This window comes from Cucumis melo, chromosome 5, assembly GCF_025177605.1.
Source record: "Cucumis melo cultivar AY chromosome 5, USDA_Cmelo_AY_1.0, whole genome shotgun sequence".
NCBI lineage: Eukaryota > Viridiplantae > Streptophyta > Magnoliopsida > Cucurbitales > Cucurbitaceae > Cucumis > Cucumis melo.
Window position 1 is genome coordinate 20514179 of NC_066861.1, and position 72089 is coordinate 20586267.

At 34.5% G+C, this 72089-nt stretch overlaps 2 protein-coding genes and 1 long non-coding RNA gene across 3 annotated transcripts; all 3 read right to left on the reverse strand.

Annotated features, from left to right (window-relative positions):
• Window positions 1-21704: 21704 nt before the first annotated feature.
• Window positions 21705-22219, reverse strand: LOC127149309 (uncharacterized). The gene is made up of 2 exons (XR_007820752.1): window positions 22059-22219; window positions 21705-21965 (listed from the first exon to the last, which is right to left on the reverse strand). It is a non-coding gene; the product is annotated as an uncharacterized LOC127149309 (long non-coding RNA).
• Window positions 22220-32314: 10095 nt separating this feature from the next.
• Window positions 32315-34003, reverse strand: LOC127149565 (uncharacterized). Its single transcript, XM_051085349.1, has 2 exons — window positions 32700-34003; window positions 32315-32579 (listed from the first exon to the last, which is right to left on the reverse strand). Exons 1-2 carry the CDS (start codon window positions 34001-34003, stop codon window positions 32315-32317), a joined length of 1569 nt encoding a protein of 522 aa, XP_050941306.1.
• Window positions 34004-61264: 27261 nt separating this feature from the next.
• LOC103485916 (protein ASYMMETRIC LEAVES 2) lies at window positions 61265-62131 on the reverse strand. The gene has a single exon (XM_051084485.1). It carries the CDS (start codon window positions 61970-61972, stop codon window positions 61265-61267), a length of 708 nt encoding a protein of 235 aa, XP_050940442.1. The 5' UTR covers window positions 61973-62131.
• Between the last annotated feature and the right edge of the window lie 9958 nt (window positions 62132-72089).

The following is a 72089-nucleotide window of genomic DNA, read 5'->3' on the forward strand; positions in this document are numbered from 1 at the left end:
GGAATTTTTTCCAACCAAGGATAATTTGGACTCGACCTCAACTTTGGGTAAATTGAAGTAACTAGATTTTTGGATCTTAAATTAATTGCAAATTAAGTTATCATCTTAGTATTTGTCCTTGTTCTTTAGGATTTTCTTGGGAAGCTTGACTGTGTTGTCGAGATTGTATTTCTGTGAATTAAGCTAATCTCCAGGCAAAAGATTCTCTTGCTAGACCTTTGAATTGAAGTATGAGCTTGCATGTAACTTTTTTTCCATTATGTATTAATGTAGCTCATATGCATAATCTGTTTATGATTTATGATTATTGGTAGTCATGACTAGCCTATGCTTATGATGAAAATTAGCTCTAACTGAGTTATGTTGATGATGATTCTTGATGCTAATGTTATGCATGAATTATAAATCTCATGATTAAGAATGCTATGGTTAATATTCATGTCATGATTATGATGTTATATTATGCTACATGTTGTGGATAGGTCATGTTGTTAGCTTTATCTATTAGAGTCATACCCACACAGGTGTCCCTCGGGATCACCACCTTTTTATGACGGGATCACCACCTTTTTATTACTATGTAGTCCGACGGGATCACCAGTCCAGTATAAGATGATATGTTACGAGTGACTCGACGGGGTCACTCACAACCCGATTGTCTTAGTGTTTCTTTCGAGATTCACCAAAGACCAGTTTGTCCTAGGTGTTCCTTGTGTTCACCGAAGACCAATTTTGTCCTAGGTGTTCCTTTGACTTCATCAAAGACCAGAGATGTTCTTACGGGATTACAGATTGTGCGTGTTCAGGAACGTGTCAGTTTAGGGGTACCACTTTATAGGACTCTAATAGGAAGTTAACAGTCACTTAGCAGGACTAGTAGTAGGTCCCTTACTGAGTATATTTTTATACTCACTCTTTTATGTTTAAATTTTTCAACCAAAGGTAAAGGGAAAGGTAGATGAAAGTTGGCGAATGACAAGAAGTGATCGTGGCATGGTATAGGGAACGTTTTGCTTCCGCCATTATGATTTTAGTTTACTTTTAGTATTTCTTGTACTTTCATTATTACTCTTTAAAACTAGATAGGGTTCGAACTAGGATTTTGTTATTTTGAGATTTATTTCTATTTATTTATTTATTTATTTATAATTTTAATTGAGTATTGGAAGTTTTAATCATGAACATTTGTTTTACTTTCCAATTTAATTTAAGAAATGTTATTTTCCTTTAAGTAGTAATGGCCTCAGCTTAGTATAAAGAGTTAGGTCGTTACAATGCTAGCATCTCTCGACTCTCATGGCAGCTTCTACCCAGGTGGAGAAATTTGACCAGTCCTTACTGGCTGTCTCTGGTGCTTTAATCTCAATCTGCATGTCTTCTTCAAACTACTTGCACTTAGCAGCTTCTTCAATTACAAAGGCTAAAGTGTATTTAGCTAATTCAGTAAAAATTTTCTTATATTATGCAACGGTCATGTCGTCTTGAACCAAACTCATAAATTCCTTCCTCTTTGTGTCACAAAAGGAACGATGGTAGAAATTGTCTTTAAATGCCCTTTCGGAACTCCACCCAAGAGACAAGACTTACTCTGCCTACTCTCGCCACATAGAGGGTCCACCAATCTTTAGCATTTTCTTGTAACAAGAAGTTGCTAGTTTCACCTTTCTTTCCTCAGGGTAATTAATCACCCCAAAGTACTTCTCTATCTGACTTAACCACTTGTCTATATGAACCGAATTAGTGGTTCTTATGAAGGTCATCGTCACCAATGCCTTTAACCTCTAGATACTAAACCTCTTATCTAATTTCTGAGGAAAGTTATCCTCCACGCCTCATCCCACTATCTCTTGTGGGTTAACTAGACATCTCTCAGATACTTGCACTGTAGTAGCACTCCTAATAGCTGAAACAGTTGTTGCTACTTGCCTGACTTGCCTTGGCCTTCCTCGTGGTTTCATATGTCCTATAAAGCATCAATACATTATATTAGACTCATACCAACATGTGACTCTCTATATGCATGACTCTAACCAAGATTTTCCTAAGAACTTATACTCTAATACTAATTTGTCACGCTTCGCATAAAAAAACTCTATGCGATGAAGTGGAGACGTGAATGCCTAGACATTCCACGCGAGATGTTCTACGAAGCAACGTGCAGAATGCCTAGTAAGTGGAAATAAAGACGACCATAAAAATTTTAATGCAGAATGTGGAATTAGATGAAATGCAAAAACTTCATTGATATTTCAAATAATAAGGTATATTCAGTACTTTATACAACATTTTTTACAAAACCACTAAACACAAATTAAAACAACACTTAGACTCTCCTTGCTTGGCTACTATATGCTATGCGAGTGGAGAGTGGCCACTACCAAAATGATGTGTTCTCAAAAGGCATAGTAGGCGATCAAGACTAGAAGTTCAACGTTGGGTACCCTTCACTACCTAAGGGAAGGAAATAAAATAAAACATTCAAAAGTTTAGACGAAAACGTTTAACGAGTGGGATCATTTATCAACACCTTCAATAAACTAAGTTTGCCTTAACATCATATAGACACTTTGCCAAAATAAGCGATATCAATAATATGTGAGTCAATCATTATATCTTTGAATTTAAAACAATCATTCAAGGCGTTGGGTGTTTTTCAACATCTCAATTTTATCAACAATTCATAAAACACAAGGAATAATCACTTTTTTTTTCATTATTGCATAGTATGTGTTTCACATAACATAGTCTTTTCCCGAAGAGTCATTTTTCATGTTCAATTACATCTTTGTACCCTTTCCTTAGCTCAAGCATTTACCACTCTTTTGCCAAGTTACAGTTTTGCAAAGTAATCTCAATGCATTTAGCAAGTTCCATCAATTCCACTACGCAATATGCGTCTTCCCATGACAGATCACATAACAAGGGGCATCACATACTACATTACATAAAAAGTATTAGACAACCTACTCAAGATCACACAACATGAATAGGACATTCTATTCTAAAACATACAACAAGAAAAGAGCATCTTGTCCCAAATCACACATTAAGGATAAGGTGTCCAATACTAGATCACATAGCAAGTACGAGGCATTCTCATTGCATAGGGGTACAAAAGATCATTTCAAATCATCATTATAAGTTTATGTCAAATCTTATTCATTTCTCAAACACATCATCTTAAGTCCAATTTATTTATAAGTTATGCATTTTAAGAATTGGAAAACATAAGAGAAATCATATAGTTCATGGTTTCAATATAAATATATTTAAGGATTCAAACACATTTTAGAAATCCTTTTCAATTTTGAAATATTTTATAAAAACCACTCACAGTCACAATAACGAGTTACTACCCACGAGCTCCTTTGCACTTTTTTAATCTAGCTTATGCTTGATTGGAATCTTTGAAAGACCTTGGAAGTTCTCTCTAATTTATCTTAAGTAAGCTCAGGGTAAAAATAGCTACATAAGGATTAGAATCCATCTATCTATAGATTCTTTTGGTGAAGTTTTCCATGCCGAAATGATTACTTCTGCCGATGGTGAGAATTGGTCTAATGTTAGAATGCCACATGTCTCTACCATATCCTTATCTAGGATTTAGATTAGACGAAAATGTCAAATCAATTGTCGACTTCCTTACATGAAAATGACATCATCACTTCCCGATGAAGTGAGCTTATATGGCAACAACGACTACCGCATAGTCTTTTCTCATCGCACAATACTTATCGTATAGGTTATCTTTGCCGCATGGAGTCTTATCATGTAAAGACAGATCGCGATCAGAGCCTCACAATGCATACAGTTCTATCACCATTATCACACAATAATTCAACCCTCAATCGAGGATCCAGTAGTAGAATCCTTATTTTAGGTTATGCTAAATTCTTTACTGCAAATGAAACCACAATTTCACCTATGCATAACCAAAATTAAATTAACAATTTTTATCGATAAATTAATAATTTAATTACCTTAGCTTACTAAACTTGCCCAAATGAAGGTTGAAAAATCCTCTCATCCTTGATGTAAAATTCACCCCTTAAATCCTCAAGCTTTGCCAAAGGGACCTTTTAAACGCATGGAACCAAAATCAATTCAAAAAACAAACTTAATTTAGAGTCTCAATTAACCTTGAATGGGTATTAAAATCCCACAATAAAGACCCAAAAACACTTACCTAAACTCAACAAACCAAGATCTTGTTGGAATTTATGTCCTAAAACTCGTAGTTTGTAGTTAAATTATATTCTATTCAATAAAATGGTTATTTAGGACTTAATAGTGAAAATAGAATACTATAATCTTGAATCCAATAAACTAAGATCCCAAGGCTATCTAGTGTATACTTGAACTTTATGTAGAGACATAAACATGGATCAAGTTTGAGTATATAGCCCAAACGATCTATAGTGTATGAATAAGATTGGACGCCTTATTCTAGGAACACCATGGATACGGCCTACTTTGTACTTAAGACAAACGATGTGATCCTGAATCATTCATATAGAGACATGCAAGTGGAGGTATTTGCATAAGACTGAAACCATAAAATAGTCACTTTTCACTTATAACACCGTCGACTATACAAAACTGACTATTTCGACTTATTGATGACCTAGGTAACTTAATCTTAAACCTGAGCTAACTATGAACTTCTGTTCAAACGATATTATCCATAAACCTGCATAGGTGAGGACAGCTCAACAACGTTGGTCCAACAAGCCTTCCATTTTAGGAGTAAGATCGGATGGATGACTAGGGACATAGGATTCAAGACAAAATTCACTCCTACTCGTTTTAAAGTTAGTATCTTGAACAAGGGGCCCCGCCCTCTCATTGGCCCAAGAGAGATTTGATTTATAAGTTGGACTTAAAACCAATTGTTCAATAGTGGATCGGTGAGACTTAAGGAACAAGATGTAATCTCAGAGATAAAACAATATTCTGATCCAGCTAAAATTACAAACAACCTGTGAAGAATTAACTTACCGATCATGGTTATGTTAGATGGACAAAAATATATCTATAGTGAGGGGAGTGCAACTACGGGACTTTAATGGAATGACTTTTTAATTAATGAATGTTGATTAGCTCGGTCAAAAAAGGTTTAGCCAGTTAATCTTGAAACATTAGAGCCCATGATCTGTAGGTCTATTAGATTCCCTTGCTAGCTCATATGAAATTAACTTAGAACAATATGATGGAATAATTCGAATTGTTTGAATTAGGTAAAGAGAGAGAGACCAACGAATATATGTGATATACCCGTCAGTTATCAATTTTAGAACGAGCTTTATGTTTAAATAAGATTTAAATATTAAAGATATGAATTCGTATTCATACTCGGAAGCTCTAAAAAGATTATAATGGTCAAAGTTGTGAAAAGTCAAAATGTTGACTTTTGACTTTGAAAAGTCAAACTTTGACCGGCTTTATCTCAAATATTATTTGAATTTTTAAAAAGCAAATGCGGATTCATGCTCTTTAGCCAGGACGTTCGTATCGCAGGCCATAGAGTATGCACATGTAAGTTATCGAACGAACTCTTTCATTATATATTTTTGCATTACCTAACTTAGTTTTTAAATTTGTTGCAGAATCATATGCTGGAACTCCAGTCCCAGCCTACCCCAGAGGGTAGTCAGCCACTCTCTAGGGATGAGATATGCGATCAGGTATTGGGTAGACGACCAGGCTACTCAAAAGGCTTTGGTTGGGGACCCAAGCCGAAGGCCTGTAAGATGACGAGTGCGAGCAATTCCACGACGTCATATTCTTAGTCGGCCACAAAAAGAGAGATTCAAATACAAACTAAACTTGATCAAGCTTTGGAACGGATTGAATTGAAAGATAGAAATTTCCAAGCGTTAACTTCAGAAATGGAACAAATGTGAAAGCTGATACAAGACATGACTCGGGCACAGCAAGGACTACCACATGATCCTTAGCTTTGCAGTACATATGTATGTTTCCATTATTCTTAAGTTTTTGCAATGATACTATGTAAGTTATGATATGGATATATGTACTAAACTTAGTTACTTTTGTATCATTATAGGACCTGCGATGTAAAATGACACGTACTAGCCTCGTTACGAGACATATAACTGTTTGCGCTTTTTTGTATTATGAATACTACATTTTTTTTATTACGCTATTATGTTTTCTGAATTATGAATATTTCGTAACTTATTAATTTATATTGAATTTGCTTTAATTTAATCCAAAATAAGTGTCATTATTTCGTAAAAATAGAGAACTTGTTTAAGCAAAAATATTTTAGAAAAAATTTTAAATTATATATTAAAAAATACAAATAAAAAGGTATTCCCGACGCAGCATAACATCGGGAATAGGATGAGGCACGTCGAGAAAGTTCTATTGATATTCTCGATGCTCTATATTACCGACGCTTTATATTGCATCGGCATAAAGGTATTCCCGATGCTTTATATTGCGCTGGCATAAGAGACGTCGGGAGAGGTATTTTCGATGTCGTGTTGGTCATGAATCGGGAATCCGTCTCTCGACGCGTTTCTTTCGACGTGCATCGCGAAACAGTGAAGGACATCGAGAATAGGTATCCCGACATTTCTTAAGCTTCTTTCGACATAATGGTGTGTCAGGAATCCCCCGCTCTCTTGTAGTGTGACTTGTTTGAATTAGGTAAAGAGAGAGAAACCGACGAATATATGTGATATACCTGTCAGTTATCAGTTTTAAAAAGAGCTTTATGTTTAAATAAGATTTAAATATTCAAGATATGAATTCAAATTCATACTTGGAAGCTCGAAAAAGATGGAAATAGTCAAAATTGTAAAAAGTCAAAATTTTGACTTTTGACTTTAAAAAGTCAAACTTTGACCGGGTTTATATTCAAATATGATTTAAATTTCAGAAAAATGAATGCGGGTTCATGCTCGAGAGGTTGGAATTAGTCAAAATGAACAAAATAGTAAAAAGTCAAAATGTTGACTTTGACTAGAATGGCCAAATGACCATTTTGTCGTTGAACAAAGTTAGTGGAAAAATCCAACATTTTGTTGGATAATCCCATTAACACTATGGGCTAAGTGGAAGCTCATGGTGATGACACCAAGCACACTAAGACAAAATGGAATGGTGAATAAATCCACTAATTGTTAGTGAATTGTGAGGTGTTGGGCTTCGGTGATTCAATTACATGTAAATTTTGCATGTAAGTTGTTTATAAAAAGATAGCATTTTCAAATTTTCAAAAACTTTTGCCACTTTTTGATTTTCAGTTAAAAGAAAATTAAAATCACCAAAGTTTTTCCCTAAAATTTCTTCTTCAATTTCCATCCATCTCTCTTTATTACCTTCATTGAACGGGTCCCACAATTCGGTTCTAAATCTAGAGAATAGCGGGTCAACACTATTAGTGGCCCCACTCGAGTTAAGAGGAGATTGCAAGGATCGAGAAACTCCGAAGGTGAGTTTTTCATAATCTAATCATAAATTATTCAAGATAATTAAGTAATAAACTTACCTTAAGTTTTCTGGTGTTACATTTTTATTACAACCAATGGTGAGGAAAGATCTGCATTTTGAAAAACTTTTTAATGAAAAAAAAAACCCACACGAGCCAAGTCAACATTCAATTCTTAGAAATCTTGAGGCTGATGATTTCCAACAATGTATTTTTGGATCTACCAAAGTTATAGAGTAGAAAATTATGGTAAGCTCTACATACATATGAATCCAAAAATAATTTCGTGTCATAAATATCTTTGCTTTGCTTGTTTGATTTAAAATTTAAAATTCAATATGATTCATCCAATTCAAGTTGTTCACATGTCAAAGCAACCAAAGAATTAAAGTTGACTCGCATATCTACCAAAATTTCGGATACTGCAACTATTCTATTGACCTCCATAAAAAAAAACAATAGGAATAGATATTCTAATCTGGAAAGAAGAAAATATAATTAAGTATTTAGATGTAATTGAGGCTGATGATTTCCAACAATGTATTTTTGGATCTACCAAAGTTATAAAGTAAAAAATTATGGTAAGCTCTACATACATATAAATCTAAAAATAATTTCGTGTCATAAATATCTTTGCTTTACTTGTTTGATTTAAAATTTAAAACTCAATACGAGCTCGTGTTTATTTCTAAAATTATTTAGAAAAGAAAACGTTCTTTTGCTACGACGTATTCCGCATTCTTAAATGTTTTGAGTTGAAACTGCCTACTATTTATTTCATCTTCTAATTCAATTGATTAGTCGATGGAACAATAATTGATTGTGTAAGAAAAAACAAGTTAGGATGGTCAAATGAACGAAAGAGATCTTGTAAAATATTAAATTTTCTTTAAATATTTCAATAAAATGTTACACAATCTTATATTAAGAAACAACAAATATTTCTCTTTTCTTGGTCAAACATTGCAACAACAATCTTTATCGGTGCTAGGTAGCTTTGGGTAACAAAACCCAGCACCAAGGTTCTCTCGGATGCAATCATTATAACATGACTCATCGTCATAAGTATCAGAGCATAATATTATCGTCATAGATATCAACAAAGTAATATGTAATCTATAATATTATCGTCGAATCCAACTTTACAGTTGACCAAACACGAAGAAATTGAGAGAATCATGTGCCTGATGTTGCCTCTGATACCGAGACCAAAAACCACTAGAAACTGCCTCCTTTGATCGGAGACCCACGTGTCGAACAAGCTACTACAAATCCAATAAGAACCCATGGCTAAACCCACCTCTTACAGCTCGAAACCGCGGCAAAAAGCAACACTAAACCACAGTCAAGACTACCTACGAACACACCAGAAGAACGTCGCTGAAACTGTTGAAAAAAACTGCCTCTAACCCGACAGAAAACCACCACGCAACAACCCGTCAAAGCTCGCAGTCTATACCAAAAAAAACAAGACCTAAACGTCCAAAAAATTCTGCAGCTTTCTCTCTTCCTAGAAAACGCCGTGAATGCTGACCTGTAGAACGCAGGAGCCCGTCGCCATCAACCTCTCTTATGGTCTGTGCAAGAAAAATTTCTCTCTCTCTCTACTGTGTTTGCATGCGACTGCCCCTCATCTCAGTCTTTTTCTTTCTTTTCTTTTAATAACCTAGAAGAAAAAGATGTGAATATTTACAAAAATGCCATTGAAGTATATCTACAATTATTCCCACAACATAAAACCCAATTTTTAAACCACTTAAATATTTGTCATTTTTCTACAAATGTCCCTCATGACAAACTATTTAAGACACCAAACTGATTCTTCCAATCACCATATCATCCAAAATTAACCTTCAGCTTATCTGACCGATATTTAAACCTATGAGTTGAAAAAACCTTGGCTACCAACCTAGTCTTATACCTAGGCTTACTATCACTTCCTAGCTTGAACCACTTTGGTTGAATGAGTTTCTGAATAAAACGCTTTTGGAACCAATGACCATGTCTGATTCTTTCACAAAATGAACAACTCTACTTCTATAGCATCCTTCCATTGTTTCTTCGAATCAGATGCAATACTGTCACTGCAAACTCTTTCATCAATCAAAGTCCTCTCCTGTTGAGATCATACGCCATCAAATTCAAATTGTTGTGTAGCCTCTGTTTATGAAAGTAGTGGTGACTGATCACTAGATACATCTAAACCTTTGCATGATGGTCGACCCCTATCACAACATGATCAACTGTCTGAAATTGTAGTACCTTCCAACACATACAGACCATTCCTCAAGGTTCCCTTCAGTTTAACCAAAGAACCCTTGGTAACTTTCACAACTCCATTTTCAGATTTTATGGTATAATTTAATCTCTCTAATTCACCAAGAGATATTAGATTACGTTTGAGTTTTGGAACATAGCTTACATTAGTAAGCATTCTGATCATCTCGTCATGTATTGCAATTTGAACTAAACCAGTTTCCTTTACATTACGGCTACCATTATCACCCAATAAGACTTTTTTCTATCATCTTTTTAAAGTTAATCAGAAAATTCCGATTAGGAGTCATGTGATACGTGCACCTTGAATCCATGATCCAAGCATCCTATATATCCCTATGAGATACCATCAAAACCTCTGCTGAATCATACCCTAAATCATACCTATTAGTAACATTCGCTTCACTAGTCTTAGCGGCAGACTTGCTACTTGATGCTTACTTGCTCTTATTCAAAGGGCAATGTTTCTTAAAGTGTCCTTCTTTATGACAAAGGAAACACTTTCTAGTTTTCCCCTTTGAATTCATCCTATAACTCTTCTCTTTGCCTTTCCAGCACTTTTTATACTTCTTCCTCTAGCCATGAGTAACTCTCCATCCTTGCGTTCTTTCTTAATTTCGAGATTTCTTGCCTTTAAGGCATCCAATATTATATTCATGATTAATGAATCTCGACCATATTTAATAGCTGCCTTAACCTCTCGATATATTTTTGGTAATGAATTTAAAAGAATCGCTGCTTGATTCTCATCCGACATCTTCTCACCAATGTTATTGAGATCAACTATAATCTTCTGAAATTCATCTAGGTTCTCTTCTGACCATTTATTTTGGTCCTTATATCCAAAGAATTTCTCCTTTAGATATAATTTATTTGGCAAGAACTTTGTCAAGTAACGACTTTCTTGCTTCTTCCACAACTCCCTTGTAGTATTAGCCTGATCCACTAGCCTAAGCACTTCATCTAATAGATACAGAAGGATTGTTGAATAGGTCATTTCATCCATATCCCTGTTTTCACTTTCTGTAATATTTTCTTGAAGGCTCTCTTCATCTAAGATTTTAGCTACTTTTTGTTGAACTAAAAGAGTTCTAATCTTTTTCCTCCAAATAGCAAAGTCACCCTTCCTAATAAACTTAGACACCTAAAACCACGTCGAAGCCATCTTTACAAAAGTGATTAAACCAACGATATGCCAACTGCAGACTACTACACAAAACCCAAATTTTCTTTGGATCGAATAGAGCTCTGATACCACTTGTTATAAATTTCTACACTAAATCAGAGAACATAATACCAAGTCAACCAAAACGCAATAGCTAGACAACCACAAACTAAGCAATAAAATAATAAACGACACAAAGATATATAGTGGTTCGAGTAATTCGGTCTACATCCACTTTCAGAACTAGCTTGAAGGGATTTTATTAAGAGAAATATCAATCAAGATACAAATTAAAGATATCAACAAAGTAATATGTAATATGTAATATTATCATTCAACCCGACTTTATCGTCAACCAAACACCAAGAAACTGAGAGAACTACGTGTCAAACAAGCTACTACAAACCCAATAAGAACCAGTACTAAACCACAGTCAAGACTATCGACGAACGCACTAGAAGAATGTCGCTAAAACTGTTTGAAAAAACTACCTTTAACCCGACGGAAAAACACCACGCAACAGCCCGTCAAAGCTCATCGTCTCATCTTGAAAAAGCAAGACCTAATCTTTCAAAAATGCTGTAGATTACTCTCTTGTCGAAATATGCCATGAACGCCGACCTGTAGAACACCGAAGCCCGTCGCCAATAACCTCTCTCGAGTTCAATCTCTCTCTCTTATGGCATGTACAAGAAGAATTTCTCTCTCACATCTAAGTTCAAAAAAGATAATTAAGGAAAAGTATGTTTTTCATGGGGAGTCGAATTCGGTGGGATGATAACATGGAAATGGAGAACGATGAATCCATTCCAGATATTAACAACAGTAATACCAATACTCTTGATGATGCAATGAACAATCAACCATTGGAGCAATCAGACTCATCTCCACAACTGTCACCACAAAGGAAACAAGTCATAACAAAGGAAACAAAGTCAAACGGTGGCTAACCAGTCTGAAATGCATCCAATCACCAACAAGAAACGTTGCAGATTAAAGAAGTCCAATGACAAAGAACAACAAAGTCATCTGAAATCTTACAAAAAACTGAAGAATGAAATAAAAGAAGTTCATAAGGATTTATCCACACTGACTTCTACAGTCTCTAGGATGGATGACACAATTAGAAAGCAGTCATTGGAGCTGTCTGAAATGAAGCAGATGTTGGAGAGATTGGTCCAGGTAATCTTTGTTTTTAGAAAGTATTTCGTTTATCATTGTTTAAATAAATGATCGTTTAACTAAAATATTTGATCACCTATCAAATTTCAACGATCGTTTATCAAAGTTACACAATCGTTTAGATATGATACATCATCGTTTACTTTTATATAAACGATCATTTAACAATTCGTTTTTAAATATTTTCGTTTTTATTTGTTTATTAAAATCAAAATCAAAATCAAGGGAATGATCATACTCATCAGAATGACAATGATGATCATCATAATAGAGAAGATATGATCACAAATGATCAACCATATGTTGAAGAACAACATACTGAACATCAAGAGGAAACCCAAAGGTTAACATTTCATTCATTGTTTACTGCTTTATATTGTTGAAAATTGCTTACATTCTAAATAAGTAACTGCATTTTTTCTTATTCTCATTTTCTTTCTCATTTTGTTTAGGGAACATCAAGAGGAATCAGGTAGTGATATTAGCATAGATGGCAAGGATGTAGACTTGCTATTGACTATAAGACATTTATCGGATAATATAAATGGTCAAAGTCAGAAAGAAAAAGATCTGCCAAAAATGATTACTACCTTTCCACTTATGAGCCAACCTCTTCCACTTTGTGAGATAATACCATCATCAAGTAGTACTTTCAAACAACTTGTAATGGTTCCATTGGATCAAACTGTACAAATTTATGAGGTGCCACCATCAATTTCAATTGTAAATGAAGAATGTCAACTGGTATGTATACACAACAACTATATAGTCCTTTGAATTAAGAGTTTGTTTCTTATCTAATATTATGCATCGTAAGAAATACAAAAAAAATGATCAAGTAGTTACTTTGGTTAAGATAGAAAAAGAAAATGAACAAGTAACTGAGGATCAAACAATTGGAAATGTGCAGCAATCTACCTCAACTAAAAAAATAGAATCTTAATTGATATGTATACATAACAAAATGTGTAGTCCTTTAAATTAATAGTTTGTTACTTGTCTAATATCGTACATTACAGGAAAGACCAAAACAACAGGTTGAGATTCAAAAAAATGATGAAGAAGTTACTTTGGTTAGAAATGAACCAGTAACGTAGAAAGAAAGTTCTACAATTGATTTAGAATCTATATTGGTATGTATATAAAAGAACTCTGAAGTACTTTGCATCAATTATTATTCTTTTTTAGTTTTTCCTTAGTTAACAACATTGTGCATTATAGAAAATAAATTAACAAAAAAAACCAATGAAGAGAAGGAAGTTACGTAATATAGCAAATAAAAAGGTACATGATCAAGATCAACAAGTTAATCTACCTACAACATCTACTGAGATCATATCAGAACCTACAATACCTGTCCTAGATGTCGAAATCAGAGATGTAGATATATATGATCCCATGTGGCAAGTGGATCTAAAATTATGGAAGGCATACTTATCTTAGAAAAGATCGGAAAAACAACTCATGAAGAAAGGAAAGTAGTGTCCACGACCAGAAATAAAGAATTTTTCAAAAAACTTGAAGAAAACACATGGATACTAGGAGACGTAAGTACTCTTTCAAAATTTCATTTTATATATAAAACTACAAAATCGAGTACAACATACTTTATCTAACCAAACGATCGTTTATATTTATTAAATGATCGCTTAGTAAGGAAAAGAATGTTGTAAATGATCACTTGTATTTGCTAAATGATAACTTAAAGTATCGCTTCTGTTCAATAAATGATCGTTTATATATATCACACGATCACTTAGTAAGTAAACGATCACTTGTATTTGCTAAATGATCGCTTAAAGTATCATTTCTATTCACTAAACGATCGTTTAATTTTTCTTGTAGACTATGGATTTGCTATTGTCACACTTGCAAAAAAAAATGTTGCATATCAAGAAACTTTGCAAGTATACTTTTAGAATAATAGATTCAGCATTTATAGTAAGTTGTTATTCTTTAATTTATTTTTCTATAGAAGTTAAAATGCATAATTATATTTTGACTAAATTTTTTTACTTGTTCTTCAAGACTGGAATCAATAAACCACACTGCATAGTTTAGCAACGACTTTTTGATAATCATGTGCTGACACCAAACAAAATGAAAGCTGAATGAACAGACACAACAGCACACTTAGAGATATGGACAGAATTAGATTTGGAATACTATTTTAATACAGCTCTTGGTGATTTCCAAGAAACAGAAGAGTGGGGAGATGTCAACTATGTGATTGGATGCATCAACATAAGAGAACACTGATTGGTTATTGCAGCTGATATGAGGAAATGCAAGATCTACGTGTTCGACTCAATGCCAAAATATGTTGAGAAAAAACTTGTTTATAAAGCTCTTGAAATGTCTGCACAATGCATCCCCTCACTTGCAATTGCAATTGGGATGAATCTTCATTCAAAAAGTTTCAAATATAGCCCTTGGCCAGTAGTCAGATCGAATACAATATTATAAAAAGAGTGTTAATTAGATTGTGGCATTTTTTTTCAAAATTTATTGAATGCCTTGTAACAAATGCTGACCATGATTGTCTAACTGTAGAAAACATGAAACTGATTAGACAACAATATGTACCGGAACTTTGGGCAAATAAATACCTTTTGTAAATAAATGTATATTTGGTTCTTGTACTTTTGATTGAATGTTTGTATTCGTTTAGATAGTGTAACGCCCCAAATTTTCGAGGTAAACTTTTACCGCCTTATTTAATTTTTAGGGAATTTTAAATTTTGGATTAATTTCTGAAATTCTGGAAGTTTATAGTTGTAAATTTATATGATAATAATATAATAGTAACTATATTATTATTATTATTGTTATTATAATCTTTATATATATAAATTAATATTAATATTATCTTTTATTTATTTTATTAATCTTATTATTATTATTAATTAATTAGAAAAAAGTTAATACATATATATATATATATATAATATTTTATTTATTATTATTATTAATTAGAATTATTAAAAGTTAATATATATATATATACATTTAATAATATTTTATTTATTATTATTATTATTTTAAAATGTTATTATTATTATTAAATTTTTAATTTAATATATATATATATATATATATATATATATATATATTTTATAAAAAAAAAAGAGAGAAGGGAAACCCTACCGCGCGCGAGCCCCCATCCATTTCGTTTTCTTCCGTGCGACGCCGCTCACCCCCTCAAATTTTCTTCTTCATTTTTCCGGCGGCCTCCTTCTTCTTCTTCTTCTTCTCTTCGGCTTCTTCACCCGACGAACACAGACGTCATCCGTACGCCTTCGACGACCGCCCATTTTTCTCCATCCGCGCCTCACCGACGGGAAGCCACAGCGACAGCCGTCCCCGACCATTCTTCTTCTGGGTTCCGCGTGCACGGCCAGCCATCGGCCGTCTCTGCCTCGGTGGTGCGGCGTCGGCTGTCGTCATACCAGCATCAACGTAAGGGCAAGCTATTCTACCATCGCCGCCGTGTGTGCCGCCGCCGGGTAATGTGGAAATTAAACCGGCTCCAAACCGGCTGTGTGGAGCCGAGCTAGCCGAGCCGCTAACAATCCCAGCCGCGAGCCGAGTGAGCCGCGTGAGTCGAGCCGAGTGAGCCGAGTGAGCCGAGCCGAATGAGTCGGGCGAGCTGAGCCGCGAGCCGAGCCGAGCCTAGAACCAAGCCAAGCCGAGCCGAGCCGAGCCGAGCCGAGAACCAAGCCGAGCCGAGCCGAGAACCAAGCCGAGTTAAGCCGAGCCGAGCCGAGCCGAGCTGAGCCGAGGCCAAGCCGAGCCGAGCCGAGTTGAGCCGAGCTGTGAGCCGAAGCCAAGCCGAGCCGAGCCGAGAGTGAGCCGAGCCGTGAGCCGAGGCCAAGCCGAGCCGTGAGCCGAGGCCAAGCCGAGCCAAGCCGAGCGACCTAAGCCTTCCTTCCTCCACTTCGGGTCACGGTGAGTCTTCGGTAAGGATTTGTTTAGATGAATTCCCTAACGTTGCCATATCCGATTCGAGTTGATTATTGGAATAAGCTTTGACCCTATCTTTCACCCCTTAAAGGTAGTAAAGAATTGACGTTTAAGCTCTCGGGTTCTGCGGCAGGCTTGGTTGGAGATAGCTGCCTTCTTTCCTCGGGTAAGTCAACGGATGTGCTTCGGACCTTCTAAAACGACTTCTACTAAAGTCATCAACTAAAACCTTCGTGTTTTCGTTTTAGGTTGAGCTGTTGAGCGTGGATTCGATCGAGGGGCATAGCCGAGTATCAGGTAAGGGTTTTTCCTACTACTGGACCTCGGATCGAGGCCGAAAAACGTAGTAATCCGCAGGGGATTACACGTTAGTGATTGTACTGAATAATTGTATGTGTGTCGACTGTTAAGCACTGTTATTATATTTTGTCTGGTGTAAAGGTACTGTGACTGCTATCTGTAGATTGGGATTTTATGTTGATGGACCTTGAAGTTACGGTTCAGTATGTAGTAATCATTGGGCTGGATGTTGATCATGGAGTTTGGACGGGGAAGGACAGTGAGTCCGGTTTTGGTTGGTTAGTTGATGGGGTCTAGGGTTTTCCCTAATGGTGAGCGAATTGGTGATGCGTATAGCAACTGAGGGTGGAGTTGTTTAAACCTATACTATCTGACTGACAAAACCTATGGCGGAACTGTATTATGAATGTCGTTGGGATGTGACTGATGTAGACGGTTTAGTATGGACTGAGGGGTAATGGTTAGCTTCATCTATGGGGTAGTGTGCCTTACGGATATGTGCATCCTTCGGGAGCACTAGACTGATGTGTGCGTCCTTCGGGAGCACTAGACTGATATGTGCATCCTTCGGGAGCACTAGACTGATGTGTGCGTCCTTCGGGAGCACTAGACTGATGTGTGCATCCTTCGGGAGCACTAGACTGATATGTGCATCTTTTGGGAGCACTAGACTGATACGTGCATCCTTCGGGAGCACTAGACTGATATGTGCGTTCTACGGAACCACTAGACTGTTATGTAGGGTACCCCCGAATAGGAAGTTAACTGTTGTCCCCTAACGGGCCCAGTAGTGGGTCCCTTACTGGGTATGTTTATACTCACCCTTTTCTCTTCCTTAACTTTTCAGGTAAGGGCACAGCGAGGGGCAGACCGACGAGAGGCAAGAAGGACACGTGAAGGCCATATGGACGCGTCTGGTTTCTTATCGCTTCCGCTATGTATTTTGTCAGAATATTTGACTTGTGATTTTGAACTGATGACTTGAGTTTTTATTTGAGACTTTTATGATTTATTTAAAATAGGGCCCGAAACTGTCTTTTTGTAATGTTTCTAATGTTCCGCGAGCCGAGTGAGCCGAGCCGAGTGAGCCGAGCCGCGAGCCGAGTGAGCCGAGCCGCGAGCCGAGTGAGCCGAGCCGCGAGCCGAGTGAGCTGAGCCGGGAGCCGAGTGAGCCGAGCCACAAGCCGACCCGAGCCGAGGCCAAGCCGAGCCGAGCCAAGGTGGAGCCGAGCCGAGGTGGAGCCGAGCCGAGCCGAACGCCTTCAAGCCGAGCCGAGCTCCTTGTTTCACCAAGCCACCTAAGCCTTCCTTCCTCCGCTCCGGGTCACGGTGAGTCTTCGGTAAGGATTGTTTTCGATGAATTCCCTAATGTTGCTACATCCGATTAGAGTTTGAATATTGGAATGAGTTGTGGCCCTACTTTTCTCCCTTGAAGGTAGTACAGGGTTGACGTTTGAGTTCTCGGGTCTCGCAGTAGGCTTGTTTGGAGGTAGTTTTCCCTTCCTTGGGTAAGTCAACGGATGTCGCTTCTGACCTTTTTAAAACGACTTCTACTAAAGTCATCAAGTAAAACCTTCGTGTTTTCGTTTTAGGTTGAGCTGTTCAGCGTGGATTCGATCGAGGGGCATAACCGAGTATCAGGTAAGGGTTTTCCTACTACTGGACCTCTGGTCGAGGCCGGAAACGTAGTAATCCACAGGGGATTATACGTTAGTGACTATACTGAATAAGTGTATCTGTGTTGACTGTTAAGCACTGTTATTATGTTTCTGTCTGATGTAACTGAACTGCAACCGCTAATTGTAGACTGAAATTTTAGATTGATGGACGATGATCATGGGATTAGACGGGGAAGGACAGTGAGTTCAGTTGGTTATTTAGCTGTTTGAGTCTTGGGGCTCTTCCATAATGGTATACGAATAGTCGGCGCGTATAACAACAGAGGGTGTAACGATTTAAGCTTATACTACCTGGCCAGTAAAGCCTTTAGAGAAATTGTAAAATGATGGATGATTGTGATATGACTGTGGTAGACGATTTAGTATAGACCGAGGGGTAACGGTTAGCTTCATCTATGGGGTAGTGTGCCTTACGGATATGTGCATCCTTCGAGAGCACTAGACTGATATGTGTATCCTTCGGGAGCACTAGACTGATAGGTGCATCCTTCGGGAGCACTAGACTGATGTGTGCATCCTTCGGGAGCACTAGACTGATATGTGCATCCTTCGGGAGCACTAGACTGATAGGTGCATCCTCCGGGAGCACTAGACTGATATGTGCATCCTTCGGGAGCACTGGACTGATATGTGCGTTCTACGGAACCACTAGACTGTTATGTAGGGCACCCCCGAATAGGAAGTTAACTGTTGTCCCCTAACGGGCCCAGTAGTGGGTCCCTTACTGGGTATGTTTATACTCACCCTTTTCTCTTTTTAAACTTTTCAGGTAAGGGCACAGCGAGGGGCAGACCGACGAGAGGCAGGAAGGACGCGTGAAGGCCATATGGACGCGTCTGTTTTCTTATCGCTTCCGCTATGTATTTTGTCAGAATATTTGACTTGTGCTTTTGGAACTGATGACTTGAGTTTTTGTTTGAGACTTTTTATGATTTAATTTGAAATAGGGCCCGAAACTGTTTTTTTGTAATGTTTCTAATGCTCTTAATGAATCGTAACTGGTCCGTTTTAAATTTTATGTTGAATGGTCGAGTTTTGGTATTTGGTAGTGACCTCAGCTTAGTCCGGAAAGTTGGGTCGTTACAGGTTGTTAATAGAATGCCACCAAAGTTACACTTCAAAAATGTCCCATCAACAGAAATAATAGATCTACAATATTTCCATCCCTCAATTAATGCACCAAAAGCCATAAAGCAAAACTTGAAATAACCACTATCATCAATTTCTAAAGCAGTGCATGTACCTATAATAATTAAAGATACATTTCTATCAACACAAACAGAAAAGAACATAAAGAATATGAAGATGTCAATATTGGTCTATTTAGATAGACTATGATATTAGTCTATCCACAGCTATTTGCAAATCAATTTAAATTTGACATACAAAACTGATAATACCTGGGTTAGATTCAACCAATTTATCAAAGAATCTTGGAATCAAGACAAATGATTCAACTGTGTTGCCATGTAATATCTTTATCATATGTTCTTTTGCCCTCCAAACTTTCTGGTAACTTATATTAACTCCAAGATTTGTTTGAGCCTTATGATAATCTCTTTAGGAATGGAACGATCAGTAGACATGAATCTAAAATCATCTATCAAACAATTGTCAATTACTGTTGAAGAAGCTTGTATGTGAGAAATTTGGGCAGTACTCAATGAACAATCATGGTCAAAAGTGTATTTTCGTGGCATCCACAAATCACACTTCTTATAACGAGATGCTCTTACATATCATTTGCAACCTTCTTGCAGATATCTAAATTCAAGAGACCTAAAATTTGATACTATAGTCTTAAATTGAAAGTTGTTCTTCACTGCTATTATGCAAAAACACTTTGAAAACACATGTTTACTTTCAAATAAAGTTTTTTCCTTCAAATCAGAATAATAAGAGATGTCTCTTATAACTTCATCATTTGAAACAGAAGAAGAAAAACCTATATTCAGTGACATATCAACATTCTCTCGTACACTACTAGATGAATAAGACATTCCCAAACAATTAAGATTTACATGGGCAACTAATGTATGTCTACTAGTTGCATCTTTAGCAAAGTTAAATACCAAGCAACATCATTGTCCTTTATTGGCACCATAGTTTGAACATTACTTTTTCCAAAATCAAGTAAAACAGATAATTCTACTGATTCATCCAATTCAAGTTGTTCACATGTCAAAGCAACCAAAGAATTAAAGTTGACTCGCATATCTACCAAAATTTCGGATACTGCAACCATTCCATTGACCTCCATAAAAAACAACAATAGGAATAGACATTCTAATCTGGAAAAGAAGAAAATATAATTAATTATTTAGATGTAATTAGAAAATACTAAACGATCGTGCAAAGATGTTAATAAATACTAAACGATCGTTTAACACCAATAAACGATCGTATATAATAAATTAAATCATCGTATAGAATAAGTTATAGACGATCGTTTAAAGACACTAAACATTTAAACCATCGTATTCAATTTGATACACTATCGTTTAAAGATACTAATCGTTTAGACCATCATATCGAATTTGATACACAATCGTTTAAAGCCGTTGATCGTTTAAACAATCGTATTGAATTTGATACACGATAATTTAGAGATGTTGATCGATCGTGTTCATATAGCAAAACGATCGTCTATATATTGTTAAACGGTGATGTTGATAGAGGTAAACAATCAAGTAATTCGATGAAAATTATCTTGAAGAACTTCAAACTATCGATCTTCATAATGAAATACACAATTCTTACAGTGATTCTTAAAAGTTCAAAACAAAAAGGAAAACTTTAAATTCTTACAAAAAAAACAAAAACGACATTCATACTGATATATAAATTCTTAAATCAATGTAAACAGTAATCAAAGTCTTAACAGATCTTCATAACCAAATACAGGATGTCTTACAGTAATACCTACATATTCTAAACATTCTATCTTCACGTCGAAATATATAATTCTGAACGAAATTTTACAATCAACTAAATAGTTCAAAGAAAAAAAATATTTACAATACTCGCCAAAACTAAAATAACTGAGACGATATTAACAGAGCAATATACACAATCTTGATTGTCCAAGATGACAAGAAGAGAAACAATGTTATCGAAGATGATCGATATGAGAGCGAATGTTGTCGAAAATTACCAAAAAGGAAAAGAATGATCAAGATGAAAGATATATAAAAGACGAGATGAATAACTCGGAAACGAAGATCGTGAAAAACTCGGAAACGAAGAAAATCATATTTGAAAGATTGTTATAAAAGATTAAGGGTAAATAAGGAATTTTGAAAAAATAATATGCCTCAATGGACTTGTTATACGGGCAGTAAATAGTTTACAGTTTTTGTTATGTTTATGTAAGTTTTCCATAATCTAATCATAAATTATTCAAGATAATTAAGTAATAAAATTACCTTAAGTTTTTTGGTGTTACATTTTTATTACAACCAATAGTGAGGAAAGATCTACATTTTGAAAAACTTTTTAATGAAAAAAAAACCCACACGAGCCAAGTCAACATTCAATTCTTAGAAATCTTGAGGCCTATGATTTCTAACAAATGTTTTGAGTTGAAACTACCTACTATTTATTTCATCTTCTAATTCAATCGGTTAGTCGATGGAACAATAATTGATTGCGTAAGAAAAAACAAGTTAGGATGGTCAAATGAACGAAAGAGATCTTGTAAAATATTAAATTTTCTTTAAATATTTCAATAAAATGTTACACAATCTTATATTAAGAAAAAACAAATATTTCTCTTTTCTTGGTCAAACATTGCAACAACAATCTTTATCGGTGCTAGGTAGCTTTGGGTAACAAAACCCAGCACCAAGGTTCTCTCGGATGCAATCATTATAACATGACTCATCGTCATAAGTATCAGAGCATGGTCGGACACAATGCACGTTCAAAACGTCTCCTTTCGCTGTCATATTACCAAAAATAACATTGTTTAAAATATTGTTCTAGCAAAAGTAGTTTTATAGAATTAGAGGACTTATGAGTTAAAAGAGCATACTTGTTGATACAATGCATGTGAATATCACCAAAACAACAAATGACATCGTAGCAAGCTTTTGGGTTGCCATATCTCTTAGAAGATATGGATCCTTAGGCTTTGATGAGAAATTTTTGATTATGATGCATATGTTCTAGAAAATGTAAAGGGGTGTATTTAAAGCGCCTTTTCCTAAAACTTCTCGTTAGACAAGCCGCTTAAAAAAAAGTAAAAAACATCGGTTAAATTTAGTGTATGAAAACTAATACTTCTATTAAAGGCAAAATTCAAAATAACGAAGGATTGACATCGAAGGTACTAATTTTAAATAAAATTAAATAAAAAAGATATATTATGCATGAGATAAAATTAGAAAAGTTCAAAAAACAACACAGAGTATGTACTAAATTCCATTATGTACAAAACTTCATCAAAACTTTGAAAAAGAACACATAGAATAAATTTGGAAAAGACAAGAATTAACCATTTTTTTCGTCTTAATTACAGGAAACAATCTAAACATAGCCATGTCCTAAAGTTAAAGGAAACTGCTTCTTAGTGCAAGAAATCCGTTAGAAAAAGATAAGTATATTTACCTATATTTTTAAGCTTATACCATCGAATATGAAGAGTAGACCCAATTTACATTCTCAACTATACACAAAATGCGTTCGTCTATAAAACAAAATGGGTGTTAAAAAAGAAATTGCGGTGTAGGGAATTATGAACTTAAAATTGAAACTAATTTATTATTGTAAAATAAACGAAAATTACATGGCATAAGCTGCTGGAGATTTAACTATGAAGAATGAAATACATAACAAGCAAACTGTTACGAATTTCTACACTAACTCAGAGAACACAATATCGAATTAACTAGAATGCAATAGCCAAATAACCACAAAGTAAGCGATAAAAGAATAAAAAACACAAAAATATATAGTAGTTCAACCAATTTAGTCTACATCCACTTTGAGAACCAACTTAGAGAGATTTTATTAAGAGCAATATCAATCAAGATAAAATTATAGATATCAACAAAGTAATATGTAATCTATAATATTATCGTCGAATCCAACTTTACAGTTGACCAAACACGAAGAAATTGAGAGAATCATGTGCCTGATGTTGCCTCTGATACCGAGACCAAAAACCACTAGAAACCGCCTCCTTTGATCGGAGACCCACGTGTCGAACAAGCTACTACAAATCCAATAAGAACCCATGGCTAAACCCACCTCTTACAGCTCGAAACCGCGGCAAAAAGCAACACTAAACCACAGTCAAGACTACCTGCGAACACACCAGAAGAACGTCGCTGAAACCGTTGAAAAAAACTGACTCTAACCCGACAGAAAACTACCACGCAACAACCCGTCAAAGCTCGCAGTCTATACCAAAAAAAACAAGACCTAAACGTCCAAAAAATTCTGCAGCTTTCTCTCTTCCTAGAAAAGGCTGTGAATGCTGACCTGTAGAACGCAGGAGCCCGTCGCCATCAACCTCTCTTATGGTCTGTGCAAGAAAAATTTCTCTCTCTCTCTACTGTGTTTGCATGCGACTGCCCCTCATCTCAGTCTTTTTCTTTCTTTTCTTTTAATAACCTAGAAGAAAAAGATGTGAATATTTACAAAAATGCCATTGAGGTATATTTACAATTATTCCCACAACATAAAACCCAATTTTTAAACCACTTAAATATTTGTCATTTTTCTACAAATCTCCCTCATGACAAACTATTTAAGACACCAAACTGATTCTTCCAATCACCATATCATCAAAAATTAACCTTCAGCTTATCTGACCGATATTTAAACCTATGAGTTGGAAAAACCTTGGCTACCAACCTAGTCTTATACCTAGGCTTACTATCACTTCCTAGCTTGAACCACTTTGGTTGAATGAGTTTCCAAATAAAAGGCTTTTGGAACCAATGACCATGTCTGATTCTTTCACAAAATGAACAACTCTACTTCTATAGCATCCTTCCATTGTTTCTTCGAATCAGATGCAATACTGTCACTGCAAACTCTTTCATCAATCAAAGTCCTCTCCTGTTGAGATCATACACCATCAAATTCAGATTATTGTAGCCTCTGTTTATGAAACTAGTGGTGACTGATCACTAGATACATCTGAACCTTTGCATGATGGTTCACCTCTATCACAACATGATCAACTGTCTGAAATTGTAGTACCTTCAAACACATACAGACCATTCCTCAAGGTTCCTTCAGTTTAACCAAAGAACCCTTGGTAACTTTCACAACTCCATTTTCTGATTTTATGGTATAATCTAATCTACCTAATTCACCAAGAGATATTAGATTACGTTTGAGTTTTGGAACATAGCTTACATTAGTAAGCATTCTGATCATCTCGTCATGTATTGCAATTTGAACTAAACCAGTTTCCTTTACATCACGGCTACCATTATCACCCAATAAGACTTTTTTCCTATCATTTTTTTAAAGTTAATCAGAAAATCCCGATTAGGAGTCATGTGATACGTGCACCTTGAATCCATGATCCAAGCATCCTATATATCCTTGTGAGACACCATCAAAACCTCTGTTGAATCATACCCTAAATCATACCTATCAGTAACATTCGCTTCACTAGTCTTAGCGACAGACTTGCTACTTGATGCTTACTTGCTCTTATTCAAAGGGCAATGTTTCTTAAAGTGTCCTTCTTTATGACAAAGGAAACACTTTCTAGTTTTCCCCTTTGAATTCATCCTATAACTCTTCTATTTGCCTTTCCAGCACGTTTTACACTTCTTCCTCTAGCCATGAGTAACTCTCCATCCTTGCGTTCTTTCTTAATTTCAAGATTTCTTACCTTTAAGGCATCCAATATTATATTCATGATTAATGAATCTCGACCATATTTAATAGCTACCTTAACCTCTCGATATATTTTTGGTAATGAATTTAAAAGAATCGCTGTTTGATTCTCATCTGACATCTTCTCACCAATGTTATTGAGATCAACTATAATCATCTGAAATTCATCTAGGTTCTCTTCTAAGCATTTACTTTGGTCCTTCTTATATCAAAAGAATTTCTCCTTTAGATATAATTTATTTGGCAAGAACTTTGTCAAGTAACGACTTTCTTGCTTCTTCCACAACTCCCTTGTAGTATTAGCCTGATCCACTAGCCTAAGCACTTCATCTAATAGATACAGAAGGATTGTTGAATAGGTCATTTCATCCATATCCCTGTTTTCACTTTCTGTAATATTTTCTTGAAGGCTCTCTTCATCTAAGATTTTAGCTACTTTTTGTTGAACTAAAAGAGTTCTAATCTTTTTCCTCCAAACAACAAAGTCACCCTTCCTAATAAACTTAGACACCTCAAACCACGTCGAAGCCATCTTTACAAAAGTGATTAAACCAGCGATATGCCAACTGCAGACTACTACACAAAACCCAAATTTTCTTTGGATCGAATAGAGCTCTGATACCACTTGTTATAAATTTCTACATTAAATCAGAGAACACAATACCAAGTCAACCAAAACGCAATAGCTAGACAACCATAAACTAAGCGATAAAATAATAAACGACACAAAGATATATAGTGGTTCGAGTAATTCGGTCTACATCCACTTTCAGAACTAGCTTGAAGGGATTTTATTAAGAGCAATATCAATCAAGATACAAATTAAAGATATCAACAAAGTAATATGTAATATGTAATATTGTCATTGAACCCGACTTTATCGTCAACCAAACACCAAGAAACTGAGAGAACCACGTGTCAAACAAGTTACTACAAACCCAATAAGAACCACTACTAAACCACAGTCAAGACTATCGACGAACGCATCAGAAGAATGTCACTGAAACTGTTCTTAAAAACTACCTTTAACCCAACAGAAAACCACCACGCAACAGCCCATCGAAGCTCATCGTCTCATCTTGAAAAAACAAGACCCAATCGTTCGAAAATGCTGCAGATTTCTCTCTTGTCGAAATATGCCATGAACGCCGACCTGTAGAACGTCGAAGCCCGTCGCCAATAACCTCTCTCGAGTTCAATCTGTCTCTCTTATGGCGTGTACAAGAAGAATTTCTCTCTCTACTGTGTTTTCATGCAGTTGCCCCTCATCTCAATCTTCTTCTTTTCTTTTCTTTTAATAACCTAAAAGAAGAAGATGTGAATATTTGCAAAAAAATGTCATTGAGACATAATTACAATTATACCGTCAACATAAAACACAATTTTTAAACCACTTAAATATTTGTCATTTTTCTGTAAAAACTAAAATGAGACGAGGAAACTAAAACTTGAATGGATAAAGCACACTAGGTTGGGATCTACCTCGTTTCAATATTTGACAAGATACAGCAATTTGCTTTTTTGGAATATTGTCTACAATTTGGCTTCAATTTTTGCAAAACTCCTCACATCTAAGTTCAAAAAAGATAATTAAGGAAAAGTATGTTTTTAATCCTCACTTTGAAGAATATGTATGTTTCGTTTTTTGAGTTTTAAAAATGTACCTTGATAGATTACAATTTTATAACTATAAAAAAATTGGTTTTCAAGTCTTTTTAGTCTTTGAGCTTTCAAAAATAGGTTTAAAAGGTTACTCAAATAACTTTATACTTTTAGAATTTTAAATAATTATATGACATTTAAAATTAGAAGAATAATAATTTCAAAAAATCATTTTATTTCTAAAACTTAATTTTTTATAACTTTAAATATCATATAATTATTTTTAAAAAATAAAAAAAATACTTCTAGGACATTTAAAACCTATTTTAAGAAAACTGAAGGACTAAAAAAGTACGTTTTGAAAATTCATTGAAAATCCCAAATTTTTTAAGAACCTTTTCGGATACTGCAACCATTCCATTGACCTCCATAAAAAACAACAATAGGAATAGACATTCTAATCTGGAAAAGAAGAAAATATAATTAATTATTTAGATGTAATTAGAAAATACTAAACGATCGTGCAAAGATGTTAATAAATACTGAACGATCGTTTAACACCAATAAACGATCGTATATAATAAATTAAATCATCGTATAGAATAAGTTATAGACGATCGTTTAAAGACACTAATCATTTAAACCATCGTATTCAATTTGATACACTATCGTTTAAAGATACTAATCGTTTAGACCATCATATCGAATTTGATACACAATCGTTTAAAGACGTTGATCGTTTAAACAATCGTATTGAATTTGATACACGATAATTTAGAGATGTTGATCGATCGTGTTCATATAGCAAAACGATCGTCTATATATTGTTAAACGGTGATGTTGATAGAGGTAAACAATCAAGTAATTCGATGAAAATTATCTTGAAGAACTTCAAACTATCGATCTTCATAATGAAATACACAATTCTTACAGTGATTCTTAAAAGTTCAAAACAAAAAGGAAAACTTTAAATTCTTACAAAAAAAACAAAAACGACATTCATACTGATATATAAATTCTTAAATCAATGTAAACAGTAATCAAAGTCTTAACAGATCTTCATAACCAAATACAGGATGTCTTACAGTAATACCTACATATTCTAAACATTCTATCTTCACGTCGAAATATATAATTCTGAACGAAATTTTATAATCAACTAAATAGTTCAAAGAAAAAAAATATTTACAATACTCGCCAAAACTAAAATAACTGAGACGATATTAACAGAGCAATATACACAATCTTAAATCAATGTAAACAGTAATCAAATCAATGTAAACAGTAATCAAAGTCTTAACAGATCTTCATAACCAAATAAAAGGCTTTTGGAACTAATGACCATGTCTGATTCTTTCACAAAATGAACAACTCTACTACTATAGCATCCTTCCATTGTTTCTTCGAATCAGATGCAATACTGTCACTGCAAACTCTTTCATCAATCAAAGTCCTCTCCTGTCGAGTTCATACACCATCAAATTCAGATTGTTGTAGCCTCTGTTTATGAAACTAGTGGTGACTGATCACTAGATACATCTGAACCTTTGCATGATGGTTCACCTCTATCACAACATGATTAAACCAACGACATACCAACTATAGACTACTACACAAAACTCAAATTTTCTTTGGATCGAATAGAGCTCTGATACCACTTGTTGCGAATTTCTACACTAAAATCAGAGAACACAATAGGAAACCAACCAAAACGCAATAGCCAGATAATCACAAAGTAAGCGATAAAAAAATAAATGACACAAAGATATATAGTGGTTCAATAAATTCGATCTACATCCACTATGACAACCAGCTTGGTTGGACTTTATTAAGAACAATATCAATCAAGATACAAATTACATATATCAACAAAGTAATATGCAATTTGTAATATTACCGTCGACCAAACACCAGGAAACTGAAAGAACCACGTGTCGGGTGTGGCCTTTGATATCGAGACCCAAAATCATCGAAAACTGCCTCCTTTGGCCGAAGACCCACATGTTGAACAAGCTACTACAAACCCAATAAGAACTCACGGCTAAACGCACCACTAAACCATAGTCAAGACTACTGACGAACACGCTAGAAGAATGCCGCTAAAACCATTTAAAATAACTACCTCTAACTCGATAGAAAACCACCACGCAACAGTCTGTCATCTCAATCTTCTTCTTTTCTTTTCTTTTAATAACCTAAAAGAAGAAGACGTGAATATTTGTAAAAATGTCATTGAGGCATAATTAAAATTATACCCTCAACATAAAACCTAATTTTTAAACCACTTAAATATTTGTCATTGTTCTATAAAAACTAAAATGAGACAAGAAAACTAAAACTAAAATGGATAAAGCACACCAGCCTTGGATCTACCTCGTTTCAATCTTTGACAAAATGCAGCAATCTGCTTTTTTGGAATATTGTCTACAATTTGGCTTCAACAAATTTTTTGCAAAACTCCTTTCACATCTAAGTTCAAAAAAGATAATTAAGGAAAAGTATCTTTTTAATCCCCACTCCCCACTTTGAAGAATATGTATGTTTGGTCTTTGAGTTTTAAAAATGTACCTTGATAAATTACAGTTTTATAACTATAAACACATTTGGTTTTTGAGTTCTCAAAATATATCTTTTTAGTCTTTGAGTTTTCAAAAATAGGTTTAAAAAGTTACTCAAATAACTTTATACTTTTAGAATTTTAAATAATTATATGACATTTAAAATTAGAAGAATAATAATTTCTAAAAATCATTTTATTTCTAAAACTTAATTTTTTATAACTATAAATATCATATAATTATTTTCGGAAAAATAAAAAAATAGTACTTCTAGGACATTTTAAACCTATTTTAAGAAAACTAAAGGACTAAAAAAAGTATGTTTTGAAAACTAAGTGTAAAACCCCAAATTTTTTAGGAACCTTGTGAACTTGCTAAGGTTTGGTTAAGGAAAGAGAAAATGAGACTAATAGGTAAAAGAAAGGAGAATTTCTTGGAAAAGTTCATTTAAGGTTAAGCATTGAGGTTTGGTTATTAAGCCAAGAAGGGAAAAGTTGGAAAATGGCTAAGTGTCATGAAGGAGTGCTATGCGTTTAGAGGATATGTTGGGCGGCCAAAGTGTTAAGAAAAACCTCTAAGGATGAGGTATTAAGGTGGCCAAATGATGTGGAGGGTATGGCTAAGGAAAGGTCAAATAACCTCTAAGGCAAAGGAAGTTAGGCGTTTTAAGCATGAATAGGTGCCTAATGTTTGATTGGTATGACTTAGGCAAGGAGAACCTAAATGTTATAGACGACCAATATGAATCTAAGCGAGGAAGACTTGTCTTGAGAGGTTAATGAGCCTTGATGTGGGCTATACAAGGAGATTGATTATGTGCTAGGTGAGATGATACCCTGAAATGTTAGTAGACATGGAGAATAGGCGACTAGGAAGCTAGACGAGGAATGTTGCACGCGAGAAAGGCTTGCAACCATGGAGGTTAGCAAGGTGTTTAAGTAAGCAAGGTGGTCGACTAAGGCAAGTTGGTTTGGTGGAATTCTAGGTGTTTTCATCATATTTTATAAATTTTGCGACAAGTAGGAGGTGGATTAAGGAAAGTTGGAGTTGTCAATCAAGTATCATGCAAGGATCACTATAAGTAGCCAACTTCAAACAAGGGTTGCTCACAATCTACTTGTGCCATTTACTTCAAATTACTTCTAAAAGTTCAAAAATTAAGCCTAGTTTCTAGGCTAGAACTTCTAGTCAAATTGGAGGCAAGGAAGATTATGCGGAAGCAAAGGAAGAGGAGGAAGGTCATTTTTCGAGAGAAACTGAGCATAGTACACTTCTCAGAGTCCTTATAATGCATCATTTGAAGTTTTAATCTAACAATTTAAGGTGAGAAATGTTAAGGAAATTCTAAGAAAGTTTGTAGACGAAAGTTTCCCATTTTAAGGTATGGATCAAAAATTATAGGTGTTGAAAATTGATTGTCCAATTCTGAAAATTTCACAGTTTTTAGTCAAGGATTGAGTGGTCGAGAATTAATGCACGGAAGGATTTGTCATACACGTGTAAGAAAGGTATGGAGGTCATTTTATGTTTTGAAGGGCATGTGGCACAGCGATAGCACAGCCGACGACAAGAACGCGTTTAAGTTGCACGCATGGCCATGCGGCTAGAGGTTTGCACGCGTATGACAACGCGCACAAGGCACACTACCTTGAAGCACTCAAGGCACTTAGCCAAGATGCATATGAAACCTTATTGTGAGGTTAGCACGCGACAAGGCCTACCAAGGCCATGCCCACACACCAAGCCCCTGTCGCCCTGCCACTATATGCTAGCATGCCATTTTGGGTTATTTTTAGGCTGTCTTACTAATTTTTGAATTTTTGAGAAATTCTTGGTTATTTTCATGGTCAAGGGATTAACTACAACTTAAATATAAATTTTTCAGGTCAAAGAAAATTTGGTGAAAATTCCAAACCAAGATCTAAAATTAAGTGTTATGAGTGACAAAATGTTTTTTATAATGTTTCATATAACATGATTTATAAGCTATTGTTCAAAGCATATTTGAAGAAAAATATTTAAATCACTACTTTGTACTGAGTTTGCAAAAACTTAAATGTTTCTGAAAAAACAGTTAGATAATTAAATCTTCAGTTAATACTAAAGCTAAACAACTTTTATAATAGCTAGAGGGACAGCATAAGAGAATAACACAAGAAACTTTGGTAACCCAGTTACGCCAATATTGCCTACATTTGGGGAGCTGGCACAACCCTGATGAGTAATCTTTATTAATATTCACTTAAGTCAATATACATCAATACAACATATAGAGATCTGTTCAATTATATGACTTAATAGCATGTGTCTTGATATCAGACTTTAGGCTCCCCCTAAATTACTTTTCTTCATGATGTTTGGCTTTAGGCTCCCCCTAAACACATGAGTGAATATCTTCGACGACCTCTTTAAATCCCTCTAAAGATCTCAGTGATCACACATACCATTATCTCGTCTATTACGTTACTCATCAATTATTTCAACTTAGATCAACATGTTGATCTTATAGACATAAGATCATGATACCTTTAGATTCTGGTAGCTTCTGCAAACTATTCTCTAAGAGAAATTTCTAACGTGAACGATCTTCTTTAACTTCTATTTTTTTTCACACAAAAAAAAATCATCACTGTAAAAACCTATTTATACACATAAATATTATATGTATAAATCTTCTTTTCTTTTAAAAATAATTAACAAGATTCCCAAAATAATGGAAAATCTTTTATCCTTTGAACATCTCATCTTTTAATTAATTCATTAACCAAAGATATATCTCATCTTTTAATTAATTCATTAATGGAAGATATTTAGTCAAAGATATTCCCATAAAAATCTTTTAGACAAAATCTTCAACAAACTCCCCCTTTTGTCTAAAAGGAATTTCTTTTCTTGTTCAACATAATACTTCCACATAATCAACTGTTGAGACTAACAGATGATAACAAGTCAAAATCAGTCAATACTTAATCAATGTGTCACATACCACAAACTTCAGCACCTAATGAAACGGATTCATTCATTTAAAAAAAAACTTCACATAATAGAGGATAGAAGATTTAATTAACTACTTTTGTCACCAAAAACAACAAATCATCAAAAGAACAACAAACCAACCTAACATCAGTGGCAGCACCCTGCACCCAGCACCCACTCCCCCTTTGAACCAGAAAAAATATTACATCAATCAGTAGTTGGCTCTCTACGACTAGTAGATGAGGCAAGAGTCTTCAAGTGACGAATGAGAGCGTCAATCTCCAACCGTTGTTTAGACAATAGATTGATGGAGAGATTCAGCAGTAAGAGCATTAACAATGCGGGCAGCTAACTCACGATCAACAAAGAAACCTTTAACAGACTCATCCCAGTCACTAGTATCGAAAATGTGCGGGCCACGAGATGGATGCACATCATGATCAATATCAGGCACCTGACTACCCTGAAAGAGTCTGTAGCTAAGGGCTAATGTTTTAGGGTCAGGTCCAGGAACATCAATTGCAGTGAGCACAACCCCATTTAAGTGAAGTAGCAGGCTTGAGAAGAATCACGGAAGAGCAATTAGAATCTTGACCCCAAATGAGCCAACATGACGTAACAGCTGATTGTAAATAAATACACTTGTATCCACCTTATTATCATTACATATTTGATACAAAAATGTTCCAAAGGCAACAGATACACTGGAGGCATGAGAAGAGGGGAACCAATTAGCAATGTCAATCTTATGCAAGATGACATATTTGATGCTGAGAGCAACTACAGGAATTCCATTGACAGGCCATGTAGACAAAGTCCCACTAGATAAGACAGAAGCCAGAATATCAGTGGAAGGAGACGATGGAGAACAATCAACATCAATAACATTTCCTAGAAACCCGTTAATCACAATAGGAGAAATCACAAATTTGAACCCCCAAATACGAATTGTCTGATAATCCGGGCTACTTGGATCATTCAATTCATTAGGCAAATTAACTACAAACTCTCTAATAAGTTGGGGATAAAATGGACCGGCGCTCAAAATAGTTTTTGCTAAACCAGCCCTTTCAATAAGGTCCATAATACTCATGCAAGATTGATGTTTGTCAGAAACATTTACCTCACCTACTATCCTTCGCTGCACCACGAACTTCCAATGTTGCACACTCTCCTCGTGATGAAAGGATATTCCATCAATGGGGACAGAAGGAATATTCGGAGGAATCTTTTTTCTACCTGTTTTGGTAGTTATATTACGCCTATTTTGTTGAGATTTCCTCTTTGCTGGCTTAGGTGCAACGGGGATATCAGAAGAAGTAGGTGGAACAGTAGAATTGTTATCATCATTGGTAGAAACTTCTTCAGTGCATATATCAGGGTGTGGAGGTTCAACCTCATCCTCATTACTTTGAACATCAGTTTGCCCCACAAGTGCAGCAGAAATATCACTAAGAACATCGTCAGGAACAGATTCATCAGCATCAACCGAAGCAAATGGAAGTGGCGATGAAGGAGGGGAACAAGCTAACGGCCCAGATTGAACATTAGATGCTGGGGGAATACCAGGAGTAGGAATAAATACTCCTTCAGTTGACGAACTTTCCTGTGAATGAATGGAACTAAGGGAATCAACATGAAGCTTATTTGAAACATCTAGAATTAAAGTCCTCTTCAATAATCGAGCTAGAGGAACATCATCCCAATCATCCGAATCCATATCTGACACAGTAGTCTCAGGAACTAGAGGTGCATGTGCGACTGAAGAACCAGGAACAGAAGACTCACTCACCACAGGCACAAACTCAGGCAACACAGATTCATGCAACCTACTTGAGCCCTCTCCCTGTGATTTTTCATATGGAAGCCAATATGGCCTTCGTGGCGGAGTACTTTTGAACCTTTGTCCTCTCTCCCTCACCTGTCGTATAGGAGGCGACGAAATTGTAACCTCAGGTGCATCTTCAGATGGCTGCATCATTTAGGAACCCTTGCGAGTATTTATCATAATGAACAATGATCAAAACCCAAAAAAATGGAACTGTTGTGACAACTGGGATGAATGGGACGATCAAGATAATGGTCGTTTAAATAATCAGTAATTAAGAGCCCAATTATGTCAAGAGAGACTCTCCATATGCCGAAAAGATAACCATTAAATCCTCAAACGACGCTAACACTCCTAATGATTCTGAATGTGTAAACAAGCACTGTCTTAATAGCTGGTCATGGAGTTAAATGCGACAAACTCCTAAACCAGTGCATAAATATTCAAACGTATTTGCATCTAGAGGCTTAGTGAAAATATTAGCTAATTGCAAGTTCTAATGAATATGATCAAGTTTAATAACTTTATTTTCAACAAGTTCATGAATAAAATGATGCCTAATATCAATATGTTTGGTTCGACTATGTTGAATCAAATTTCTTGATATGTCAATGGCACTCATATTATCACAATATAAAGTCATGGTTTCTTGAGTGAACCCATACTCTTGTAACATATTTTTCATCTAAATCATCTGGGTACAAGCACTCCCTGCCGATATATATTCAGCTTCAGCTGTAGACAATGATACACAATTCTATTTCTTAATGAACCATGAGATAAGATTGTTTCCTAAAAAGAAACATCCTCCATAAGTGCTTTTCCTATCATCCGGAGAACCAACCCAATTAGCATCACAATATCTAACTAAAGTAGAAGTCGTGTCAAAAGAATACAAAATTCCAAAATCACTTGTCCCATGATATATTTGAGAATCCGTTTAACAGTGGTCAAATGAGAAGTACGAGGATCCGACTAAAATCGAGCACATATTCCAACAGCATAGGCAATGTCAGGTCTGCTTGCCGTTAAATATAGGAGACTCCCAATCATGCTCCTATTAGTTTGTGATCTACTGCTGTACCATTAATATCCTTAGTAATTTTAACATGTGTCGCCGCTGGAGTCCTTTTGTGTTGTGACTGATCTAGACCAATTTTTTTGACTATGTTCTTGCTTCTCTTGAGATATAAATATACCCTCACTTATCTGTTTGATCTGTAATCCCAGAACACAAGATAGTTCTCCCACCATGCTCATTTCAAATTCTGATTTCATTATGTCAATGAAGTTGTCAACAAGTGCCTTGGAAAATCCCCTAAATATAATATCATCAACATAGATTTGTGCTACAATGAGATCACTGTTGATTCTATTAATAAATAGTGTCTTATCAGTCCCACCTCTAGAATATCCTTCATCACCCAGATAAATTGTTAAACGTTCATCCAAGCTCTAGGAGCTAGCTTTAGCCCATACAAAGCTTTATTGAGCTTGTAAACACGCTGAGGAAATTTAGAATCAACAAACCCTTTTGGTTGTGCTACATAGACTTCCTCATTCAAGTATCCATTTAGAAAGACGCTTTTGACATCCATTTGATACAATTTAAATTTTTGGATACAAGATATTTTGAGCAGAAGGCGAATCGCTTCAAGTCTGGCAACATGTGCGAAAGTTTCATCAAAATCAACACCTTCTACCTGAGCATAACCTTGAGCCACCAAATGAACTTTGTTCTTTGTTACACTCCTTGATTCATCAGTTTTTATTTTTAAAAATCCACTTAGTTCCTATAATATTTGCCCTGTCAGGCTTAGGAACCAAGGTCCACACATTGTTACGCTTAAATTAAAGTAACTGTTCTTGCATGGCGTTTATCCAATCTTCATCCTTGAGTGCAACCCTAACAAATGTGGGTTCAATTTCTGAAATACAACATAAATCAGCAATCATTTTCGAGTTAGCTACTTTCTCTTTCTTTCTGGTAGTGATTCCAGTTGAAGGATCACCTATTATGGAACTTGGTGGATGATTCTTTTTCACATGTGCAGTCGGGACAAGTACGGGGCTATCGGCCATAACTTTTATCAGTTATTTTTTCTTAGTTTATATTCGTACCATCTAGCTGAGAATCATCTTTAGGTATTTCCTTAAGAAAAGTAGAAGTAACATCAGGTATAATAGAAGTCTCATCATCCTCAACATTAAATTGATTGATATTAGATTCAAAATCATTTACCACAACATTGATTGTTTCCATAACTGTTCCTCATTTAATATTAAAGACTCTATAAGCTCGACTATTCTGAGAGTATCCAAGAAAGATTCCTTGTTCAGATTTCACATCCCATTTTCAATGATACTCTCTATGAGCTAGAATATAACAAGTACTTCAAAAAATATGAAAATACTTATCATTTGGCTTCCTTCCCTTTCATAGTTCATATAATGTGACTGGCGTACCAAATCGAGTAGTAACCCTGTTGTGAATATGACATGTTGTGTTAACAGCTTCGACCAAAAAATTCAAAAGTAAATTTTTTGCATGTATCATAACTCGAGTCATTTCTTATAAAGTTCTATTCTTTCATTCCACTACTCCATTTTGCTGAAGAGTTATGGGAGCAGCAAATTCATGATGTATTCCTTCCGACTGGTAAAAATTATTAAGATCTTCATTATTAAATTCCTTCCCATGATCACTACGGATCTTGATTATCTTTTGCCCCTTTTCTCATTGTAAATTCAAGCATGGACTGATACATATTTTAACAGTATCTGATTTTCCTTTTAAGAACCGAACCCAAGTAAATCTGGAATAATCATCCACAACAAACAAAACATACTTCTTTCCACCCAAACTTTCAGTTTGCTTGGGACCTATAAGATCAAGATGTAGGAGTTCAAGAACTCTAATTGTATAACATTCCTTTAGACTTCTGTAAGAAGTTTTAGTTTGCTTTCCAATTTGACAGTCACACAAAAGAATTTTCCATTGATATCTAAAGAAGGAATGCCTACAACAGCTTCGTTTCTGATAACTTTATCTAAGCTTCTCAAGCTAATGTGCCTCAACTTTTTATGCCACAACCAGGTTTGATCTGCTTTAGTTAAGTGACATATGTTTGAGCTATTGGAACTCCAATGATAACAGTTATCTGCTTGTCGTCTACCACTCTTAAACACTTGATTATTTTTGTCTGTAACAACACAACCAGTGTTGTTAAAATTTACACTGCATCCTTGGTTACATAGTTGACTTATAATAATCAAGTTTACCTTCAATCCATCCACATATCTAACATCATTAAGACAGGGTAGATTACTTTTATCAATGTTTCCTTTTGCAATAATTATTCCTTTGGCTCGATCTCTAAAAGTAACATGACCTGAGGCACATTCTTCTAATTCAGTAAAGAATGATCGATTACCAGTCATATGTCTTGAACATCCACTGTCAAAGTACCAAGCATCGTTCGTGGTTTGAACTGTTGTAAATGCAATCTTGCAATTCTCAGATGTTTTCACTCTCCAAACCATGTAAGTTCCCCTTATACTTCTGTTACATTTGGCAAATATAGAATTATTCTGATGGTTTTCAAATTTTTCCTTCTGCTGATAACTTCTATCTCTTAGTAATTTATACCAGAATGATCGAATATGACCTTTCCGACCACAATAATAACAGATTCATATGAAAGATTTAGTAGGTATATTGGTAATCGCAGTTGTACAAGTTGGTTCAGTTATTGCTTTTACTGAAGCAGGAACAAATCTTACTTCAGATGTAAACTTGGCAATCCCCATAGATGCATCAAAACCAAGACCATATTTACTCGAACCGTTTTGTCCTAAGTTCAAGATTGAGTCTAAGTTGTCAGTACCTGAATTTAGCATATTCACAGACTTAATTGTCTGATGATACTCATTTTGAACCTCTTTCAATTTCACTTTTAAAGATGATATGACTCTCATCAATCGTTCATTTTCTTCCATCAAATCTTGAATTCTTTCTTTTTTAATAGCTCTAGCTTCTGAGTCTTCCTTCCTCAGCATTTTGAGTTTTTCAAGCATTAGTTCTTCATGTTCATCATTATTAGAACACTCACTATCATCATTAAGATTGATTTCTGTAATACATGTTGTGAAGGCATTCATGCCATGATCAACTTCGGCATCATCAGATTCCTCATCAGACAAGGTAGTATAATAGTTTTTCTTTTGTCTTCTGAGAAACGTGGGACATTCAGCCTGATAATGACCAAATCCCTTACATTCTCTACATCTAAAAAACCTCCCTACATCTTCATTTTGCTTACCATAGTCGTTATTTCTTCTGTATGAGAAATCATTAACCTTTCTTGTAGAGTTCTCACCATCGTGTCTTCCAGTTTTAATTGTTATTCCAACAATATTCATACTTTTGAACTTCCTGACCATCTTAGTGAATTGTTTTGTTAAGAGAGCTATTGACTCATCCTGATTAACTTCATTATCAGTTTGATTTATAGCAGTTTCCTGTTCATATGTAGATTTAAAAGCAATCTGATTTAAAAGCAATCCCCTTACCTATTTTTGCTTTCTCTATTTGATATAGCCATTTCAAAAGTAAGTAGCAACCCAAATAGTCATCAAGCTTTAAAGTTGTTATATCCTGGGCTTCTTCTATGGCAGTGACCTTCATGTCAAACTTTCTTGATAGAGAGTGCAACACTTTGTGAACAATTTTAGACTCATGTATCTTTTCACCAAGCAGTAGTGAATCATTAGCTATCTCCAGAACCCTCTCGTTATATTCAGAGATTGATTCATCTTCAGTCATTTTCAAAGCTTCGAATTTTGAAGTTATCAACTACAATCTAGATATCTTCATTTTAGAAGTTCCTTCATATGCAACTTCCAATATTTTCCATGCTTCTTTAACAGTAGTGCAGGAGTTAATAAGTTTGAACACGTTTAAATCCACATCATTGAAAATTGCATTTGTAGCTCTAGCATTTCCAACTGAAGCTTGTTCTTTAGCATCTGTCCAATCAACTTCAAGTTTTGGCACTAAGACTCCATTCACAATAACCATTGGAGGTTCATAATCAGCAACAATAACTCTCCATGCTTTTCCATCAAATGTTTTAATGAAGAATATCATATGAGGCTTCCAATATGAGTAATTTTTTCCATCCAATACAGGAGGACAAGAAGCTGATGGTCCCTCTCTGATTATCTCCATGATTTAGCAACCCACTCTGATACCAATTGAAAAAAATAGTGAGATAATTAAATCTTCAATTAATACTAAAGCTAATAACTTTTGTAATAGTTAGAGGGACAACATAAAAGAATAACACAAGAAACTTTGGTAACCTAGTTCGGCCAATATTGCCTACGTCTGGGGAGTTGCGCACAGCTCTGATGAGTAACCTTTATTAATATTCACTTAAGTCAATATACATCAATACAGCATATAGAGCTCTGTTCAATTATATGACTTAATAGCATGTGTCTTGACATCAGACTATAGGCTCCCCTTGAATTACTTTTCTTCATGATGTCTGGCTTCAGGCTCCCCTTGAACACATGAGTGAATATCTTCGACGACATCTTTAAATCCCTCTAAAGATCTCAGTGATCACACATGCCACTGTCTCGTCTGTTACATTACTCATCGACTATTTCAACTTAGATTAACATGCTGATCTTATAGACATAAGATCATGATACCTTTAGATTCTGGTAGCTTCTGCAGACTATTCTGTAAGAGAAACTTCTGACGTGAACGATCTTCTTCAACTTTTGTTTTTATTTCACACACAAAAAAATCATCACCATAAAAACCTATTTATACACATATACATTATATGTATAAATTTTCTTTTCTTCTAAAGATAATTAACAAGATTCCTAAAATAATGGAAAATCTTTTATCCTTTGAATGTCTCATCTTTCAATTAATTCATTAATCAAAGATATTTAGTCAAAGATATTCCCATAAAAATATTTTTGACAAAATCTTCAACAGTTTCATAAGCTGATTTTCCAAGACTATACTATGTTCAATTGAATGTTTATGACTACGGGTTATGAAAACAAAAGAATGTTTAAAGGTTTTCAAATACGTTTTATCCTTAGCCCGAATATTACATGAGATCTATTGTGCATATGTGGTTAACTCCATACTAATGGTGTTGGAAGTTTTGTCAAAAAGATTTATTGATAATCTTTTTATTATTAATAAGGATTGAATTTCAAAAGATAAAAAGATCTTCCAAAATAGTAGGAATCTTTTACTAAGATCTTTTTGAAATTTATGTGTGTGTATATATATATGTATAGATATCGTTTTACTTGGTGTGAAGATTGTTTTTTTCATAGGAACTATTTTTGAATTGGTGAATAAGAATTCGCCTGAGAAAGTTCGCCAGTTATACACAGTGAGAAAGGTAGGTATGATCATTGATGAATATATCTTAGTGATGCATATTCACTAAGGACATTTTGATAAGCAATATGAAGGAAGTCTCTGCTTTATATAAATCTGATGATGAATTCAAGAGGAACAACGGATGGTCTTTAAGAATATTCTTTCCTAAATTCACGTGGAGCCTGAATGTATTTATTTGTCATTTTAATTAAACAAGAATTGATACATATAAGAAGGAAGTACCTTATTGCATTGATTGTAATTCGACTTAGTTGAATCTTAATAATATTGCTTATCTAAGCTAAATCTGCTCCACAGACGTAGGTGACATTCACCCAACTGAGTTACCAAAGTCCTCTGTGTTATTTTTCTTCTACAGTTTATTAAGCTATTTCTATTGTTATTTGTTTCATAATTAACTAAAGGAATATTAATTATCTCACAACATTTTTTAAATAATTAGGATGAAAAATCAATTTTGACTATGGGCCATAGGGAAAGGAGTATTTTATTATCCCTTAAAGAAGGAAGATAACGGTGAAAATTGTATCCTATTGATTGTTCGGTCTTAGGACGAATAGGTTTAAATGCTGCCTGAGGCTATGGATCATGTCTTATAAAATATCTATGAAATGTTATGTAATGATTTTCTATTGCTAAATGATTTATAAAGCTAAAGATTTATGGTAAACTGTCTATGAAAACATGTTTAATAAAATCGCCACTCACTAAGTCTTCTTACTTACCCTTTCAAAATGTTTTCTCACTTTCCAGATACAGATTGTGTGACTTGGAGTGTTGGACTTACTGCTGCCAGGCCAATAAGATCAAATTTAATTATTAAAAAGAATATTTAAGATAAATTTAGTCACTTTACTAGAATTAGGAGAAAGTGGGTAATTTTATGACTTTCATGCATATTTAGATGTTAAATGTTTCTGTAAAATTATTGTGATTTATAAAAATCGTTTCATTAAATGGTTGCATCTCAATTTTGGTTAGTATAAATATTAATTGGCTTCCACTTGCAAATTATTTAAGGGTTAGAAGTTAAAGCAAGTCAACTGATGTCGTTTAGGAGAGAACAATGTCAGTTGACTTCATGTCGTCTTTCAGATTGAGAGTATGTTATTTGAGAGGGGTTTGACAATTTGATATTAGAGCAAAAGTTAGTTCCTAGGGAATAGAAAGTGAGCGATTTTAAGCTGAGTTTAAAGAGTCAAAGTCAAATAAATGAATAAAAGTAGAGTACGTAAGCAACAACCAGAACACAATCTTGTCGAAAGCTATGTAAGTAAAATTTTTTATTACATCTTAATGTTAAAAATACTCAGGAAAAGGAATTTTTATCACTCACAAACCTGATGGAACCTAGAACTAAGTATCCTAGTGGAAAACTGGAACTGTTTGAGGTGATCGATATTTTTAAAGGATCTATATTCCCTGCGGATGTTGAAGAATAGATCAACAGGGTAAGGGCATGTTATAAAATCATTGGTTGTCCTAAAGATGAAAAAGTTAAATTAGCATAGTCGATGTTGCAAGAAGAAGCTAGGGACAAGTGGAATACAGTTAAAGAGAAGTTAACTAGAGAGGCAAGTCAGGACTGGGACGTATTTCAAGAAATGTTTGGAAAGAAATTATAATACTTCAGACATTATCGAAAAATGAGAATGAAGAAGCTAGAAACTAGCACTGAGCAAGTTCCTCAATAAGGAAAGTTACGTGTAGAATAGAAAGAAAGAAACATTGTAGGAAGTGCCAGAAGTTCCATAAGGGAAAGTATTTTCTAGATGACGTCAAATGTTTCTATTGCCACCAAATGGGACACTTCAAGAATGATTGCTTAGTATTTAAGTTAGACCGTCACGTGGAAATAGGTTCAGTATCACCCAGGTTAATCCAATCCATTCAAGAGGGAGTTGTTGTTGTAAACAAGAGGGAAAATAAGCTTAAGTAGACAGAGTAAAAGGCAAGAAAGAGTAGATAAAAAAAAAAAAAAAAACATAGTTACTTTTGTTATTATGTATATATATATATATATATTAAAAGAAAAAACAAGAAATGAGTTTCAAGTATACGATCCAAATATTTCTGTATGTAAATAGCTTAATGAATGTAAATGTAAGATAAGTTATGTAATCTCTTGTTTCACTGGTTGGCTAAGTTAAGGTAGTTGGACTAAGAATAAAGAATAAAGCTAAGAATATCATGCATACAAATATTTAAAGATAATGATAATTGTAGAATTTTAGAAATGCCTTACAACACCAGAAAAAAGGGAAATACAGGAAAGGCACAAGTGCCTACCATGAACATGGAGGAAGACCAAATTCCAGAAGTGGAGTCAAGTTAAGTACCTTACAGCAATAGCCAGGGATGGATGATGAAGAAAGTTTATCAAGAGACAGTCCAGAAATTTATGAAATCTCTGGGATTAGTTCAAGTTAGGTCCGATAAGAAGCATAGGGAAAGATTAAAACCTTTGAGTGCCACATTAGTATTTGAAGGATCTATAGTTCCAGCCGATGCTGAGGTATGGTTGAATCAATTGGAAAAATGTTTTGAAGTAATAGACTGGCCAGAGGAAAGGAAGGTCAAGTTAGCCACTTTTCTGCAACAGAAGGAGGTGGAAGGTTGGTGGAAATTGATCAAAACTCGTAGGAGAGATACAGGCACTATAAGCTGGGAAGTATTTAGGAAAATATTTGAAGATAAGTACTACCCCAGTATTTATCGTGAAGCCAGGAGAGATGAATTGTAACGACCCAACTCTTTATACTAAGCTGAGGTCGTTACTAAAACGAAACAATGACAAGAGACACCTTTTTGAAACGAGGGAAGACTAAATTTTCATTAAAAACGGAATATGAAAACATTGAAACATAAACGCGGAAGCAAAACTGAGTCCCCATATGGCATGTCACGGATCCTTCTCTGTCGCTCGCCAGCTTTCGTCTACCTTTACCTTCGCCTGAAATGTTAAACATAGAAAGAGTGAGTATAAACATATACTCAGTAAGGGACCTACTACTAGTCCCGCTAGGTGTCTGTTAACTTCCCATTAGAGTCCTGAAAATGGTACCCAATCTCTGGCACGTTCCCGAACACGTGCAACATGCGCTCCCGTAGGAACGAAAATCTGGTCTTCGGTGTCCCGAGGGAGCACCTAGGACATGCTGGTCTATAGTGAACCCGGGGGTAACACTAAGACAATCGGGATGCGAGGACCCCGTCGAATCACTCGAATCATATCTATATCCATGCTAGACTGGCGTCCCGTCGGACCACACAGTCCTAAATAGGTGGTGATCCCGAAGGACACCCATGCAGGTACGACTCTAATAGACAAAGTTAACAGAACACCCTATCCATAGCATGTAGCATAACATAACATCATAACATGGCATGAGTATTAATCTTAACGTCCTTAATCATGTGATTAATATATCATGCATTAACAATCCTCAACAGTCATCAACAACATACTACCGGTCATTAACATAACATCAGTCGTCATCATCAATCATCAACATAATAATCTCAGTCATCATCATCAACATCAACTATCATCATAATCTCAGTATAATCATTATCATCAAATTATGCATTTTAGCTACCATCAATGCATAATCATAATTACATGCGGTCTCTTGAATTCAGTTCGAAGGTCTAGTAGGAGAATCTCTTACCTGGAGATTTTAGCCAAACAAAGGTACTCCCTAGTTGACAGTAAAATTCTCCAATTAACTTGATCCTAATCATAAAAGGAACACTTAGTATCTTAATTAATGAAATTAGCAATTGGCTAACATCCAAAAATTCTCCCAAATTAATTAACTTTCTAAAAAAAAAGGGTTGAAACCAATTCAACCTTGATTGGGAAAAATCCAAGATTTAAATCTTAAAAAGTTTAGCCAATTGAACCTTTAAAGAAACCTCAAATAGATCGAAAATTAAATTAATAAAATATTAATTTAATTTCATTAGCTTACCAAGGTTACTCAAATGGAGGTTGGAAAATCCTCTTATCCTCGATGAAAAATTCATCACTTTAAATCCTCAAGCTTCCAAAGAGACCAATCTTAACTTCAACTGAGGCGGCGACAGCAGAGGGTTATCTTAGAGAAGAAGATGAAGAACCTTTTTCTTTTTCCTTTACTTTTCAACTTAAGCATTCCAATCTATTTATAGACCCAAATAATAACAATAATAATAATAATTATTATTTCCTTTTCCTTTTCCTTTTAGGATATATATATATATATATATATATATATATATATATATATATATATATATATATTATAATAATATTTATTATTATTATTTTCTTTTCCTTTTCCTTTTAGGATATATATATAATACCAAAAAATATACATATATCTTTATTCCTATTATCTTTTCTAAATAAATGCCTTAAATGCACAAAATCTTAGGCATTTATAACCATTAGTAATAATAATAATACTTCTTTATTATTATTATTTTTCTCTCACCAAAATCTACAATAAATATATATTTATTTAAACCATTATTCTCTCTTATAAATATATATCTTTTTCGTCCAATCAAAATCAATCATCTCTCTCTTCATGAATTATTTTCTTTTCCAAATAAATATAATTATATTCCATAATATAATTAACTACACTTTTTCAAATTATTAATTAAATATATATATCCATATATATATACTCAATTAATTACAATTCCACCAAAACTAACTTTTCCCTCCAAAATCTCAAATTAACTTAAGTCCTCAATTAATTTAATCAATCAAATCTTTTCCAATAAATCACTTATAACTTCCAACATGAATTATCTTAACTCAACCATAACAATTTCACTCCATAAACAATATTTATCTTTCTACATAATAATTAATTATCTTCCACAATAACTAATTATTATTTATCTTTCTTCAAAATAATTATCCTTTTACAAATAATTATATTTTCCCAAAATATAATTATTTCACTTTTTCTCCCTTACCAAATATCTTTTCTCCAAAATACAATTACCTTTTCCTTAAACAGTTATATTTTAACAAATATAAATATCTTTTCCTTTAACATAATAATTATATGTATATAACTTTCAACATGAATTATCTTAACCCAACCATAGCAACTCCACTCCATAATCAAGATTTATCTTTCTACAGAATAATTAATTATTTCCCACAATAATTAATTATTATTTATCTTCCTCCAAAATAATTAATTATCTTCTACAATAATTAATTATTATTTATCTTTCTCCAAAATAATTAATTATCTTCCACAATAATTAATTATTATTTATCTTCTCCAAAGTAATTAATTATTCTTTTACAAATAATTATATTTTCCCAAAATATAATTATTTTACTTTTTCTCCTTTAATAAATATCCTTTCTCAAAAATACAACTATCTTTTCCTTAAATAATTATATTTCAACAAATATAATTATCTTTTCCTTTAACATAATAATTATATATATATTTCCACGTATACATATAATTATCAAATCTCCAACAAACTTTCCACCCTACGGTTTAATTAAATAACGTCCATAATTATTTAATTAAATTCAACTTCAACAACACTAAAATCCACAACTTTACTTAATCCTCTTAACCTACCATTTAATAAAAACTCAACAAACACCACGTGTCAAAACCTCTAATTAATTAAATATTCATCCAAGAAATATTTAATTAATTTTAATTCCCACTTAAATCAAATAATTCTCATTAAATGGATTCAAAATAACGCCCAATAAATTAAATCTAGATAAACAAAATTAAGATAACTGACTCCAAAATTATCTAAATTTTTGGGGCGTTACATGAATTCTTAAGATTGAAACCAAATTCATTATCAGTGGGTGAGTATGAAAGGAAGTATATGGAACTCTCTCGATATGCTGAACACATAATTGCATTAGAGAGTGATAGATGCTGACAATTTGAGAAAGGTTTTCGACAAAAAATTCATATTCTAGTAATAGCAACGTCTAAGTGGGTGGATTTTTCACGATTAATAGAAACGGCTTAAAGGGAAGAGCAAAGTTTTGTAGACCCTTCTGATGGTAAAAGACTACTGGATATTACTAAGGCTAAGTATTGGTGAAAGAGGAAAAGAACTAAAAATATATATGCATGCTTTTTACCTCAAAATCCTTTAGGAAGTTAAATATTTTTTTTAAAAAAAATGAGAATTATCATAGAATTTTTTATCTACCTTTGTGGTTGAGATGATTTTGTATTGTAAATTTCAGCCGATTCATTATTTTGCGGAGTCATATTTAGCACTCATTAATTAGGGATGACTATTAGGGGTAGCTGGCTCATTTCTTGAATAATAAGTGTAATTGTCTATTAATAGAGAATTCTTTATGCATCATTAACATTTGATTGATGAATAACATTGTGTTGACTTGAAACTACCTATTATTTATTTCATCTTCTAATTCAATTTTTCTTTCATCTATTGGAGTTAGTTGATGGAACAATAATTGATTGGTTAAAAAAAAAACAAGTTAGGATGATCAAATGAATGAAAGAGATATTGTAAAATATTAAATTTTCATTAAATGTTTCAATGAAATGTTACACAATCTTATATTAAGAAACAACATATATTTCTCTTTTCTTGGTCAAACATTGCAGCAACAATCTTTATCGGTGCTAGGTAGCTTTGGGTAACAAAATCCAGCACCAAGATTTTCTCGGATGCAATCATTATAACATGACTCGTCGCCAGAAATATCAGAGCATGGTCGAACACAATGCACGTTCAAAACGTCTCCTTTAGCTACCATATTACCAAAAATAATATTGTTTAAAACATTGTTCTAGCAAAAATAATTTTATGGAATTAGAGGAGTTGAAAGTTAAAGTGTAATGACCCAACTCCTTATACTAAGTCGAAGCCATTACTAAATGTAAATAACAGAAATAAAGTTATAAAGTTTGGCTAAAACGAACAAAACCGCGAAATTTTATTTATTTAAAAACCAAATCAAAAGTAATGTGCGAAATGTAAACAAATACTAAAATCCTAACTCGGACTCTATCTAATTTTAAAGAAACGAAATAACAAATAAAGAATAATTAAAACTCAAACACTCAAGGTTTAAACTCAGATGTAAAGCGGAAGCAAAGATCCCTATGGCTCGTCACGATCACTTTTGGTCGCTCGCTTGGGAGCAATCGACGACGTGGATCGGGTTTTCGGTCCGTGAAGAGTGGCGGCTGGAGAGGCGCGGGTCGACGGACGCTTCGTTCGGGTCACGAACGGCTGTTCGACGGAGGCGCGACGAGTGGCGGCTGCTTGTGGCGGCTCGGATTGGTCACAGTGGCGACGGGTCCGGCGGTGGCTAGGGTTTCCAAGGGCTTTTCTCTTGCTCTTTTTTTTTTCCTCAAAGAAGAAGATGATAGTTTGCACGGGTTCCAAGGGCTTTTTAAACACCAACTTGGTCAAAATTATTTATCTATTTATTTAATAGAAATTTTCTTTCCAAATAAAACATACCAATATCTTAACCAATTAATCCAATTTTTTCTCTCTCCTCAACCCAATATTCTCAATCTTCAACAAATAACTTTTTATTAACCAAAAAATACTTAAATTGCCCTCAAAACTTAATGAATTACATAATCACATATAATTACTCAAGTTCCTCCAACACATCCAAAAATTTCAAAACCACACTTAAGATAAATAAGATTTCAAAAAAATCTTGGGGCATTACAACCTTCCCTCCTTAGAAAACTTTCGTCCTCGAAAGTTCAAATCCTCGAACAGCTCGGGGTACTGGGCTCTCATGTCTTCTTCTCTCTCTCAGGTGGCCTCTTCAACTCCGTGGTTTTGCCAAAGGACTTTGACCAGTCAAATTTCTCGATTGCGGAGCTCCTTGACTTCCCTTGCCAAAATCTCAATAGGCTGCTCCTCGAAGCTCAAGTCCTCGCTAATTCGCAATGGCCTGAAATCAACTACATGCGTCGGATCTGCGACATACTTCCTCAGCATAGAGACATGAAATACGCCATGCACTGCAAAAAAAGATGGAGGTAGTGCCAAACGATAAGCTACGGGGCCGATCCGCTCCAGTATCTCAAATGGCCCTACAAAACGCGGACTTAGCTTCCCCTTCTTCTCGAACCTCAGAACACCCTTTATTGGTGCTACCTTTAGAAAAACCATGTCTCCCACATCAAACTCGAGATCCTTTCGCTGGACATCAGCATAACTCTTCTGTCTGCTTTGTGTTGTCAACATACGAGCTTTAATCTTCTATATGGCTGCATTGGTGGTCTAAACTAACTCAGGGCCTAGCATTCTCTGCTCACCAACCTCGCCCCAGCAGACAAAAGATCTATAACACTTACCATACAGAGCCTTAAATGGTGCCATGCCGAAGGTAGCTGATAGCTGTTATTATAGGCGAATTCCATTAAGTGCAAGTGAGAGTCCCAACTCCCTGAGAATTTCAGAACACAGGCTCGCAGCATATCTTCCAAAACCTGGTTCAACCTCTCTGTCTGACCATCAGTCTGAGGGTGGAAGGCTGTGCTGAAGTCTAACCTCGTACCCAAAGCAAGCTGAAGTCCTTTCCAGAACTTCGATGTAAAACGAGCATCTCTGTCTGAAACGATGGATACCGGTACTCCATGCAATCTCACTATCTCCGTCACATATAACTGTCCCCACTTACTGGCAGTGTAAGTGGACTTCCCTGGAATGAAATGGGCTGACTTTGTGAGCCTGTTCACAACAACCCAAATCACTGTATACCCCTTTAAAGTTCCGGGCAGTCCCGTAATGAAATCCATCGAAATGCTCTCCCACTTCCACCTGGTACGCTTAGGGGTTGCAACAAGCCAGTTGGCTTCTGTCTAGGTGCCTTCATCTGCTGGCACACCAAACACTTACTGAAAAAGTCTGCCACTTCTCTCTTCATGTTTCTCCACCAATAGACACGCCTCAAATCTTGGTACATCTTCGTACTTCCCGGGTGCATAGTAAATGGAGATATGTGAGCCTCAGCCAAAAGCTTTTCCTTGACTGCACTGTCTTCTGGCACGCACAAACGTCCATCGAAAGTAAGTTCATCATTAGAGGATATGGAGAAATCCTCACCTTGCTCTGTCCCTACCAAACGACGCTTTTCGACCAGATACGGATCCTTTAGCTGAGCGACAATAATTCTCTGTCTCAAGGTTAGCTGTACTGATAACTGAGCCAACTGTGAGGTAACTTCCCCTACTGAGACTACAATCTCAGCTCTCTCGAAATCTCTTAGTAAGGGGGCCTGCTTCGTGATAAGCACTGCTGAATGCGCAACCTTTCTGCTCAACGCATCAACTACTACATTTGCCTTACCTGGATGGTACTGAATCTCGCAGTCATAATCCTTCATCAACTCAAGCCACCTTTTCTGTCTCATGTTCAACTCCCTCTAGGTGAAGAAGTACTTTAGGCTCTTATGGTTAGTGAAAATCTATATCTTCTCACCGTACAGGTAATGTCTCCATATTTTCAGTGCAAAAACCACTGCTGCCAACTCTAGGTCATGGGTAGGATAGTTCTGTTAGTGACTCTTCAACTGACGGAAGGCATAAACAACTACCGTGCCCTGCTGCATCATCACGCAACCCAGTCCTTTCTTGGAGGTATCACTGTAGATCACAAAGCTCCCCGATCCATCTGGCACTGTCAGAACTGGTGCAGACACAAGTTTCTGCTTAAGCTCCTGGAAGCTACTCTCGCAAGTTGGGCTCCAAACAAAAGGGGTCCCCTTCCTAGTCAACTGAGTCAAGGGACTGGCTATACGAGAGAAGTCTTCCATGAACCTCCTGTAGTAGCCTGCCAAACCCAAAAAACTACGAATCTCGCTAACTGTCGACGGTCGAGGCCAACTGGTAACCGCTTCGATCTTTGCTGGGTCCACAGAAACTCCCTCACTGAAAACCATGTGGCCGAGGAAAGTCACCTTCTTCAACCAGAACTCACACTTGGAGAACTTGACATACAGTTTATTGGCTCGAAGAGTCTTCAAAACCCGATGCAAATGCTCCAGGTGCTCAGCCTCAGTCTTAGAGTAAATCAAAATGTCGTCAATGAAAACTATGAAAAACGTGTCTAAGAAATCCTTAAACACCCTGTTCATCAAGTCTATGAATACCGCAGAAGCATTAGTCAAACCAAAGGACACCACGATGAACTCGTAGTGTCCGTATCTGGAACGGAAAGCCGTCTTAGGGATATCACTATCCCTGATCCTCAACTGGTGATAGCCTGATCCAGGTCGATCTTAGAAAAGACGGTGGCTTCATGCAACTAATCAAACAAGTCATCAATCCTGGACAAGGGGTAACGGTTCTTGACTGTCACCTTGTTCAGCTTTCTGTAGTCAATGCAAAGGCGCATCGACCCATCCTTCTTCTTCACAAACAACACTGGTGCTCCCCAAGGTGACACATTGGTTTGGATGAAACCCTTGTCCAGCAACTTCTGCAGTTGTACCTTCAGCTCTTTCAGCTCGGCTGGAGCCATTCTGTAAGGGGCCCTCGAGATAGGAGCAGTGCCTGGCTCTAACTCGATGGCGAATTCTATCTCCCTGTGAGATGGAAGTCCAGAGAGCTCATAAGGGAAAACATCGGGGTACTTCCTTACCATTGGTTCGGAGGACAGGGAAACTTCTGGTTCTCTGGTATCTACTACGCTTGCCAAAATGCCTCAAGTACCCTGGCTGAGTAGTTTACTAGCCTTCATGGCTGAGATGACCTTGGGTATACATACAATTCCTGCCCCCTAAATTTGAAACTAGACCCAGAGGGAGGGTTAAAAACGACTTCCTTACCGAAATAGTCTATACTTGCATTGTTAGCAGACAGTCAATCCATGCCTAGGATTACGTCAAAATCTTGCATGTCTAACACTAGTAAGGTCACATCTAACATCTGGTTTGCTATCTCTATCTGACATGCCTTTATCTTTTCTTTAGACAACAGAACCTCTCCCGATGCGGTAGAAACCGATAGTACACTACCCAACGGTTCCACTTCTAAACCCATTTCTCAAACAAAAACTGAAGACCTAAAAGAATGGGATGACCCAGAGTCAAACAGTACAAGTGCGTAATGCCCCAAAATTGGGAGCGTACCTTTCACCACTGTACCAGCTCGCTCAGCCTCCTGACGAGTGGTGGAAAAAACTCTTCCCTGCTGGGAAGTGAGAGGCTGGTACGGGGTAGTCTCAATGGGTTTCCGAGGACAAGCATCAGCTGTATACCCTAGTTGTCTGCACCTGAAGCAGACTCCGCTCCCGGCCAAGCAACGACCTCGATGAACTCTCCCACAGTTGGGACAAACAGGCAGCTCTCTCAAGGTTCTCCCGGCTGCTGCAAGCTCTCAACGATGCCACTGGAAAACACCTCCTGACCTCAGATTTCGCTGCGGCGTCGTGTCAGACTGCAGCTCCACCTTCCTCTTCTGTCTAAGGGCCGACCCTCTGCCGATAGCCTTAGACGAATCAACTCTCTCATGCAGGCTCAAGTCTAGTGCCAGGCGTAAAGCATCAGCATAAGTGGTTGGTCTGAGGGCTCGGACAATACCCTAGAGGTCTAGTCTGAGACCTCTGACAAACTTCTCGGTCCTAGCCTCCTAATCCTTCACAACATCAGGGGCGAAACGGGACAACATGTCAAACTCGGCGTCGTACTGCTCCACAGACATGTCACCTTGTTCCAAATTCAGGAACTTTTGCTGCTTCGCGTACTTTACGTTGGCACACAAAAACTTAGCATAGAAGCTCTCCTTGAACTGCTCCCAGGTTATCTTGCTGACATCTCCACCCAGCATCCTCTCAGCAGTCTCCCACAACGCGGTGCCTCTGTCCTCCAGGAAGAAAACTGTGCACTAGACCTTTTGGTCCTCAGGGCACTTCATATACCTGAAGATCTTCTCAATAGAGGTCAACCACATCTGGGCCTTGGTGGGGTTGTCCATGGATCCATCAAACGTTTTAGGATTGTACTTCCTAAAGTCTCTCAGGTGTTTGGCCCCAGCCGACAGTTGAACCGACACGGACTGAGCTTCCACATGGACTGGAGGAGTGACGGTCTGGGCCTGAACAGGGGCGGCCTGGGTCTGTTGGGCAGCGAGAAAAGGGGCCAAAGCAGCTTGTAGCATGTCCTGATAACGCTGCTCCATCGCGGCGAGATCCGCCTGGGTCACCAGTGCGTTAGGGTTGGCTGCCTGCACAGGAGGTTGCTCCTCCGGCTGGGTACGTCCAGCTCCTCTGCCTCCCCTACCACCTTCTCAGCGTGCACCTCTACGTGGTGGCATCTTTTCCTGAAGTTTCACTAGAAGAACTTTTCACAAAACAACCACAATACTTATACTAACTATACTCATTTCATTCAGGCAAGATTGTAACTATAACATTTAGCAAGGCCTTAAGACATACCTGGCGAGTGACGAAGGACCGCATAGCCATAGGGGCAAATAAAAAGACACAAAACAAAAACTTACATCGTAAGCCAGTCTGCAGAACCTAGAACACTGGGCTCTGATACCAACTGTAACGACCCAACTCCTTATACTAAGTCGAAGCCATTACTAAATGTAAATAACAGAAATAAAGTTATAAAGTTTGGCTAAAACAAACAAAACCTCAAAATTTTATTTATTTAAAAACCAAATCAAAAGTAATGTTTGAAATGTAAACAAATACTAAAATCCTAACTCGGGCCTTATCTAATTTTAAAGAAACGAAATAACAAATAAAGAATAATTAAAACTCAAACACTCAAGGTTTAAACTCGGATGTAAAGAGAAAGCATAGATCCCTATGGCTCGCCACGGTCACTTCTGGTCGCTTGCTTGGGAGCAGTCGGCGGCATGGATCGGGTTTTCGGTTCATGAAGAGTGGCAGCTGGAGAGGCGCAGGTCGACGGATGCTTCGTTCGGGTCGCGGACGGCTGTTCGACGGAGGCACGGCGAGTGCCGGCTGCTTGTGGCAGCTCGGATTGGTCACGGCGGCGACAGCGGCGACGACGAGTCCCACGGTGGCTAGGGTTTCCAAGGGCTTTTCTCTTTCTCTCTTTTTTTTCCTCAAAGAAGAAGATGATAGTTTGCACGGGTTCCAAGGGCTTTTTAAACACCAACTTGGTCAAGATTATTTATCTATTTATTTAATAGAAATTTTCTTTCCAAATAAAACATACCAATATCTTAACCAATTAATCCAATTTTTTCTTTCTCCTCAACCCAATATTCTCAATCTTCAACAAATAACTTTTTATTAACCCAAAAATACTTAAATTACCCTCAAAACTGAATGAATTACATAATCACATATAATTACTCAAGTTCCTCCAACACATCCAAAAATTTCAAAACCACACTTAAGATAAATATGGTTTCAAAAAAATCTTGAGGCGTTACATAAAGAACATACTAGTTGATATAATACATGCGAATATCTCCAAAACAACCATTGATATTGTAGCAAGCTTTTGGGTTGCCATATCTTTGAAAAGATTTGGATCCTTATATGCTCTGATGAGATTATTGACTATGATGGATATGATCTACAAAATGTAAAGTGATATATTTATAAAGCTTCTCTTCCTAAAACCTCAAAATGACAGGGTGTTAGACAAACCTTAAAAAAAGTAAATCCATTGTGTCAATAATTCAAAATAGTAAAGGAACAACATTAATGATATTACTTTTAAACTATTTGTATTAGGGGTGAGCATCGGGCGGTCGGGGTCGGTTTTCCGACCAAACCGCCTCGAACCGACTACAAGTCAGCACGGAAGTATGAAAACCGGCCTCGACTGTCGGTTCTAACCAAACCGGTCGGTCCAACCGGCGGTCGGGTCGGTTCGGGTCGGTCGGTTTTCTTTTTTTTTTTTTCCTGTTTCTTATCCTCCTCCTCCTTCCTTTTCTATGTTTCTTGCTTTCTTTTTTATAAACAAACAATTTTAAAAACTAAGAATGACGTTATTATGTTTAATTTCACTTTTTTATTTTAATAAAAAAGTCTACGATATATATTCTATATTGTCTTAAAATCATATAATTGTGATTAAAAAATAAAATCAAGTTCTATTAATTTCAATGCTTAGTTCATAGGTATTACACAAATTAATAAAATAAACAACATAAAAATAAGAATCTAAACATACTACCAAAATGAAATATATATCAAATATTATAGGGTTAGAAACATCCAAGTTCAATTCAGTTCACCACATTTCTATTAATAGTCACAAATACAACCAAAGTATGAAACAAAAACACTATGATAATCTAGTCAATAGAAATATTACAAGTTTTGGATCAGAATTAGTTAATAATCGGTAATTGACAACTTATCGAAGTCTGGAAGGTCTTCAAGCTCCTTTTCATTCTCCATAACCACCCAAAATCCTACATAATCAATATGAAGAATTTACTAAATAATTTAAGATTTCAGTAAAGTTACACATTACAACTACAAAAGATATCATGTAAAGATTTGAAAATACCTTCTTCAAATTTTGAAGCCTCTTCCAATTCATGTCGAAATTGAAGATGTATTGGATCAGAATTTAGCCAATTTTGAGTACATATGAGAGCCTCCACTATTTTAGGAGCCAATGAGCAGCGTGATGAGTCAACAACACGTCCTCCAGTACTAAAAGCCGACTCAGACGCTACAGTAGAAACTGGAATAGCCAAAATATCTCTAGCCATTTGACCAAGAACCTCAAATCGATCACTGTTCATCTTCCACCACTGTAGTATGTCAAAATCACCTTCGGTCCTAACATTGGCTTCCAACAAATAGATATCAATCTCCGATGATCCCTGTTCGAAAGGTGTAGTAGAATCATCTTCAAATTCCTCAACAATCGTGTCGTAGACAAAATCTTCACCCACATTTTCATTCGAATCAAAATCAATATTAGCATCAAAGCCTGAAACAGTTTGTGTACTAGTTGTACTAGTACTACTACATCCTTGTCTACTCCCACTTCGAGTAGTACTATACTCATGAAAGAGACGTCTACAACATTGTTCCACTACATTTCCCATGGATTCAGCAACCTCGAGACCAAAAAAATTTTTCAAACAAAAAGATACAAATCTTAATTTCTTTCGAGGATCCAACACAATAGCAACATACAACAAAAAATTATTCTTTTCATTGTTTCTCCAATATTTCTCGAATTTTGCCTTCATGTTATTAGCCATTCCAACTAACAATGCATTTGCACTACCCGCATTCAAACGTATACAATTCTGAACCACTGTAATCTAATGGAAAACCAAGTTCGAAGTAGTATACAAAGAACCCGAAATCTTTAATGTGACATCATAAAATACTTTTAAAAATTGTATTAACATCCTAACATTTGTCCAATCTTCCTTATTCGGTGACATATCATGTCTATACGAGGCATCTTCATCTTCTAATCTATCAAAAGCTTTTTCAAACTTAACAGCAGCTTCAAGCATCATATATGTGGAGTTCCATCTTGTAGGAACATCAAGACACACATAACTCTTACAAGCAATTTTTCAAGTTCAATGCACTTTTTAAATTTCAAAAAACGAGCAGGAGAAGACCTTATAAATCGCACAACATATCGAATCCTATCAATACAATCATTATGTTCCTTAAAAGCATAAGTTATTATAAGATTCAATATATGGGCACAACAACGAACATGCAGAAATTCCCCACCAAAAAATAATCCTTTATTGAATCTCTTTAAAAGATAAGCAACAGCAGTGTCATTCGAACTTGCATTATCAACCGTCAAAGTCATTACCCTCTCAATGCCCCAATCCTTCAAATTCTTTTCAATGGTTTTACCGATAGTATCACCTTTATGATTCTCAATTGGAGAAAAACTAAGTATTCTCTTATGTAATTTCCAATCAGAATCAATGAAATGGGCTGTTAAGACCATGTAATTAATATTTTGTCCCGATGTCCAACAATCAGTGGTGAGAGAAACTCTTTACTTATTTTTTACAAACATGTCTCTCAAACAATTCTTCTCATTAACATACAACTTAAGCACATCTCTAGCCACAGTAAATCGAGATGGAACGACAAATCTAGTATGATTTCCACATGTTAATTTATCCACAAACTTCTTAAATCCCTTACCCTCCACAAACTTAAAGGGCAATTCATCAACTATTATCATCTCAACCAAAGCATCCCAACAACCCTCTAAGCTAAATGATTCACATACAAGTTGTGAAGAATTATCTCCAACTTTGTCTTTAGGTTTAAAAGCTAATGTCATTTGAGTTTGGTCTCTCTTTTTTTGGTAACGGTACTTTTTGCAATTTTCTAAATGATGTTTCATAGTTCAAGTACCATTACGTTTAGAATGACATGCATAAACAACTCCACCATATTTACATTTAGCACGAGGGTCATTAGGATCACCTTTAAGTCTCTCAAAGTGGTCCCAAACCATTGATTGTTTGACATTCTTCCTTATTTTTGGGGGACTTGGAACATCTTCTCTCCCATATGAATCAAGATCAACATCAATGGTTTTACGCTTGCCATCCATATCTTCGTCCCTTACGATTTTTGAAGCTTCACAACTCCCATCACACTCTAACTCCGTATCCGTTGAATCCATTTGATTTAACTGTAATGAGAGTAAAAAAAGATATTCCATTTTAGTGTGTGTGGGAAGAATAAAAGAAACCCAATACATATCTCCAATTATTTCACAAAAAAATAAAATTCAACTAAGACAATAGCTCATGAAATCGTATATAGAGGACAATAATTTAAATACTACAAAATGCTAAAGGGCTCATTTCTAGTCATTAATGGTCACAACACTAAAACTTATCAAATTTAACTATGATCAATAAATATCACCAAAACGTTTGTGTATAATATAATGAGCTACTTAGAGAATGAGTTAGATTTTCTTACTTAATCAACGATATAAATTTTAATCCAATCTCAAGTAGTGTTTATAAGCTTGATTTTGAAAATCCAAATGGTTAGAAACAAAACCTAAGTAATTGGCTTCGCACTAATTTATTTTCTTGTTTTCTATCAAGTTCTTCTAACAACTTCATCTTAAAATTATCCTCCACCATATACCAACCTAATAATCACCGGCACAGAAAAAGATTGGTGTTATGTGCTCTCACATTTTCATTCTTATAGTAGTTGCAAGAAAAGATTAAAAAAAATGCAACTATTATAAGGAACTAATATGAGCGCATTTGTGATCGAAACAAAGAATCCAATTGGACAATCAAATTTCCAAGTTGGAAGTTTCACAGAAAACAAAACACAAACAGGTAGAGAGCATTTTCATTCTTTTTCTTCATTTGCATCCGAAAATCCCTGACCCACAAGAGGGAAAATGAAACTGGAAATTAAGCAGATTGAGATGAAGATGAAGATGAAGGTAAAGGCAACCAAATTTTCATTCTTTTTCGGTTTTTCTTTTCCTTCTTCTTCTCACCCCTAGCATACACTGATACACATATATTTAGAAAGAAAAGGAAAAAAAAAAGCCTAACGCAACGGGTTGGGCGTGCGGCTGAGCGAACGAGTGTCGGGTTGGGCGTGTAGACGACGTGCAGACGGCGGCGATTACGGCTGATGGCGTGCGGACGGCCGGACGGGGATTGCGAAAACGATTGCCAAAGACGGGGACGGCTGATGGCGTGCGGACGACGGCGATTGCAAAAATGAGGAAGAATGGGTCGCGAGGAATGAGGACGAAAGAAACCTAAATTTACAAAATTATATATTTTAAAGAGGGAGTCGGTTCGGTCGGTTTACCAAACCGACCGACCTCCTATCTTGAACCGATCGACTCAAAGTCGGTTTTCATATTAGAAAACCCGAAACCCGACCACCCATTCTATTTTCCGCCCGCCCGACATCGGTTCGTTCGGTTTCGGTCGGTCGTTTCGGTTTTTCGGCCCACCATGCTCACCCCTAATTTGTATCTTGAAAAAATCGTCATTTAAAATAATTTCCACTATTTTTATTTTTTTTATTTTTAATTTTTAATTTTTGCATTTAGTAAAATTTTTAATTAAAAAATTTAACCATGGAAGGAACTAAAATTGAGGATGGAAAAATTAAGAAGAAAAAATTCTGCCATAAATGGGTCAAACTTAAGTCTAAGGTTAAAAATATCCAACATTTCATAAAAAATGTAAAGAGTAAAATGTTTTAAATTGTGGACATATATTAAATTAAGTTTGCAAGATGCTTTCTTGTACTCTAAATATCCCAATAAGTTATTAGGAAATATTTAGGTTAAGTTTGTTCGAATTACTCAATCGTTTATTTAATTTTTTTTTCTAGAAACAATTAAAATGTTAATAAGTAAAAGAGTAGGGAATATTTTATGATTGGTGGAGAATAAATTATTAAATAATAATTCTAATAAAAAGAGTAAAAAATTATATTACATGTGCATATATATATATATATATATATATATATATATATATATATATATATATATATATATATATATATATGTATGCACATGTAGTATAAAAACATATTTTCCTTTTGGTTATTTTCAGTAAACTTGTGAACCAATCCAATTTATAAAATTTTCATCAAATAAGTTAATAATGTGTGTATATATTGAGTTGAGGTTGGCTCGAGGCAATTGAATTCTTTTACGTCTCTAAGTTTTTTGAACATCGTTAGTACGAAGGGTATGGCAAATACTTTTAATTTTGACAATATGTATGCTTTGATACTTTCTCACACAACATTTATTTATAGCAATGTGATTGAGTTGGATTTAGGTCAGACATGATTTTAGACAAAGATCTCTAAGTGAGAAAAAATATTTTAAAAAAGACACATTTTTGTTATTATTGTCAATTTTACATCAAATTTAGTTTGTATTAGATAATATAAGCTTTTGATAATTTCTTTTAAGCGCATTTGGATGCATATTATGTACTTTTATTATATAATTATATTATATTTAGATTTTAAAAAGAGAAAAAAAAAAAAAGAAACGGGAAATAAGAACAAAATTTCAAACAAGTTTTTGTTTGTTTATCTTTTCTGAAAAGCAAAACAAAAACATATTAACATTATCAAACGAGGTTATTTAAAAAGCAACAAAAAAAAAATAGCAAAACTATTTATAGAGCTGTTTAAGAACCACTTCTCCAAGAAAACAAAGGAAAAAAAAATGTCACTCTCAATAAAACTTAAATTTAGTAACATAAGATCATCTTTATTGAATTTGGACAAATAATAACATTAATTTTCATGTAAGAAAAAGCAAATTCAATATGTTTTCAAATTTTATTTTAAAAATGCTCATAGATAACTAAAAAAAAGTTTGAGAAGTGGATGATAAACATAGAGACTGAACTTAAAGAACTATTAGAAGTATAAAGTTAGAATTGAATATTTAAAAATATACATACTACAGAGGTAAATTGGTATTTTGACTAATTCATATATAATTTTGGTTAAATTGCAATGGTATACTATTAGAATTTAATTTCAAACTTTCTTAAACATCCCAGACCCTTATTATAGGGACTATTTCTTGAGAACTTTATTGAAAGCCAAACTTTATAACTTTTTTCCAAATGATCCAAATTTATAATTTAACACATACTTTTAATTAGATTTACGAAGGGGTTCCATATATATTTTTTGCCAATTGATCCTATAAGCTTTAATTGAGATATAATATTATATTTAAGTGCTAAAATTTAGTTTGACTTCATGGTATTAATATAACTTATAGTTTTAGAAATCGAAAGTCCAATACTAATTAGAAAAAAATACAAGAACTAAAACAGCTATTTAATGGAATTAAAAGTAGAAAATAGAAATAAACAATAAGTACCAATAGTAACCTGCTTTACCTAGGGCTATATGATGCATTTATTGAAGCATCATTTGAGCCAACAGAAAGAAACATGGTTAAAACAGTAATATCATTAATATTATATACCAAACAAAAAGAATAATAATGAATACTTACACCCTTTTATTCTCACCCAAATTTACACATCATTTCTTTTTTTTTTTTAAAAAAAAAAAAAAAGGAAAAAGGGTTATTTGGTCATTTTTCTATGCATTTATTATCATTTTTCAGTTCTCAATCACTAATTGAAATTTATGTAATTTTGATCTCTATACCCCACTTATCATATACTTAAAATTTTATATTTGTACCTATCAAGTTCTTCTATAATCACCGTCTCTATCATTTTATGTTAAACAATAACTTACCAAAATTATGTAAATTATAACCTTAAAAAAATTATTTCAAATAGCAAATTATCGAATATATTTCCGCAAAATTTCAAAATCATAACCTTTTTAAATTCCATGCATCAAACGTATATAGCATGTATTTAAAATGTATTATTAAAAAAAATCATTGTAAAAACATTAAAGTATTTTGATTTTTTTAAAAAAATATATTTTTTCCTTAAGTGATGACATGTAGTATTTCTAAACTTTAATTAACAAATGTAATATTGAAGTCAAGTCATAGTATTACTTTAACTTGTTAAAATAATGATTATCATAATGTGAAGGAGCTAATTAGAAAGATTCAATACATAGGTTTAATTCAAAATTACAAATAGAAAGTTTAGAGTTCTAATAATTACAGATTAATTATTTTTTAAAAAGAAAAAAGAAAATTAATTTATAATATTAAACAAAAAATAATTAAAATTGAAAAGAAGAATGAGTAATATTTATAAAATTTTAATAATTGAAGGAACACAAAAACATATAAAGAAAACTGAAATTTAGGTAGTGGAAGAGAAATTAGGACCACAATAATCATAACAAAAATAGATAACATTTGATTAAATTAATTTTATTGTTATATATAAATTAGCAGGAAAATTAGCTATATATGATTTCTCTCCGACAGTTTATGATTTTTCATTAAAAAAAAAAAAAGGAAAAAGAAAAAGAGAAAAAACGAAACCCTAAGAATGATCGAGAGTACCGCGACGATCGTCTCCGGCAGCGGCGCGAGTTTGCTGGAACTGGTGGCTGAGGTTACCGATACTTGCGGTGACATTAACGGCCAAAAGTCCGTCGTAGTTGCTACCGCCGTCGAAGTTCCGTCGGAGCATCATCTGTTGTTGTTGTTGTTGTTGATCTCGAGGGAAAAATTGATCGTGATAAAGGCTGTGCGGTTGATCTCGAGCAAAATTGAACGCTGGCTGGTGGTTTCTCTGTCCATGAGGTACGGTAGAAAGGGCGGAAGGCGGTGAAATCAGGGTGGCGTGGTTACCAATCCCTACGTTTTGATATTTGGAGAGTTCAGATTTTGCGCAAGTGAGATCCATTTGGAGTTTACAGAGTTGGTGTTGAAGCAGAGAAATTACGCCTACACAGCCATAGACAGGGTCACGAAGGCGCATATCGGCTTCGTAAGCGAGCGAATTGACAGCGTCTTCTCTCTGGTGAGGATGTAATTCGTTGAGAAGTTTTGTTACATTACTAGCTCCGAATACCTTATGAACATTTGCGAATTTCTGTGGCTGATCCGGAGGAAAATACGGCGCAAAAACACATTCCGGTTGGCATTTTCGCCGGAGAAATTTGCAGGCTGCACAGGGGGAATTCGAGGAACTCGAAGCCATCTTCCAATTCCTCCTCTGTAAGAACACTCTATTAGACTTCAACATAACCAATCAAGCACATACACTTAAAGAAAAACCCTTTACAAAAAGGGGGTAAATCACTATGAATTAAACAACTATCATGTTATGTACTTGACTGCTTGCATTTCAATGAAACAATAGACTCAAAATCATCATTAAGAAAAAAGAGAGAAGAAAATCTGGGTTAGAGAACTGTTATACATGTTATGCACTTGACTTATTTGCTTCGTTTGTCTGTCTGTTTACAATAGAAAGAAGAAAATTTCCATATAACTCTGTCTATAGGAAAGATTTACCCTATAAATTGTGGATATGGGAAACACATGGGTTTAAAGAGCAAAGTTATTTCTGAATTGGGATTGAATCAAAAAAGGATTATGGGAGGAAATATTTTCCTTTTATACAGATAATATCTCTATAGAACAAAATAATCTTGATTTTCATGGTTGTTTTTCCATTGACGAAACACAATAGGAGTAGAAGATTTGGTTGAATCCAAAGATAGGTTTGTGAAAACAAAGAAGGAAAAGATAGAAACCGTATACCTTAGACCAAAGTGAGAGGAGAGAGAAGAAAAATGCAGAAACCAAAGAGGAAAAAGAGGGGGAAATCAAAATCTTACCCTTTTACAAGTGGGTTTTGAGAAGTTGGATCTCGTGAAGAAGAAAAGAGAAGCAAAAAGGAGATGGGTTTTTAGAGAGAGAAAGAAATTTTTTTTTTTTTTTGGTTCACTGTGATCGATGAATAGTATAATAAGAAAACATGGAAGAGAGGAGGAAGAAGAAGATCTGGTTGAAAATATTTAAGTACAGTCCCATTTTTCCAGTAAATGTTAAATAAAAATTAATAATAATAAGAAGAAAAGGGGGTTGAAAGAGAGAAGGGGGGGATAAATTTAAAGGATTTTTCCTAAAAAGGAGAGAAGGCAAAAGAGAATAAGAATGACTAAACAGAGTTGTCTCCATCATTCTTTGACTTCAACTTGTGGGAGAGATCTCTCAATCTTTTCTCTTTTTTTTCTTCTTCTTCTTTGTCAATGTCTCGGGATTTCCAAACACCTTTTTAAAAAAGCTTATAATATCTAATTACTTACATTACATCCATGCATGCATGAAAATTCTTTCCTTTTTCTTTCTTTTCTTTTTTTATAAATATTTTTGTTCTCACATAAGTTTTAGAGCAAAATATATTAGATTATTAATTATTGTTATTTTATAAGAGTGAGTTGGAGTTTTGCTTCCCCTATGTCTGGAGACACCTGTGCCCACTCTAAATCTCGGACTTTGAACACATTTAAGAAGTTTCAAGCTTCAAATAGATATATAAATTAGAAAAATAAGATAGCTTTTTATTGACGGGATGATAGAGTGAAATTAAGGGGTTTGACTTATTAGCTAAAATTCATGTTGATTAGGATTTAGTCTATTATGGATGAAAGTTCATCAATTGATTGTAGTCGAGACATGAGATGAGTTCATTATTTCTTTTTCTTTTAATTTTTATTTAATATTCAATTTCTTAGATATTTAAATTCACTATGGAATTTTTTAGACAAGATATAAGTTCACAGACGAGGCTTCATACAAATTATCATTTTTTTAGTCCAACACATCAATGTGAGGGAATTCGAAGAGGAGACTTCATGCTTAATAATAATTTTCTATATTAGTTGATGAGTTAAAAGACTCATTTTCAACAAATAGAAAGATATGATTTTTGTTAATAACTGAATAATTACAAGATTTCCGTTTTTCTAGCTCAAATCAAATCATCTTACGTGATATCATGATAAATTACCTTTATCAATAAACAAAAGTATATTAAATATTATATAACATATTCTTTTAAAAATGGTAATTTAGTTTATGGTAGAAATGACCATTGCGTGAAGTTAAGAACTTGGGTATACTAATACCATGATACTACTCTATACCGAGTTAATTCACTCCAACAGAAATCATGACCATTGTTTGGGTGTATATACATATCTTAATTTAAGAATAGATAGACAAACATTTTGAACAAAAATATATATAGGTAGGGGTAGCACCCATATTGAATAAAAAGCTTTGGAAATGTAACTTTCTTCATAAGTCATAAGTGGCTTTTTGCTCTCTCTCTCTCACACACAATTAATTTTGTTTTTTTGCTTTGTGATCCAAAAGTGGTTTATTATTATTATTGATTGAAGTCCAAGTTGGGTTTTTGATTAAAGCATGCAAGTGGTGAATATATATATATATATATACACAAAAGTAAATATATTATTAAGGGAATTTGGGGGAAAATGGAGTTGAGAATTTAGGGTTGGTAAAGTCATGCTTTTAAGGCAATTAATAGATAAAGGGGGTGGGGGGAAGAAATTGAATTGGTATGTGTGAATGTGTGTGGTTTAGGGTTTTTCCTCTACTTCTTCGCCGAGAAATGATTTCGCATACTCTTACAAGACCCCCGCATATAAAGATGGTGACCACCTATCACCATTATTCACCTCTTCAATGCATTCTTATTTTAACTTTTTTATTTTTACTTTAACTTCTTTTCTTTTTCTTTTTCTTTTTTCTTTTTCTTTTTCCTTTTCTCCTTATCATTATTTTCATTTTCTATTTGGAGTTTTATGCTTAAAGAGTTTTATTATATTATTGTTATTGATATTATTAATTTCTAAATTTTTAGGATTTTGTCAATGTGACTCTTTTAAGCTTTTAAAGTTATATTTAACAGTTTTTTGTGAACATTTGACTGCGTGTCTAATAGGCTCTCTCTGACAAATTTAAAAATTTTATAAACATTTTTTATCTTGTTTTCTTGCTATAACTTTCATCATCTATTTCAAGTTGAAAGGACTTAAGTTTTTAGAAAATCATTCTGTTAATGAAAATATTTATAAATGTTTACTTTATGTTGTGATAGAGGCAAATACACATCTAGAAAGTAGAATGTTGTATTTTATAAATATTTTCAATAAATTTTTATATAAAAAACAATCCTAATTTTTTATTTAAATTTCTTTGAAAAGATAGTTTTTGACTTTGTTTTTTTAAATTAGTAAAAATTTTTTAGAAAAAGAAATTTTTATAAACTTGTTTTTTTTCATACTAAAAATCATAAATAAAATGACTAAACATAATTGATTTATGAATTTAAATATTATATGTAATGAAACCCTAACTTTGTTGCATAGATTTTGAACTATTTGAAAGTACAAAAACTTAATTTTATAATTTAACTTAAAAGAAAAAAGGGAAATTAATAATTATGAAATGAGGTATATAGGAGTGATGTGTAAATATTTATAGAGACAAGTATGGGTAGGTTAGGTGTAAAGATGGATTTAGAGTTGAGTTTTGGTGAATATATAATTAAATTTAGAAAATTGAGGATAATGACTATAATTGTTTTCTGTGTAAGACATTGGGATCTAGACTACAAGTAATTAAATATTTAAGCAAAATATATATATATAGGCGTGTCTAAGGACTCAAAATATAATATAAAATATAATTTATAAAGTGAGAAAAATTAGAAAATAATATTTTAGTTCTTATAATTCATTTTGTAACAATGTTGAGTCCATATGCTTACTTTAACAAGTAGCATATGACGCACCTCTATATATATATATATATATATATATATACTATTTGTTTTTATGTTATTGGTTTCTTTTCAATCAAAATTTGTTAGTCTTTTGATATTTTATATATTCATGAAGGTTTTAAGAAACCATAATTTAAATTCATAGCTAAATTTCAAACAAGAATAATAAGGTTTTTTTTCTTTCAAAACTTTTGATTGAGTTTTGAAAACAATATCAGTGAAAGCAGCCAATGTTACATGTTGGAGCTTAATTTAAAATAATAGTAATAAATGATCATCAAACATACTTTTAATAATTATACATAAATTTTAAGAGAGTTTTTGGAACATTGAATTTACTATTATAATTAGTGTTAATTATAGTATGTGAGTCATAATAGTATATAGTTATAAAATTTTGTGGTTGAGGTATATACAATTTTAGTGTAGGTCATAATAATTTATATTAAAGACTATTTTACCATAAGTAGAAAATCATAAACATTGTAACAAATAAAGATTTGAAATTGGAACATTGTAGTTAATTAAAGTAGGTTATAATAGGTGAAATATCCATTAATATAATTAACCAATCATAATAATTCTTGAGTAAAAATGTGGGAAGAGTTAGAAGAAAAAAATATGGATGCATGTTATTGTTTGTGTTGATATGCAAATTTAGTCTATTTTTGAATAATATGCAACAAATTGAAAGTGGTAGGTTTAGTTTAGTTATGAGAAAGGGAAAAGAAGAATTTTGTTATTTAAAATTTAAAAAGAAAGGAAAAAGGAAAGGAAAAAAGAGTGTCAGAGTGAGAGTGAGGAATTGAAGAGTGTATGTAATGTCTGTGTTGCGAAAAGACCCATCCTCCTATTCTCTGCCATAACTCTGTCCTCAGCTATCTCTATTCTCTATTTCCTCCCTTTCCCAATTTTCATTACTTCTCATTTCCCCCCCTTTTTCTTTTCTTTTTTCCAATTTAATATTTACATCTATTACAAATTATGATTTAATTACAATATGGGTAAATGTGGTAATACATACAAGTATAGTTTTTCTTTTCTTTTCTTCTTTTTATTTTACATCACACACCTACCCTTCTTCATTAACCAACTTTTCTCTTACTCTTGAAGACATTTTGTTTGGTAATAGTCTGTATTTCTAACTTTTGATTTATTTTGAATCTTCAACTTTGCAATTTGTAACAAATTTGACACTGTTGTGAAACTATTATCAACATTAGTTAACTTTTTTATGCTAATAAATAAATCAAAAGTATTGATTTTTTTTTTTTAAGACTTTTAAGATAGAGATGAAATTGTAATGTATTTAAAAGGTAACAACTAAAATGTCCTAAATTTGAAAGTTCGTAGACCAAATTATTAAAATTTAAAATTGTATGATTAAATTACTAAAAAATATTTAGATCCTAAATCGTGACTTTTTTTCTATATATATATATAGAAAGAGTCACTTATAATCTTTTTCACGATCACTCCATTTTATGAGATCATATGATTTATAATTTAGACATTAGTGTAGTCAAATTAGTATTTGATGTTCAATCTTCTCAAATCTTTATTGTTCAAGAGTATATTTTGAATTATTTAAATCAGTTCAAAATTATTTTGAAGCATATCTTAATTACTTAAAAGTTAACTTTATATTCAATTTTACATTTTTAAATTTAATTTTTTTTATTATATTAATTCATTTTGAATTATTAAAAATACATTTTAGAGTGATCATGACAAAAGTGACTTTAACTATTTTTTAGAGTTACTCTAAAATATGTCATGTCAATTTTTATCAAAGATAAAACTTGATAGACTATTATAATAGATACTAATCTAATAAGTGGTCAACAACCTTGGATAGAAAAAAAAAAACAAAAAAGAAGAAGAAAAAAAGGTTATATCTATAAATAACTCATACTACTTTATTTGAACACAAGCATATTATATTATATTATATATATATGATATGAGTAAATAAAAAAGATACTTTCGATGAGTATAGTGTGAGAAAGGGGTTTGTGCGGCAAAAATGGAAAGTGGTGAGGTTATGGAGTGAGGAATAGCAGGGAGGATGAAAAGACAAAAGAGAGACGAACTTTATTTGGCACTACTATTTTTTCTTTTTTATTTTAATTTTTAAATACCAAGTCAATATTAATAATGCTTATTATATATATACACACACACACACATGCTCTATTATTGTAGCAAAAATGAGAAACCCAACAGCCAAGGTTTTTTTTTTTTTTTTTTTCTTGAAACATATTTTTCAAAATTGAGGAATCAAAAGTATGGATTTTTCTGTGGTCTCAAAAACACATCAACGTATTACTAAAATATAAGGGACCAAAGGAGATAACTTTCCTGTACAAAAATGGAAAGTAAGATGGATTACAAAGGAAAACGCCTAAAAAGAGTAATTTGGAACCTAAAACACCAACTAGAGAGTGATATGTTATGAGTAATTTTGCAGCTGAAGATAAAATCTAAAAACTGAGACAGGATGAACCCAATAACGACTGTTGAAACTCGAGGTCGATACTACTTTGGAATCTTAAAATCCCAAAACAACTAGACTAGGGAAACAAACAAAATTAGGCCCTCCAAACCTATTTGTCCATGCACCACTACTGGAGGGCACTTGCTTCATTCCCCTCCCATTGGCCCAACTCGTGATTCAAAAGCAATGTAAAAAAAATGGTATGGTCTGATAACTTATTATTATGTAGATTGTCTATGTTTATAACTTTACCATGAGCTAAACCATGAGACATGAAATATGTAGATTTTCTATTTCTCTATATTTGATTATTATGTAGATTGTCTATGTTTATAACTTAACCATGAGTTGTTGAGTTTGTAAATCTTAGGGTTTTTATGTAGCTTTTGGATAGTTCAAGTTGTTTTAATTGTTTTTCACTACGAGAAATTTGGCCAATGATGTCGGTTGGATTGCACATTAGAAAGGACCTTGAGCTCAAACGATGGTGCGTGAATATTAAACTTCTAGGTCTATGGTGATATAAGTGGTCTGCAGTATTAAACTTCTAAGTGCATAATTCTCTTTGTTTTGCATGTTATCTTTTTTCTACGATACAAATCCACTGTCGATGATAAGCAAAGGTCAAGTGAGATTTCTTTGGCCATAATTCTCCATCGATAGAACAAATGGTTTAGTAAGATTTAAAAAGAGGATTAGAATTTATTACCGAGAATTTATATTATATGGCAAAATTGACTAACTTATTTACAAATATAGCAACTATTTGTAAGAATATGCAAAAATGGCAATTTGGTATAGGATTAAAATGCATGCATAGAGTTATTTGCATATGTTGTTGTATTTATATATCTCAAAGCATGTCCAAATGTTTTTCTCTTTCTTTTTAGGAAAGAAATTGAAGTTGATCATTTACAGACATTTCAAAGAGAGCCAAATTTAATTTGTTGATATCTTTGTGCTTTTGGAATCTTGATTGGTTGCATGTATCAATGCACACAACACTTTGGAGTAGATTAAATTGCATACAAATTAACCTAATCCCTTGGTTTTTTTTTTTTTTTGCAGAACCTCTGTGGAATCGACGAGCCACACGTTATGTGGGGGTGTAATAAGCATTTGACTTCTTTTTTCCTTGGTGTTCCTTTTTGGTTTCGGGCGAATGTTGGAGCCCAGCAGACCGTTGGAATGGGGTGATCAAGGTGTTGAAAGGGTCGGTCTGAGACGTTGTTGCCATCCCTTTTGTGGGGTGTTTGTAATTACAGAAACCTTTTTAAGAAAAGCGGGTAATGCCCGGCAGCGCAATATTTTGCTGAACAAGATCTCTTTTTCATGTGGAGGAGTTTGTTGGTGTTGGTGGGGATGGCCAGGCGTCGTTGAGGAGGGAGAGCCCGAGGCGAGTCATGAGGTCTGGGTGCCGCCTGATGTTAATTTGTTTTTGAAAGTTTAACTCTGATGCTCTGTGAAACGATGTTGAGGAGGTTGGGTGGCATTAGTTGGGTTGTCCATGACTCTTCTTGATGTCTCATCCTTAATGGTTGTGAGAGAGTTGGGTTCAAGTGGCCCGGAGATTCTTGAAACTTTGTCTATGTTATCATTTTTAAGCATAGGTCTCTTCTCCATGTGGATGTGGAGTCTTGATTGTGCTAATCATATAAATGCCATTTAGTATAAGTTTTTGGTTATGGCGGAGTTCTCGACTTTTGTTGCTGAGGTGGAGTTGTGGGTTGTGTATGTCTATGTTGTTTCTTTTGACGGGTGTGTGTTCTGTGAATGGAGTCATTCATTGTTTTTGACTTGTGTCGAGTTGTATGAGGATTGGGCAGATTATTTGTTTCTAATTCTTCTTCTAACTCTGAAGTAGTGGTTAGGTGTCCTTGTTATATCCAAGATGCTCTCTTCTACCTTTCCGAAGAAAGTTCGTGGTTGTGGTTAATTCCTTTGAATGAATTCTTTTTTATAAAAGAAAAAATCGGATTCAAATCTCAAATTTGGTACCTCAACAATTTGGCAAATAAACTTTAAACACACCTAGATTTTATATATACCATCAATTTTTTTGGAGTAGAAAGAGCCCTTATAAGCTTAATTTTTTAAAACAAAAAGCTAAATTGTTGGTGAGTAATAACCATTTGTTTTTTGTTTTTGAAAACTATGTCTATTTCTTATCAATTTCCAGGAGTTCGACACATCCCCTCACATGGGATCGTCCTTGGAGGATGACACTTCAAGTTAGTCTCATTACTTGGATGACACTTTATAAGATTACATGAGTTCGCACTAATACTATTTTTTTTTATAAATGTCGCTAAACCCACTCGTAGGACACGTGAGTACTCCCAAAACATGGAGTTGGAGAAATACGTCTACAAACATGGAAAGATTCCAATCTCCATCACACAAGGAGCAGAGAAGCTAAACTCTCCACATGTCGTCCACTTCAGCAACACTATCGGTGTTACCATGAGAGATAAATTTCTAGTTTGTTGCCTTAAGTTTGCTAATGTTCCACCAGAATATATTGAGATTGTTAAGGGCACTTTACAGGTAGTTTATTAGTTTACATCCTAACCTACATATATAGAAACCTAATCCATATATTCTTTACTTTCTAGCGCTATTTTGTGCTTGATTTCACAAATCATGCACTTAATAGATTCGTTGAACATCAAATGTTAACATCTTTCAAAGAATACAAAGGAGACTTGCATAGACATTTTAAGAAATGTGGCGACCCTAAGCAAGCAGATGCCAAACTAGCTACCAGATTGAAGAATCGTTTGGAAGGATTGACACTTCCTTTGCGATCATTATCTAAGTCAACAATTTTAGGTGATTTACATCGTTTAATGTATTGTGATTGCGTTATAAGTACTTAATTAGGAGAAACCATGTACCATTTACATCTTCTATGTATCTTTTTTGTTGCATGTAGGAGCAATCAAGGACCAACAAGGCTACTAAAAGGAAACAACCATATAATCATAGTAGCGGGTCCAAGTCATTCCTACAATGATAATCTGAGCTTAGTGAACAATAAGGCCAACCGGTGGAACGCGTGGAGCTATTCAAAGAAACCCCACCAATAAGAGTAGCCAATTCGTGAATCAAGCAACCAAGGACCCATATGTAAGATGATTAGATATTGTGGTTTTATTTTTCTAGTTTAATTTAGTGCATAACTTCACTATTTGTGTGCAGAATCAAATGGAGGAATTACTATATGCACCCACTCCAGAAGGTTCTTAACCACTTTCTGGGGATGAAATATGCGAGATGGTTTTGGATAGACGATCGGGTTATTCAAAAGATCTTGGTTGGGGCCCCAAACCCAAGTCAAGGAAGGGTGTGGTAGTAGCAATTCATCGAGTTTCGTGTCTCAAGAAATGCATGAAAGGGAGGTGATGGAACTAATAGTTGGTTTTGAATTCTGATAGTTGGTTTTGGTTGTCTTGCAGTTATGGTAGCCTTTAAACCTAGTTTTTGCATTCGAATGATTGGTTAAGTGTAACGAGTTTGTATATTGAATTTCTATTGTTATTACAGTTATAGAAACAGTAAAAGTTGAGAGGTTGGGTTGTTATGAGGTGTGGTTTGATCATGGAATGAGTTTGAGGGGGTGAGGGCGGGCTTAAACGTCACTTTCAAGGTTTCAGTGTAATTGTTACATTGGGTGGCACATTGAAGTGAGTTTATGTGTAAGAAGTTAGTGTATTGAGTCTCTATTATTGTTACATTTATAGTAAGAGTGAAAGTTTAGAGGCTGTGTAACGTCCCAAAATATGGTAATTTTAATTTTCATTATCTTAAGTTTACTTTTGGAATTGTTGAAATTATTTTGGGGTGTCATTGAATTAATGATTGAAATTGTTTGTTTTAAGTGAATGTTCTTGGTTGTTTTAATTTTGGTGGATTTATATATTTGGTAAGGGAGGGGGGGAATTATAATTAATTATATATATGTATATATAATTAATTAAATTGTGAAAATGATAAGAATAATTATATTATTGGGAATAATATGATTATTTAAGAAACGATATT

What these genes read in the sequence shown, in the direction of transcription:
- LOC127149565 (XM_051085349.1), bottom strand. Translation starts at nt 34,003, where the DNA reads ATGATGCAGCCATCTGAAGATGCACCTGAGGTTACAATTTCGTCGCCT. An exon ending in GTTGCCTTTGGAACATTTTT is followed by an intron (nt 32,580 to 32,699) that starts GTATCAAATATG and finishes ATTCTTCTCAAG; the next exon opens with CCTGCTACTTCACTTAAATG.
- LOC103485916 (XM_051084485.1), bottom strand. Translation starts at nt 61,972, where the DNA reads ATGTTGAAGTCTAATAGAGTGTTCTTACAGAGGAGGAATTGGAAGATG.